This window comes from Vulpes lagopus, chromosome 5, assembly GCF_018345385.1.
Source record: "Vulpes lagopus strain Blue_001 chromosome 5, ASM1834538v1, whole genome shotgun sequence".
Classification (NCBI taxonomy): Eukaryota; Metazoa; Chordata; class Mammalia; order Carnivora; family Canidae; genus Vulpes; species Vulpes lagopus.
The window spans coordinates 11,065,878-11,123,389 of NC_054828.1; the positions used below are offsets into that span (position 1 = coordinate 11,065,878).

General features: G+C 55.2%; 1 protein-coding gene across 1 annotated transcript; it reads right to left on the reverse strand.

Annotated features, from left to right (window-relative positions):
- Positions 1-9,857: 9,857 nt before the first annotated feature.
- On the reverse strand, positions 9,858-40,297 carry CYTH4 (cytohesin 4). Its single transcript, XM_041757353.1, has 13 exons — positions 40,172-40,297; positions 32,126-32,208; positions 29,983-30,047; positions 28,543-28,609; positions 26,960-27,078; positions 25,731-25,811; positions 23,765-23,877; positions 21,808-21,956; positions 16,028-16,139; positions 14,356-14,432; positions 13,958-14,029; positions 13,281-13,435; positions 9,858-11,847 (listed from the first exon to the last, which is right to left on the reverse strand). The coding sequence occupies exons 1-13, from the start codon at positions 40,188-40,190 to the stop codon at positions 11,775-11,777; spliced, it is 1,185 nt and encodes a 394-aa protein (XP_041613287.1). The 5' UTR covers positions 40,191-40,297; the 3' UTR covers positions 9,858-11,774.
- Positions 40,298-57,512: the final 17,215 nt, after the last annotated feature.

Here is a 57,512-nt window from a genome sequence, read left to right on the forward strand (position 1 = left end):
GAAGACAGGCCTGGGCAAGGGATCAGAGCCGCTTTATCCAGGGCTTGAGGACTTGGAGACCAGGTGGAGTGGCTGGCCCTTACAGAGAACTGGAGAGCCCCTGGAATTTGTTAAGCAAGGGACAACTTGCTCAATATCATCTGTGTCGATTCCTTCTTTCTGTCATTGGTTCATTCTCTAGCCATGTCCTTGCTGGGACTGGTGATGCAGAAATACCAGTCACACTCTTGGCCCTCCAGGGGCTCACAGGCTCACCCGGAGAATGCATATTCGTGCATTCATATTCATGCACATTCGTAATAGCCCTGAAGCCCCACTGCTGCCAGGATAGCTCTGGTATACAGGGGACAGCAGAGGTGGATGAGAGATCTGGAAAAGTTTCATAGAGTCAGAGTCTGAACTGAGTCTTGGGGGGGGGGGGGTGTTCAGTAGAGGATGCCAGGCCCACTGGACTGGAGATAAAAAAGAAGATTCTAGGCGAGACGGAACAGCATAACCACCTGGATGCTTGATCCACCCTCTTGGATTCAGGCAATTGCTAGTAGTTTGGGTGTTTGGAAGATGGGTAGTAAGTAGCTCAGCCCCTTGTGTGCTGACCAGGGAGCGTGGCCTGAATAGAGAGGGCAGTGAGCGGCCAGGAGCAGGGGCCACAGGGAGGCAGGGCACAGGCAGGTCACCCTGTCTGCAAGATAGGAGAGAAAATGGAGAGACCTCCCTGGGGACAGACCTCCTGGGCAGGAGATGATGAAGGTCAGAGCAGAGGAGATGGATAAAAGGAAAAGCCTGCAAAGTATCCACCCAGCCATCCATCTAGAAATGTTTGCTAAGCACCTACTGTGTGCCAGGGACTGTGCTGGGCACCAGAGGCGGAACTAGCCAGGCTTGCTCACTGACTAGGTAGGTGGCTCTGGGGCTCCGCCAGTGAGTGCGGAATGAAGACAAGTAGAATTAGGGGGTGGGCGATGGGCACTTTGAGCTCCTGGACCATTCCCTCAGCCTGCTGTGATTCGGGGTGGGGGAGGCAGGGAAGCGCAGGGCTAGGAGAAAATAAAAGGCATTTCCAATGGGAGAGTAGAGGGAGCTTGGCTGCTCTTTTCATTTAATCCTCATTGAATATCACTCCCATTTGTCCGGATGAGGAAACCAAGCCTCCGAGACTTCATCACTTGTCCCAATAGGTTAGGGGCGGGTGAATTTTTTCTGGGAAGTGCTAGGTAGGCAATATTTCCAGCTTTCGGGGCCATACCTTTCTGTCAACCAGACTCCAGTCTGCCATTGTGGTGGAAAAGGCAGCTGTATTCGGTACCAAAAATGAATGAGTATAGCTGTGTTCTAATAAAACCATATGAGCACTGGGATTTGAATTTCACATAATTTTCATGTGTCAGGAAATATTAGTCTTCTTTTGATATATATTTTTTAATATTCGAAAATGTAAAAACCATGCTCAGTTCCGGGTTGTATCAAGACTGTTGCTGGCCTGTGGGCTGCAGTTGGTCACCCCTGGATAGGAGGTGGGAAAGCTGGGTTTCCAACCCTGATCTGCAAGTCCATGGACTTCCAGCCCAATCAGCTCCAGAGTCCGTCTCCCTCCCGCGGGCTCTGCTCAGTCTGTCCCGTGGGTGTGGTCCTCTGGGACGCACATGGGCACCCTGCTCCCAGGCAGCCAGGCCTGGGGAGGAGGCAGGGTGGGTGGGCCATGAGTTCTGGATCTGCCATTCTGGAAGAGGGTCCCGGGCCAGCCACTTATCGGCTGGGAAGACCAGAAACCTCTCTGGGCCTCAGTTTCCCTCCTCTGCCCCTCATCTCTGAACCTGGTCTCCACTATTCCATGCCTCTGCCTTTCTGCCTCTGTGCCTCCTGCATCCATAGCCAACCACCCTGTGCACCCCCCCTCCATCCTTAACGCTGAGAATGACACCCCTGGTTTCTCTCAGCTGCCACCAGTGTCAACTGGTTTCTCGAAAGCTTTTAAAACTCAGGCTCCCTCTCCCCGGGGTGGCGGGGGTGGTTGGGAAAGGGGCACCGGCCTGCTGGAGATTCCCCGGGTGGGTGGCAGTGGAGGCGGTGAGGTGGCTCTAGGCCTTTCGAAAGGAAGATCTGTGGCTGATTATTATGGAAATCAGGCCTGAGCAGCGTGCCCGTTGGTGGCAAGGGAGCCTGGGCTGCTCTGTTTCTGCAGGGCTGATGGTTAGAGCTGCAGCTGGAGGGTCTGGGCTTTGAGGTGCTTGGGACTGGAGGCTGCAGTGCTGGTTTTATCTTGAGTCCAAAGGGAGGCAAAGGCTGTGGGGCCCACGTCCTCCCCCGTGGGAGAGGGATGGGGGCATAACCACAAGTCCCTTTTATCCAGCATGTGCTTTGCACCCAGCACTCTGCTAAGCACTTGTGGCTGTTAATCTATTTAATGTTTTCCATCCACGTGGGCGTTATCACTCCCGTTTTCTAGATGAGAAGATAGAGACCCGCAGAGGCAAAGCCCACAGCCCAATAAACACCAGAGAAATCTGAACCCGAGGCTGCTAACACCTGTGGCCACTTCTCAGACCTTTGGTCCTCCTGTCTCCAGCTGGAAGATAGGCCGCTTGGACTTCCAGGGGCCTCTGTGCCCCCTGAGCTCCCCACACCTGTCTGGAGGGGGCCTCTGCAGATGGGGAGACAGACCCTCTGCCTACGTGTGGGGCAGAGTGAAGGGTAAGGGGTGGTGGGTAGTGCAGAGGCCCCCACTTCCTGTCTATGCCTCCTGCCTTGACCAGAGGGGTATGAGGTGAGCCCGGAGGACCCCTCCTCCCACCCCGCCAACCGTAGGTGCACGAAATCCCATCATTCAAAATCCAATTCCTTTATATGTTTCACATTCCAGAGAAGGGAGAGCAATCTCGGCTTAAAAGTGATGGAGGAAATAAAACCGGGAAAGTCAGATGGATTTGGTCACTCTGTGAGCCAGAAAAATGACCCCAGAAAAATGCTGCTTTCCAAGGCAAGCAGCAGCCTTGGAAAAATTGTTGTAGAAAACAAGAGCGGCCATGGTGCTGCTGTCTTTGCTCTATAATGAGCCCGAGAAACCCACAGGTACCCAGGCAAAGGGCAGGAGCAGACGATTCACACTGGAAAGGAAGCATAGGTGCTTCACCACCACATGGAAAAAAAAATCCATTCCAGCTCAGAGACATGAAAGATATGCAAACTTTCATAAATGTGATTCAATTCAAATTAACAAATATTTCAAAATACGAATTTGATCCACTGCTGAATCAGACTATCTTCAACTGAACTCTTGCGTTGAGCCTTTCAGAGCTCCGCAAATCCTCACAATGACCCCAATTCACAGAGGAGGAAACTGAGGCTAAGAGAGGGTAATTATGTGATTTGCCCAATGTTACACAGCTGTAGGGTATCTGGGCAGAAGCCCCTGACCTACTGCCAAGCCAGGGGCATTTAACCACCAGGCCTGTGGTTCTCAAAGTGTGGCCCCAGATCAGAGGCACCAGTATTCCCTTGGGGACTTGGTACAAATGCTGGGGTCGGGCCTCACCTCAGACCTACTGAATCAGGCTCTGGGGCTGGGGCCCTGCTCTCTGCATTTTACCAAGCCCGCCATGGGATTCTGAGGCTAAAATTAAAGAATCGTTGTTCTGGGCTCTGGGTGAGCGTTCAGAAGTGGGCGCTTGCTCGTGTTATAGAAGGCAAGTTCCCTGGCCCAGCTCTTGAAATATGAATACATAGCAGGTATTCTGAGCTCGAAAAAACGGTCAGTAATTGCACTCCTGAGAAGCCGTATGGACAAGGTTTTATTCATGATGCTCTTGTAGACTATGTATTTCTAAATGTGCAAAACTGGAAACAATGTCAGTCTCCAACAATAGGGGATTGGGGAGAAAAACTGACCCACCTGCTAGATGGTCTTTTGTCATTGAGAAGTGAGTTTGTGAAGAATACACAACGCGGCCCAGTGAGGGTTGACGGCTGGTTCTGGTTTGCCCAGAACGTTCTTAGTTCTAGCTCTGACAGTCCTGTATTCTAGGAAACCCACTGACCCCTAGAAATGAGGACCCTTGGCCATCCTGGATGTAACGGGCATCAGCTTTGCAGGCCAAGTATTTCTGTTCTCTCTTCTCAAAGGGCAGGTGGCAGGATGGTCCTTCTCTTCCCCCTTGAAGTTAGGTGGCCGTGTGACTTGCTTTGACCAATGAAATGTGGAGCCAATGCGATGTGTTATATCCAGACAATGCTCCTGGCAGCCTGTGTTGGGATGGCACCTCCTCAGCCTGGGGTCCTGAGGGACAGATAAGCAGAGACCCCTATCGAGCCCCCCACTGGGCATACCATGTGAGCAAGACACAAACTCTTTGTGTGAAGCCACTGAAATGTGGGAATTATTTGTTACCGCAGCATAACCTAGCCTGTCCTGACTGCTACCCCTGGGGGAATAAAAAAATTTCATGGTGTTAAGGAAGCCACGTGTTACAAACTTGTATGTCGTGTAGCATGGCACAGATCTAACGCATAAAGCTTCCAGGTGTGCTGGAAATAATCTGAAGTTTTCATAATAAGCAGGTAGAGGAATCCTTGAGCTAAGTTTTTTCTTCCTGATGATTGCATTATCCAATTTTCTATAATGAGCATGCTTTATTCTTTTTTTAATAAGGGATATTTTATTCAAAAAATACTTTCTTTGGGTCAAAGTGGAGGTTCTCTCTGGGCTCTTATTCATTAAATGAAAATCTGGAGGAGAAAGGGAAGGGAATTAAGCTTTTGCTTCAAAGGATCAGAAGGACTGTGAAGGTCAAGGAGTTAAGCCTCACTTGCGTCTGCAAACTCCCTGCCGGTTCCCAGGTCCTCCTGGCCTCAACAGCCCAGTGGAAGCAGTTGAGCAGATGCATCCCTGGATGAGGCTGGAGGTCCCTGTGCAGAAGCTGAGAGATAGGGAGAAGGAGAGGGCTTGGGGACTTGGGAGTCCAGCAGCAGAACTAAAGCTTATACCCTCCCTTGGAGACTGCAGCCCCAGACCACAAGACCGGCCTGCCAAAAGCCAAAACTGTAAACACTTAAGGGCAGGACCAAAGCAGCGCTGGGTCTCCTTTGGAGGTCTGGGGCTAGCACACCTGTTTTTCTGGTATCACTGGAGTCTTTAAAGGGGATGGGGGTGGTCAGGGAGGACTTCCTGTAGGAAGAGGGCTTCAGCTGGTCTTAGAAGGATGGTGTGGGCAAGTCCTGGCACCTATAAGGGTACCCTTGTTCTTGGCCTTGCAAGGAAATGAGTGGCAAATAATATTAAGAATGATAGTGATAATAATATGAGTGGCAGCTAATATCTGTGGAGGGCCTGTGGTGGACTTGGCTCACTGTCCTTGTGGTGGGCCCACACACTAGCCCTGGGGCAGGACTTGGGGAAACTCATGAAGGGGACGAGTTCACTGGCATTGAGTGGTGGTAGAGGCCGGGGGCCCAGTGTGTTCTGGATAGAACCACTGCCCTTTGCTTCTCTAGGACTGAGAAGTCATAGGTCACGTCCCTTCTGGCCCACTGGGTCACCTGGATGTCCCCAGCTGGACTCCCGTGGATATGACCAGTCTCTTGGGTGAGCATATGTCTCGGGGTCCCTGGGGCAGCCTGGTTTACTCCCCTCTAACCCAGCCTTCTAGTATTCTCAGACGGGTCCCACTTTGGATGACATGGCTGCTCTACATCTTCACAGGTCTCAAGTCAGGCAGCCTTGATTCCATGCCGGCTCGGGCCCTTCTGGCTGGGCCACGTGCCCCCAGGAAGTGGGGGTCTATAAAGTGTGGATGACCGTGCTCACGTTGGAGGGTGTTGGGAGGTTGGGAGGCACCCTGTCGGCAGTGGCTGTGGAGGTAGTTATGCTCCATGACTGGCGGCCCTGGCCAAGACCTATTGATGCTCAGGATGGCAGGGTGGCAGGGTGGTGGGGTGGCGGGGTCAAATAAAATCTGGAGCACTGGGTCTTGGTAGGCTGGTTTTGAGAGTCAGCTAAGAACTCACAGCGGGACATAAAGGGAGACCTCCATGGGCACCTGGGTGGCTCATTGGTTGAGCCTTTGGCTCAGGTCATGATCCTGGGGTCCTGGGATCGAGTCCCACATCGGGCCCCCCACAGGGAGCCTGCTTCTCCCTCTGCCTGTGTCTCTGACTCTCTCTTTGTGTCTCTTATGAATAAATAAATAAAATCTTTAAAAAATAAAAAATAAAGGGAAACCTTCATAAATATTGCCTTCAAGGGCAAAAGTGACGGAGGCCTTAGCTCCTGCCTGGCCCCGTGGGTGCAGAAGTCTGTCAAGCTTCTTTGCTCTCTCCGCCCCACCCCTACCCCTGCTGCTCCTGTCCAGCCTCTGCAGGTCCCTTCCCCTCTGCTCCAGCCCCCTGCTGCCCTGTGCCTCCTTAGTCCCCTGTAAATAGCCAGAGGGACCTCCCATTAATAGCCTCCAGCCACTTGTGGGAGCCCTTCCCTGGCTCCAGGCCCCCAGCGGTCTGCCCTCTGGGTACATCTCCCCTCTGTGCCCACTGAGCTCTTTGTGGGGGGCCCCCCAACAGGCCACGCCTCTGTGCTGGGGCTCCGAGCATTTCCCGGAGTGGCCCCTCACATCAGCACTGTCTGGCAGGTGTCCTTCCCTTCCTCCTCTCAGGCCCCCTTCCCACACCCCCCACACACCCTCCCCTTCCCTTCCCACACCCCCCTGCCACCCCCAGTGCTTTGCCCCTCGAGAAGGTCATTTGTCCCTCCTTCTTCTTTCTTCCCTGCCTCTGGCCTCAGACTCCATAGATGCATCGTGTTTGTCCTGGAGCCCAGTGCTGGCCTGGAACCAGGTACCGGAAGAGCATATTCTCCCCCAGGGAGGCCCTGTGGAATCTGGCTTTTCTCCTGGAGGGAAGTTGGATTTTCGGAAGAGGAGGCTGTGCTCACAGCTGCCTAGAGGAAGCTGAGTGGGGTGGGAACGATACCGCCAGACAGGGTGGGGGAGGAAGGGCTGCTGGTGGGGCCTGGTCGTCTCTGGTGGATGTGGGTCCAGAGAGGGTCAGCCACTTGTCCAAGATCACTCAGCAATTTGGGGCAAGGCCAGGGCTTTGACCTAGATGTGTCTTACTTCTTTAGCCATCCTGGGGATGTCTGGCAGGGTTGGGGGGGGGGCATGCAGGCTGGGTGGGATGGCTGGGTCTCTGCTGCCCTGTCAGGTCAGGGGACAGGGGAGGGGGTGGCTTTCGTGGGTGGGGGGAAGGAGGGGCTCAAAGCCTGCTGCCAGGGTGGGAGGAGGTCTGTCTCTGATTCTTTGATGTTCACACTTTGCGGACCCCTGGGGAACGCCTGAGTCATCGCTGAGCCGGCAAACATATTTAGCTCCTTTCATTGTCCCTAGTAAATCAATTTCTCCAGGTCTCTCACACCTGCCGGCTGGACTCCTGGCTGCCCGGCCCCCATCTTCCGCCTGCTGGCATCCGGGCCCAGGGACCCTGTGCCAGCTCCGGGTTACTGGGTGAGAGGCACTCCCCCTCCCCAGGCAGGAGGCAGCCGGCCCCCTTGCTTCCCAGAGCCCCCTTGCTCTTTCCTACTCTGTCCCAGGGCATCCTGCGCCAGGCCTATCCTCCATTGTTCTGGGATGGCCTCTGTTCCACAGCCTGGTTGCTGGATCCCCAGTCGGAGCTTCATGACAAGGGGCACATGGGTCTCAGAGACTCGGGGATCACACCTTTATGCCTGCAGCTCAGCCGGCCCTCTGCTTAGCTCATCTTTCATGGACACCTCTTCCAAGAAGCCTTCCCAGATCTTTAACTCTCCTGCCCCCGTGAATCTTTCCTCCTCCAATGGGCCCAGCCTGTTTTGTACCATGAAAGCATGTGCAACAGTTTGCCTTGTAATAATGATAGCACTTAACATAACTCTGAGTAGGTACCCAACACTGTTCTAAGTATTTTGAACATATTGAATTATTCCCATTTTACTGATGGGAAGTCTGAGGCTCAGATGGCTTGGGAAGGTTGCTTAAGACACAGGGTAGAGCTAAGCCTTGAACCCAGGCCCTCTGGGTGGCTCTCACTACTGCCCCCCTGTGGCTCTTCACCGTGAGTGCCTTTCCTGGCACCTTCTCATCCGATCCCGCCCCCCCACACACCCTCTTCCCCAGTCTCAATCCCCCCCCTCCCCCCGGGCAGGGGCAGGGGGCAGAGGCTGCACTGTGCCCATGTCTGAGAGTCCCTTGCATAGGGAGGTCCTCACTGGAGGTTTGTGACATGGAAGTCACCCGGCCCAACCCTTCACGGAGGAAGATGGCATCCGGAGGGGCTAGGCTGCTCGTGCGGGGTCCCACAGCCAGGTGGCAGAGAGCCAGGGTATCTGACCCCTGGGCTGAGCTGGCGCCACGGTGCTGGTGCCAGGGGAGAGCGCAGGCCCGTGCTCACCTGCGCCCGTGGGGGCTGCTGGAGCCGCAGATCCCAGCTGCTTCCCTTTCCAGGATGCTCGGTCCACAGCTCTGCTCAGGGCGGAACCCCCCTCCGGCCAAGGGCAGCCTCGGGTTTGGCTACAAGGTGGAACCTCTCATTCACGTGTGGTGGGAGCCCCCTGCTGCCCAGAGCGAGGAGTGGCGGACCTCCGGGGAGGTGGGCCGAGGCAGCCCCTGGCCCCAAGTCAGAGCCCTTGGTCCTTCCCAGATTGGGAAGTGGGCCCTGCCTTGGCCACTCCCCGCACCCAGGGCTGCACCAACTTGCTCCCAGTACCCCTGCCCCTACACACCTGCTCCCGCGGAGGCTGAGGCCCAAGGGAGCCTTTTCAGTTGGTTTCATTCTAAAAATTATTGTGCACCTACTGTGTGCCAGGCGTGAAGCAGGGGTGGAGCAGGGACAGTCCAGGCCGGAGAGGAGGACGTTGGCCGTCAGTGTGTGTGGGGGAGAGGTGCGGGCAGTGACCAGGTGAGCTCACCGCAAGATCAGGTGTGTGTCCTTCACCCAACCTGGCTGCCAACAAGCACTCAGCACAGCTCCTCTGAGAAGCCTCTCTGCCCACCCAGCCCACACTCTCTGGCCCCTGCGCCCCTGTCTCTAATGGCACGGGCTGGTCTCGGCCATCCCTGCTCCTTCACACTTGTCTCCCCCAACAGCACCGCGTCCCCCTGAGGGCGACTGCCTTATCTCCGTCATCCTTGCATGCCTGGTGCCGGGCATGGAGCCTGGTGCATGGAAGGTGCGTGGGCCAAAGGAGAGAGAGAATGCACGGAGAAATCCATCAGTTCGGCACCTTCAGGTCTTCAAGGAGCAGCTCAACGGTGGAATTCCTAGTGGGACGCTGGCTTAGGGTGTGGGGGCCTCTTCCTCGCCCTGCGCATCCAGAGGGGGGCCTAGAATCCTGGAATTCAGGATCCTCAGATTGTGAACCACAGGTGGGCTTGTCCCCCTGCAGCGCCTGGAACACTCTAGCTACTTAATAAAAATTGTGGAAAGTACAAATAAATGAAGGTTACTGAATTCAAGCTCGGAGCCCTGCCAGTGACCGCTGGTGCCGGCCGGCACTTGGGGCTTCGCAGAGGCAGGCTTGTTACCTCCCTCCCGAGGCAGCCGCTCACTCTCCCTGTGGCCGGCACTGCCTGTTGGGAAGTTCTTCTGCCTTTCTCTGGCCTGGGCAGAGCCACTTGGGCCCTGGCCCTGCCCTGAGGGGACCTCCGTCACAAATGCAGCCTCTGGGGACATCTGTCGGGGGTGACAGCCCTGGCGCCCTGAGGATGAGGGCCCAGGGCCCTCCGAAGACCCACACTTTCCTGTCTGGCCTTCCAGCCTTCATCTGGGAAAGAAATGAGAATGAGTGGGGTGGGGTCAAGGATGGGAGATATGGTCACAGAGAGGACAGACCCCACTGGTGACATGAATCATGAGCTTTATTCTCTTTTCTGAGTGATTCCGAGAACAGGTGCTATGCCTGGAAAATCACTGTTTCCACCCTCTCAATGATGGGGGAGGCAGCTGAGGACCAGAGCGGGAACGGGGAGGCTGAGGCCTCCCAGCCAGCCTATGCCAGCAGCGGGAGAGGACTCTGGAGCCCATGACCCTCAGCCGAGTGCTCTTTCCGTGGCCCCTGGATGCCCTTTCAGGGGCCAGAGGCGGTGGCAGACGTGGCCCTCAGTCCCCAGGCTGACGTGGGGTCTGCAGAAGTCCTCAAATGTCCTCCAAGGCCCCCTGCAGATGCCCAACCCGGCCCTCTTCAGCACCATGTCCTTACCAGGCACTCGCACACCTCCAGCGATGGGGATCTCACCACTTGAAAGACAGCTACTCTACCCTGACTCCATGAAAGGTGTGTGCATCAGTGGGAGTGGAGGGGAGGAGAGCTCGCCTCCCGTGCCCTGGGGAATCCACCTTGCTCTGGCTTGCCCACGGGCTGGTGCTGGGGCAGAGGCAATCACGTATCCTGCTTTCCTGCGGGGAACCGCCCTGCAGGGACTCCCCCAGGGCCTGTGCGACGGGGGGAGAAGGGCTTCTGGGAAGGCGCCTGTTCAAGGCGTCCTCCTCCTGGCTGGGGCTACGTTGGAGGCAGAGCTGCCTGCTGGGAAGTCAGCTCAACTCTCGACGGCCCTACTGCGGGTCTCAGGATGCCAGGTCCCGGCTGGGGCAACCCCTTGCTTCCATAGGACTCCTGATCAGCGCTCAGCCCGGAGGCTATGGCTGAGACTCTGCCACAAACTCCTATGTCGCTGTGGCATGGGCGCTGCCTCCAGGCAGCCCTCCTGGTAACCACAGTTCATGAAGCTCTCTTTTCTGGGCTTCCTGGCCATACCATCAGCCCCGCATGAACATGTGTCTGGGATGCTCCCCTTTCTTCAAGAGTTCCACTTGCTCTTCCTCCAAAATGGACATCCTTGCGACTGGAGCCCACTCTGATCCTGGCTTCCCTGCAGCCTTGGGTGCGAGCCCCTCCCGGTGATCAGTCCACAAGCGCAAACACCTCCTGCCAGAAGCTTCTTGGGTGGATCCAGTACAATCTTGTGCTTACTGACAGGAAGTGGCCCGTGAGGAGGGAGGGGACGGCTTGGGCAGCACTGGGATCTGCCGTTGCTGGGGGCAGGGGGGACACGGAAGGGACCAGGACATTTCTATCCCAACCCCACAGTTTTCCAAGAACCAGAAGAGTGTGACCTGGCAGCAGGCACACATCAAGTTGGAGACCAGCTGCGACCAAGACCACGGGCACTGGGCTCCTGGCATCTGCCAGCGGTTCCGTCCATGGGTCTGAGCTGTGTGTGTCCCTCAGGCAGGGATGGCTAAGCCCCTGCCTGCAAACAGGGGAGGGGTTGGCTGAGAACCCCCTGAGCGGAAGGAAGAGGCATCACCACGGCCAAGGGCAGGAAGCACTCGGGATCCCCATGGCCCCTCCTGCCTCAATGGCCCACAGCATTTCAGGTATAGGAGATGTTTAACAGAAGGGGAAACTGAGGCCCAAATGCAGGACAGGGTGCTGGGTGCTGGGGCTGGTTCCTATTCAGCTGTTTCCCTTGCTCCTTGCTGCAGTGACTTGGGGCAGGGAGTGGGGGCCTTTCCTAGCGGTGCCTGGGTGCCCAGTGCCAGGGGATCCGAGTGCCACCTCTGAGCCCTCAGGGTTTCCCACCCACCCTCTGGAACCCTGCCGCCCCTGCCACGCTCCTGTTAGCTTAAAGTAATGGGGGCGGGGGTGATGTCTGTGACCCAGGAAAGGGTGCCCTGGGGTGGGACATGTGTCTTCTGGGACTACAGGTGGTAGGCTTCCCGTGAGGCCCTGTCCCTGGCCACCACCTCCAGGAAGCTCAGTGCTTGCTGGCAATCTTCTTCTTCCGAGCAGAGACCAGGTCATAGAAGGGGACACGGGTGATGCTGGCTCTGAAATGAGAGCAGGTGAAAAGATGGCAGGGCTGGGCTGGCTGCCAAGGGGGTGGGGGTGGGGTGGGGGTGGGGGGCGGTGGGACGACCTGCCCTGCTGCAGGAGAAAGGCCAGATGGCCCCACCAAGGGCCAGGCTGCGGTGAGTCAGCCCTGCCCAAAGTCCCACGGGCAGGGGGAGAGGGTGAGGCTGAGAGCGGACAGCCTTCAGAACTCTGCCCCCAAAGTTCTGTGGACCCCCCTTCCGAATCCCGGGAGGAGGGTCGCCTGGGGGGCTCAGTGGTTGAGCGTCAGTCTTCAGCCCAGGGTGTGATCCCGGAGTCCAGGGATGGAGTCTCACATCGGGCTCCCTGCAGGGAGCCTGCTTTTCCCTCTGCCTGTGTCTCTATCTCTCTCTGTGTCTCTCATGAATAAATAAATAAAATCTTTAAAAAAAAAAGAATCCCGGGAAGAGGTGGAAAGAGCCCAGGTGGATCCAGCAGAGCCCCTTGTGGGTCTGGCTCTGCCCCCACTGGCTATGTGGTGGGGCAAGTCCCTCCCGTGGGGGGGCTCAGGGCCTCATCTGTGAAATGGAGCTAAGGGTGGGTTTGGCCTGGCAGCTTCACAGGACTCCTACCAGGCTGGATGGGAAAGACCCTGCAAGTCCCTAGGACACAGCCCCTGGCCCAGTGACCGCTCCAGTGGCTTCCTCTGGCTGACAGGACCCACCATCACCCATGTCTCCACATTGCTCCTGCCCCTCACCTGGCTCCCTTCAACCTGCCCCTCCACTGCCCATCTCTGAACCCCCGAATCAGTCCCGACACCATGGCCTTCCTCACCTGGCCACACCCCTACTGTTTACCAGTCTCCCCAGTGCCCCCAGGAGAAACCCACACTAGCTGCCATGGTGGCGGAGTCCTTCCTATCCTGGGGGGCCTGGTCTCCCACTGCCCGATCCCTGCAGAGCCAGCTGCAACCCCCTCCCCCCGCTCCCCCATCCCTGCAATGCCCAGAGGCAATGCCCAGGCCTCTGGGGTGCTGTCCAGGGAGGCCACATGCTCACCTGCCCTCTTGTCTTTGCCGGCCCTGGTCCTCGCCCCTAGAAAGCCCTTCCCTCCATCTCTACTAGGTCTTTCCAGGGCCCCTTTGGATCCTGGTGCTAATGAGTGCGCCATTCACGGGCACTTACCACCGGGCAAAGAGCTTTATATGCAACATCTCTCGGGATCCTCTGGCCAGCCCATGACCTTGGGGCCTCACCTTCTCGTGTCCCCTGCGGGGCCTGGCCAGGGGCTGGCACCAGAAGAGGTGTTTACACCATGTAGGCAGGAGGCATTTGCATCCAGAAACGAGGGGGAGATTCTAGATTTAGCCCCTTTTACAGAGGAGGAGACAAGGCCCAGAGAGAAGCAGAGGCCTCTTGAAGGGCCAGGAGGCCCTGGCAGCCCCTACCTTATGGCCTGGATCCACTGGTCGCGCTCCTCGGCACTGGCGGCAGAGATTCGGTAAGACTCGTGCTTGCCCTCCACCACCTTGCCCTCACCGTCCGTCTTGCAGGCCTTGATCTTCTGGCCCCGGCAGCTGGGGTTGTAGAGCTCCAGGCAGAACTGTGGGGGGGCAGCGGGGTGAGGGCCCGGCAGGGGTGGGAGGAGGGGGCGGCGGGGCTGCGCTTTGCTGGGGGTTCAGTGAGGACCAGCCCCTTGGGGCTCGGACAAACAGCAAGACCCACCCCACCCCGGGCCTGCTTCCCCGGCTGGCAAAGGGGCAGGAGCTGCTCTTCCTCACACTGAGGGCTTCCTATGTGCAAGGCTCCTCCTAAGTCCACCGTTTCCCTAAGACCCCCGGCTGACGGCCGGGGAAACTGAGGCTCAGAAAGAGGCAGAGACTTACTCAAGGTCATTCACCAGTGTCAGAGGCAGGCTCTGAGAGACCATGAGATCGCGCCCCTTTGATGACAGTGACCCTCCCCAGGGTCCATGGCCTCAGGAGGGAGACTGAGCGAACCCCCAGCCCGGTGGAGGACCTCCTGGAGGGCCCAGGCCAGCTGCCCTCTCCTCCCACCCCATTTCAGAAATTTCCCTCCCACCTCCCCCACCACCTCTCTCTCAGGACCCCGCTGTGCCACCTACTGGCTTCTTTGGGTCGTCCACCTTCTGCACAGAGAGGTTCTCCAGGGGTATGATTCCCCGGGGCTCCTTGTCCTGCAGTGGTGGAGGGGGAAAGGATCAGCAAATGCAGCCTTGAGACCCAGGGCAGGGAGTGAACTCGAAGGGCCCCCCAAACCCACAGAGGAGTGCACGAATCGTCCCAGACTCTGTCCAGCCCTGGTGGGGGGTAGGGAGCAGGGCATGGCTCGGGTCTGGGAGTCACCGGGCCAGGCTGCAAGCTTGGCCCTGCCCCTCCTGCTCTCTGCAGCAGTCTTCCCCTCTGTGAAATGGGTGCAGAGAGAGGAGCCCCAAGCTCTGTTAGAGGACTGCTTGGTGGGAGTCTGGGAGGGGGCGGGGCTGGGGAGGGACCCCTTGCTCACAGTTGTGAACTCAAAGTAGTAGAGACAGTTGTCGGTCAGGATGAACCAGCGGCGCTTCCAGGTCTTCACGCGGCCGCCTGCAGGAGCCAGCGGCACAGTCAGCAGACTTCTCCCTGGGCCACCGGCACTTCCTCCCAGGAGAGCAGGGCCTGGAGAGCCTTCCTCTGCCCTCTCCTCTCAAGCCTCCCGACCTCTAGCCTACTACGCTTCCCCCCAGATCCATTCCTTGGTCACTCAAACACCCTGGTGGCACCCATCACCCCAGACCTCCCCTGGCCACTTGACCTGGCATTCAAGGCTCCTTGGCGATCAGGCCCCAGGACCAGTGGCCGCCCATTCCCTGTGCTTTCCTGCCATCCTTCCCCCTCAGTTCATCCCTTGGCCTACTTCCCCACTGGCACTGTGCAAAGCATTTCATCTTTTGCCTGACAGGCAACATTCTAGACGTTTTTAGAAAATGTTTGCTTATTAATCCCTAGAACTGCTTATGAGGAGGAGACCGTTATTAACCCCATTTTACAGATGAAGAGCCCGAGGCATAGGGAGGTACCATTGTCAGTGCATGGCCCTTCAGCAGAGCTCAGATTTGAGCCCGGTGTCCCAGCTCTTGAGCCTGGGTGCTCGGCTGCTGTGACACACACGGAACCCCGCCCCCGGGGACTGTGATCCCCATTTCACAGCTGTGGAAACCGAGGCCGAGGAACCAGACCCCTGGCACATGTGTGGAGGAGCTGGGATCCGTGACTCAGAGCCTCCCTGGGGCTGAGAATGGTCCAGAGGGCAAAAAAGGAGGCTGAATGGTCCGCGCAAGGGTCAGACTGGTATACGGGCACAGAGATGTGGAGGGCTCCAGGGGCATGGGGATGTGGAGGGCTTGGGGTGGCACGGGGACAGGGAGGGCTCAGGGGGGCACAGGATGGGGAGGGCTGGGGGGCATGGGGGCGTGGTGGGCTCAGGGGGGCATGAGGACATGGAGGGCTCAGAGGGGCCACGGGGACGTGGTGGGCTCAGGCGGGCACCCCCAGCCCAGGTCTCTGCTCTAGCATGAGGTATCTGTCCTTGTCCTTACCTGCCTCCCAACGCCCCAGTCCCTGGCTGGGCTGGCTCTGCAGGGGAGGCACCCAGGAGTGTGCTTGGGCAGGGCAGGCAGGCCTGCAGCTCCCCTGCTGATTCTGCAAGCCAGCCCGAGCACCCCAGCCCCCACCAGGCTCCTCTCTGTAGGCCAGAGGCCCTCCCCCACCATCATCCATCATCGTGCTGAAGGGAAGCTCCCCGGAACCACATCCTGTCCCACTCCCTCCCCCATCCTGCAGGGACACCCAACCCTCTGCCCACCCGCTTGTTGGCTGTGTGGCCTCAGACGGGCACCCCAACCTCTCTGGGCCTGGCTTCCTCAGAAACCTTCCAGGAAGAGACAGAGCTGTGGTTGAAGGCCTGTCAGCCTCTCAGCTCCTCTTCCTGCTTGTCCTCCCCTCCCCCACTGCCCCCTTCCCCCCCTGGACAGACAGATGGAGGGATGGGGCAGGCAGATGGCTGCACTGGGGTCAGGACAGGGGGGGTTACCCGGCTCCACCCCTGAGGCCGCATGTCCCCGTGTGCATGTGTCCCGGGCGTGCATGGGAGTCTGAGTGTGTCTGCCTCGTGCCCGCGTGTGTGCCCGTGTGCGCCTCACCCAGTTTCAGCAGCCAGCCCTCGCGGTCGGGGTTGAAGAAGGTGTGAGTGAGGTCGTTGCCGTCGTCCTCCGGGATGGAGAAGGGTTCGCTCTTGATGCTGTCGAAGAGGTTCTGTTCTCAGAGAAGGGAGGGAAAGGCCCGGCTGTGACATCCATCCCAGTTGGGAGCCTGGGCCTGTGTGGCAAGGCTACCTGCTTCCCCCGGGCTGCTGGTCTGCTGGTCTGCACCTCCAGGCCCTCTGCAGGCCAGGCTCCCCAGCTCTGTGGCCAGAGCACAGTGAGTGGAGGCGGCATTGGCATTGTCTGTATGTCCGCTTGCTGGGGTGGCTCTCCCCCACTGGGCAGGGCACTCCCCTAGGGCAGGCCTGGGTGTCACAAGCCCCAGGACTCACCCAGGGCCTGGCCTAAAACAGACTAGCAACTCCTTAGGACCAGGTGGTTGATGCCCATCCTACCCCTTTCCTTGTCCCCCTGACACCTCAGGGTGCTGGAATTCCAGCCAGTGGCATGTCACAAGAGTGCAGGCTTGGGTGTCAGGCTCTCTAGGTTAAACTCGCGGCTTAGTCACTTGATGGCTGTGTGACCCTGGGCATGTGCCTCAACCTATCTAAGATTCTGGTCCTTAACAGCAGAAAGGTGCTGATCCCTCAGAGTTCTGGGTGGGAGGCAGCCCGCTAAATGGACTACACAGGGGTCAGGGCCCCTCTGTGCCCTAAGTCCAGGGGAAGGTAAAGAGGAGGGAGGAGTACAGCTCCTGCCTTCACCCACCCCCCAGCACTGCTCTTACAGGTCAGATGAGGGAGTCAGAGACAGTCACCCCTGTGTCCAGAGTGTTGCAGGCAAGGATGCTCACCTAGGACCTCTAGACCCCCACATGTTCACCTGTGTGTGTGCACACATAAACGCTCAGACACACACATACACACACGCACTGGGTCATAGCAGCCAGGGTCAGGGCCTCCTTAGGTAACATCCATGAGGGGTGGAGCCCCCTTTTGCCTCCTTGCAGTCACCTAGAGACTTCCAGGTGTACCTCAGGGAGGAGGACACAGAGAAGCGACTAAGGAGGTGGGGATTGACTGCCCATGTCGAGAGGCCCGGCCCAAGGAAAAGACTCAAGGTGGGATGGATGCCGAACTTGGCTCTCAAGGGCAAGGGGGACCTTTGCTGGGTGGACGGTGATCGCAGGGGGAGAGTTCCCAGAAAATAGATTTCAGTTCTCCATGCAGGACCTTCTAGCAGTTAGAGCTGCTGGAATATGGATGGAGCAACCTGGTGTGGTAATGACTTCCTCGTCACCAGAGGTACACAAGCCAGGGCTGAGACCTCCCCGTGGGTGAGTTGTGGATGTCTGCAGCAGATCATCCCTGCATGTGCTGAACCCCCTGCCATGGGGCCCTGTGTTCTATGGCCAAACCTGCCCATATTTCCAAGTGTTTGGAAAAACATTCCAAACTGTTTCTGTTTATTAAAACCAATGCTGGATCTCCATCTCGAAGATAATTAAATCATTTCCTTCTGTTGCATTTGTGTGTACTGCTGTTCAGATGGTTTCCTTGAGATTTTAAATGAACAATTTCACAAGCACTGTTTGATTCCCCCAAAGTTTTGGAAATGGTGTTTGCTGGCTTTTAAAGGCCTTTTCTGACCTGATAGCTCAGGGCCTGGGGGGTTGGTTACAATTCCACCACAAGCAGGTTTTCTTGTGCCTGAGGGAGGTATGTTCTGCCCAACCTCAGAGTCCCTGGCTCAGCCTGGCTGTGCTGGGGTGGGTGTAGGCAGCAGCAGGGACCGCTTGCTCTTTTGGGGGAGCCCCCGCACCTCTAGTGCATCTGGGAAGCCCTGTTGCCCCTCCTGCCCAGGCCCAGGCGGGCTCTGGGAAGGCCGGAGATGTGCTGGCCTATCGAACAAAGGCCAGCGGCAGAAAGGCCTTGTCAGCAAAGCTGTCAGCGCAGACAAACATTTGGGAGGCCCAGGAGGCAAGCAGGGCGGCAGACAGGGGTGGGGGGCAGCCTCATCCTCCATGGTACCCACAAGGGGCCCCCTGGCAGCATCTGCGGGTGACGGGAGCCGATCAGCTCTCACATTCTGCCCCTCACCCCCTCCGCAAAGGAAACGTCTGGCCTCTGTTCCTGCCCTTGTAAACGCCAGCCCTCCCCCGCAGGTAAACACCCCTGCGGGTGGGCGGTGGGGCGGCCACCAAGCCTGGCTGGGTGCACTGTGATCAGAAAGACAAGGCCACCTTCCAACGGTTCTGCTGGTCTTGTATCCGGCTCTCTCGCTGCACCGCAACCCCCTCCGCCCCCTTCTCTGGGGACTCACCAGCCCAGACACTCTCTGTCCAGGTTTCTGGGGGGGGGGGGGGGGTTGGCACCTACTGCCTTTCCCCCAGGCTCCAGGAATGAGTGAACGACTCCCACCTGGCTAAGCAGGACATTTCCTCCCACTGGCCACAGTGACTGGTGCAGGGAGGACATGTGACTCAAGCCAGCCAATACGCCTTAATTCTGGGACTTTAGTTTTAACTACTAAGCTGCCTGGACCATCTCTGCTGCAATTTGAAGACAGTCTGTTGAGGAGGAGAAGGTTGCTGAGAGCTGGAGACACTAGATTGAGTCCTGACTTCACTGAGCACCTGGATATAGCTGAGCCTGAAGCCCAAAGATCTGAAGCCAAATGGATCCCTGATCTTTCCCATTACATGAGTTGCGATTCCTTTGGCCAGAAAGCAATGGGTAGCTGAGATACACGGCCAAGTCCTCCATCACAAAACCTTGCCTTCTGGTCTCTGCAGGAGGAAGGGCCCTGGAGTCAGACAGACATGGGTTCGAATCCAGTGTCCTCACAAATTATGAGACCCCTGGCCAGCTACTGCTCTTGGAGGTCAGTTTTCTTTGCTGGAAACCGGGATTGGTACCCACTGCCTAAGGGGGTCAGGAGGACTTAGTGAGAACACGGAGTGCCACAGCTGGGCCCGGGACGTGGTCAGTGCTGATGGAGACGTTTGGACAAGGACCCAGGAGGTCCAGGACTGCCCGCAGCAGAAGATGCCCTAACCTGGGAGACTTTTCCCCTGCCTGAGCCTCAGTTTCTCCACCTGTAACACCAGATGCCAGAGAGTCCCACTTCTTGGCCTCTCCCTCTTCCCCTCTTCCACCGGGAGCTCCCTTTCCGGGCAGGGGAGGGGTTCCCTTCTTGGTGTTTCTTGGGCCCCTGCCATCTGCCGAGCGTCAGGAGCTTGAACGCATTACCTCTGCTTCTCAGGAGAGCTGCCCAAGGGCGGCGGCACCTGCCCACTTGGCAGGTAAAGAAACCAAGGCTCATGCTCACGGTCACACAGTCAGAAAGGGCCGAGCCGGGATGCAATCTCCCATCCTGTGAGTCCACACCTCGTATACCCTGGCCCTGAGTCTCTCAGGCATTGGGCCTCATTCTTATCAGGACAGCCTGGGGATGGGGGCTCAGCCTGCCACCCCCTGCCTCCTGCAGTGCCCCCCTCCCACTTGAAAGCATTATGATCCTCGGCAGGGCCCCAGCTCCAGGGCCAGCACGGGGAATCCTGCCACAGAGCTGCCCACTTTGAATACCTGGAGCTGCTCAGAGGTGAGTTCTTGCTTTACAAACAGGGAAGGTGAGGCCCTGAGAGAAGGCTGGCAGGTGCCCCCCATTCCACACAGCACCGGGGCATCCCGCCCCCAGCCCCAGACTTCTGCAGGAAAAGCCCTAAACAGCAAGGACCAGGCTTGTGTGGTTCTCTTTGCCCCTTGGGAAGCTTCTGGATTAATTAGCCACTCTAACGACACAGGCATTTTGCTCAACGCCTTACGGTTCTACACCAGTCCTAAGAGCTGGGAGCTCAGAGGTCAAGCCACTTACTAGAAGGCCTGAAACCAGAGAGGGGGCAAGCCAGGACTTGGATGTGGCTGTGACTCCCATGCTCTGTCCCTTCTCCCCCCACCTCTGCCTGCTTCTCCGGCTGCCCGGCTGCCCGCTAGGATAATAAACCCTTCCCAGACCTCCCAGGCAGAGTGTGAGGCTAAATTGAGATTCTAGACCCTAAAGCCCTAGAAAGTTACAAGCTCTGTACAAATGTAGTGCATTGTTACTAACAAAAGGCTTGAATAGGAAAAAACCCTTGGGAGGGAGGTGCCCAGGGCTGGGGGGGGCGGGGGAGTGCTGAGCCCCAAATGCTGGTGTGTCATTAACTCATTACCTGCCAGACCAGGACAGCCTCCTGCCACAGCACCATATGAGATGAGTTACTGACTCCCCAGTGCATTTTAGATTTGGGGCATTTTACTAAGCGCCAGGGTTTTAAAATTATTATTAATTATTCTTCATAGTGACATAAGCCACCATTTGGAGCCCGTGCTCTGTCCCTGGCATGGGCTATGCCCTTTACATTTTTACAAATTGCTGCTCCCGGCAGCTCCATGACGCAGGCGTCATTATCCTGGTTGAGAGAATGGTGGCTTGGAGAGGTGGGTGAGTCATTCCTCAAGGTCATGGGCTGGCAAAGGTGGGGGGAGGGAGGGGAGAAGGGATTTGACTCGAGCTCTAACCAGCTCTCAAGCCTTCATTTGGTGTTGTGGTTCCCCCCACCCCATGATAAACTTTCCCCTCTGGGGACCAAGGAGGGTGGTGGGCTGAGGGCGTGGCAGTTCTCAAGCACAGAGGGGGGACACCGAGTCCTTCCAGACCCAGGCTTCCGGCAGACCTCGCAGGGTGCTCAGCCGGGAGGGTGGGGTTCCCACCTTCTCCTCCCCTCCTCTGGCGCAGCTGTCAGTTCATTTCTGCTGCACCAGGCTCTGAATCTCACTCCTGTGTTTGCAAAACTGTTCCTAGTTCCGCGTTGCCCATGGTTAACCACGCAAGCTCCTGAGGCTGTCATTGGAAGCCCTGGATGCTCCGGCTCCACTGTGCCCCCTGTCCCTGGCCACACACCCCACAACCTCAGCCAGCCACTCTGGACGCTTCTCTTTTTCCAGCCAGGCGAGGCCTGGGTTCTGGCTATTTCCCCCCTTCTGGAATGTCCTTTCTCTGTTTCACTCTGTGAAAACTCCCATTCAACCTTCAAGGTCCGGTTCAAAAGTCACCTCCTCTGTGAAGTCTTCCAGGATGGCACCCTTCCTCTGCCCCCAGGAGAGTGATAGTAGTGCCCTCTGCGTCTCTGCAGCTATGTTCTCTAGCTAGCACCACATGAATCGCACAGGGCTATAACTCACATGTGTATCATCTTCCCGCCAGACCCAGAGCTCGGCCTGGACAGTGCCCATGGTTGACTCATCCCAGGGTGCCCCTCACCGGCACAGGGCCTAGTGCAGTGTGGCAGCAGTGGGGGCTGTTTGAGGAAGAGATGGGAGGTGTGTGTTCTGCTTGGCTCACGAACTGCCTTGTGGAAGGCCTCAGTTTCCCCCTCTCTGAAGGAGGGAAGGCTTTTAGCAGACCCTGAGGACTTTCACCTCTGACATGCTGATGGGTGTAAGAACCTGGGATTCCAAGCAGTATACCTGAGTTGGGTGAAGCACCCCTTCTGGAAGGTGCGAATGATGGGTGCCCAGAGTCCCCCTAAAGGGTGAAGGTGGAGAGGACCTCCTGGGTGGACTACGATGAGGGCCACCAGGAACACCCCTCTGGGGACCAACCCCTTGTGGTAGCCCATCTGGAGACGGCCACCGACCTGGGAGCTCCACCTCAGAGGAGCCCCTCTCGGCTGTCCAGCTAAGGATGGGCCCCTCCCGGATCCTGGGACCAGGCGGGTGTGGCCGTGCCCCTCTTACCCGAAGCTGCTCTTCGGGCAGATCACCACCGTCATTGATGCCTCGGTTCATGGACACGAAGCGCTCGAAGGGTGGCCTGTCCCGGACATTGGGGTTGTGGAGGCTGGTGTTCAGCATGATGATGGAGAAGGACAGGACGTAGCAGGTGTCTGTGAGATGGACAGTGGTCATGGTCCAGGCCCTGGTCACTGTCCCCTTCTCTGCCCTGACCCCACTTCCAGGGGCCAAGCCTCACCTGTCTCAACGCCCCAAAGGGGTCTGTGCTGTCCTAGCTGGGTGTTCGAGGCCCGGCCTCCTCCCCAGTGTTACAGGCCTCCCTGCTCCAAACAGACCTGGTCTGCCACCTGCCACGCTCCTGAGCCGCTCCCACGCCTTCCCCGCCTGCACTTTGGCTCCTGCCAGGGTGGTGGTGGGGCCCCCTGCCAGGCACGCAGGCCCCTTCCCTTTGCTCCCCATGTCAACCCTCCCCTTCCTGCTCCAGCTCCAGCCTCTCCCCAGCCCTCCCAGCCTCCCTGCCCACTCTGTTCTCTGCCTCCTCAGAACTCAGAGGACATTTATTGTTGGCTACACTGTTCAAGGCTTAGTCACATGCTGCTTGGCAATCTCACCGCGTGGCGGAGCTCCTCCCCCCCTGCCCCCCCCCCCCCCACCTTCCAGTCTTCAGACCTCACCCAGGGAGGGATGAGCCTGGGTTGAGCACTTGGGAGGGGGGGATTGCTCCTCTGGGGGAATTTTTAGGCCTTGGGTCCCGAGCCAGCCAGGTCCAGCTGCGTCCCCAACTGTCTGGTGGCCCTTGGGAAAGTACCACCTCAGCTTCTCCATCTGTGACATTATTAGGTTGAGCTTGAAGTATCTTTACGCCCTAGAACATCGACGATCCTACCTCTGAAAACAGTGATACCCACTGGAACAATCTAACAGTGGCTGGTGCCTGCGCTAGGCTGAGCTCCCCAGCCCCCCTGAGACCCTGTGACTAACCCCATCTTACAGAGCAGGAAACTGGGGCACAAGAAGGTCCTGTTACATGCCCGAGGTCGCAAACGTCATGTCGTTAGAATGTGATTCAAACTGGGGGCTTTAAAATTCCGTCCTTTCTGCACATATTTACTGGGTCCCCGTGAAGTGCTGTGGACTGGGGCTTCGTTGGTGAATAGATTTGATATGGTCCCTACCCCATGGGGTATTTAGGCTAGTGGAGGTGACAGATGGTGACAAGCACACCCCCAATTTATTTATAACTACAAGGTAGGACCCGACTACGGTGGCACAGCCATGGACAAGCCATGTCCTTCCTCTGAGTCGGTATTACGTGCAGAGAGGAGAACATTGCTGACCTCAGGGTGGATGCAAGGATGACCTGCCTTTGCACAGGTGAATGGCACACAGGTAGTGCTCATGAACAGAATTCATTATTGTTGCCATGGTAACTTCAGGTACAGAGAGGAGGCCAGGACAAGCCTGCCGTGATGACTTCTTGCCCGCCCTGCTGGGGGCCGGGTGGTGGTCTGGGGTACTCATCTTTGTTGATGTCTCTCTATACCCTGGGCCCCTGATGTCCTGCCCAGAGTGTTTCCTGCTTCTGGCCTTTGCTCAGATGGAAACTCCTGCCTGAAAGGTCCTTTCTCCACCTTGACCTCCTGGAGAACTCCTATTCATCCTTTAAAGCCCTGGTGAGCCCCCACTGCCTCTAGGGAGCTGTCCTGGATCTGCGACCCCCCATCACTGCCCTCAGATGAGGGTACTGTGCATTATTTCCTGCCTCCTCTCCCAAGGACCGTGCCCCGAGGCAGCTCTGCCTGACAAGCACCCAGCAGAGGGCCTTGTCAGTGAAGAAGTCTGGGCTCCCACGGTCTGGATGCTTGGGGTGGAGGGTGGGGAGACTCCGGGGTGGGGTTGGCCATGGTGCCTGCAGATCCTGAGGGGTCCCGTGGCCCTCGGTCCCCTCCCACACGGTCACCTGTGGACTGGAAGACGCCTGGGTTGCAGAGGCAGTAGCGGGTGGCAAACGTCTCCATCATCCGGTCGATCTTCTGGGCCTCACCTGGCAGCCGGAAGCTCCACAGGAACTGTCTGGGGGAGGAAGGGGGCTGTGGGAGGTGGGGCGGGTGCAGATCTCGGGGCCACGGGGTCCGAGGACCCCAGGGAAGCTGCTCTGTCTCTCTGAGCTTTGGTCTTTATCCTCCAAATGGGAGAGTCTGTCTCTGTCGCTAGGCTCACGGGGAGGTGCCCTTGCTTTCAAAGTGCAAGAGTGGGGCAGCTGGGTGGCTCAGTGATAGAGCGTCTGCCTTGGGCTCAGGTTGTGATCCTGGGGTCCTGGGATCGAGTCCCATTCGGGGTCCCCGCAGGGAGTCTGCTTCTTCCTCTGTCTGTGTCTCTGCCTCTCTCTGTGTGTCTCTCATGAATAAATAAATAAATAAATAAATAAATAAATAAAGCTTAAAAAAAAAAAAACAGCTACAGGAGTGGAGTGTGTGCTCCCCTCTGCCCGTCTGGGACCGAGCACCCTTTGTGGTCCCCTCTGCCTCGTCCACGGGGGGCCTCTGTCTGCCCTGGGATCTGACTGGGGACCATTGGGCAGGTGCCACCCCCTGCCTGGACTTCCTGTTCTTCAAACCTAAGCACTTCCAGAGCTTCAAACTTAGCTCCTCAAGGGCAAGGACTGTCTGTGCTGCTCCCCTCACATCTCCAGCTGGGTCTCATCCCGGCCCAGGGCACTCATGGGCTGCTTGGTAATGAGTGAAAAGAAGGAAAGAATGGATATTGGAGACTCCCAACCACCTCCCCCTCTCCCTTAAAGAGAATGGGAATTGGAGGGAAGGCCACATTGCTTGGATGGTGGTGGCTTCCTTTTCTGCCTTGCAAACTCCTATTCATCCTTCAAAGCCCAGGTCAAATGCCCCCGTTCAGGAGCTGATTTTCCAGGCATGACCCATAGCAGTAAGACTTGCTAAGCCAATTCTAAGTACTTTCTGTTTGGTTCTACAGCCCTATGGATTTTGTATTATTATTATTATTATTATTATTATTATTATTATTATTAATTTATTTAAAAAAGATTTTTATTAATTTATTTGACGAGAGAGAGTGAGAGAGTACACAGACAAGAACATGAACGGGGTAGAGAGGCAGAGAGAGAGGGAGAAGCAGACTCCCTGCTGAGTGCAGAGCCTGATGTGGGGCTCAATCTCAGGACCCTGAGATCATGACCTGGGCTGAACCCAAGAGTTGGATGTCCAACTGACTGTGTTACCCAGGTGCCCCTAATTTGGTATTTTTATTATTCCCATTTTACAGATGAAGAAACTGAGGGACAGAGAGTTTGTGTGTGTGTGTGTGTGTGTGTGTGTTTGTGTGTGAGACTTGCCCCAGGGGTGAGTCATAGAACTGGGATATGAACCGGGCAGTCCGGCTCCAGAGTTTAATATGTAATAGTAAAGGGAAGACCTACTACGCTGTATTAATAAAATACACAAGACACTGAGCTCAAGAGTGTGGGGTGGGCGGAAGTAGCAGTAACAGCATGATTGTTAGGCTATAATGACGCAATGTAATAACCCGAGGGGCACCCGGGAGGCACACCCACGAGCCACCTGACCTCAGCCCGCGGGGTGGCTGCGCTCAGCAAGAGTTCCTGCTCTTTGTTTCCTCCTTTTGGCTCCTGATGCTGTGTTTGTGCCACTAACCTGTGTGGCTTCTGATCCCCCTGCCTCCCCAGCTGCCCCGTGCCTGGGTCTCCTCTCCTGATCCCCCCCTACCCCCAGGATGCCCCCTGCCCAGCTCTCCTCTCCTGATACCCCCTACCCCCAGGCTGCCCCCCTCTCAGCTGCCCCCTGCCCAGCTCTCCTCTCCTGATACCCCCCATCCCCCCATCCCCCCAGGCTGCTCCTCCCCAGCTGCCCCTCCCTCCTCTCTGGACCACTCACCTGAGGGCCTGCACGAGGTTGAGGTTGGCAAACTCGTGGCAGTCCACAAAGGCCTGGAGGACCTGCAGGTTGAAGGGATCCCTGGAGAGGGCAGGAAGGAGGGCACAGGCACTTGGGAACTTGCTGGACCCTCCTCCGGTCCTCCTTCCTGATCCAGCACCTTCCAGTCCATTCACACCCTCTGATCCCACATCATCCCACCCCCAGGCCCCATGGTTCGCCAGCCCCGTTCTCACTCCGAGGGGAGCTCCCGCTCTGCAGCAGCCTTCGCTGCGTCACTTCCTGCCTGGAGGACCTCCCCGAGCCCCAGTGTCCTCAGCTGTAAAACGGAGAGACCGACCATGCCTGCTCCTATCTCTTCCTTCCCTCTTCCCAGGTCAAATCTGGAAGCTCCATCCTTTTTTGCCACCTGCATCTCCCGCTCTCTTAGGAGAAGGAATGGGTTCACTGGGGGGCCTGGGAGAAGGGCTGTTGCACTAGCTCACCCCTTGTCACCTGCAGCCCACCTGCCACTCTCAACAGCCAAAGGGGTCCTTGCTCACCATTTCTCTGCCCAGAACCCACCCATGCGGCCCTACCTTGTCACCTACTACTTCTTCCCTCCCTTGGTCTCTTCTAATCTCACCAGCCTGCTATTCCTTGAGCATGCTTCTGCCCCAGGGCCTTTGCACCTGCTGTTCCCTTTGTCTGGAATGCTCCTTCCCCAGATGTCTTCACTGCTCACCTCTTTTAAGAGTCCAACATCACTTTCTCCATGAGACCCTTCCTATCCACAGTTTTTAAAGTCACAGTCCATGACCTGCCATTCCCCATGCTTCTCATCTTCCTTCCCTGCTTTATTTGCATTCCACAGAACTTACAATTTTCTAACATACATTACATAGTTTGGGATCTGTCTTTCTCACTAGAATGCTTCTCCCTGAGGGCAGGAGTTTTTGCCTTGTTCACTAATATAAATCTGGGGATTGGACACTGCCTGGCACACAGCAGATACTAAAACATATTTATTCGTTGAACAAATGGGTGAATAAAGAAAGGAAGGAAGCCAGGCTTGGAGGTGGAGGGAGTGATCAGTTAGCCGGCTCAAGTCCAACAGTTATGACTTCCCTAACATAATTCACTCCCTCATTTACCTACACACACACACACACACACAGACACACACACACTTACCTGTGTGCACCTGCACACCCTCATCCCTATCCCCCTGAGGCCATGCCCCACCTTACCTCTCCCCCAGGTAGGTGCCGATGGCTGTCTTATTGAGGCCCTCACCCTTATACAGGAACTGGGCGATCTCCTGGACATCGGGGGTCAGCAGTTTGTGCTCGATGAGGTACTGGATGCCCTGGAGGGGGGTGCACAGAGCCCACCATCAGCCCTCACACAGCAGCTGGCCTGAGGGGAGGGAGGGATGGGGCCAGGCGGTGGGTGGGGTACAGGGGCCTGGCATCCTGACATTGGCCCCGACTGTTCTGAGACTTTGTGTCCCTCCTTAGTAGACGCTGCCTTTGTATGGTGGTGAGTTCCCCGTCACTAGAAGCATGCGAAGAGAGACAGCATTTCAGCAATGAGCCAGGTTCATGCCATGTGCTCCCCAGGTCTCCTTCAGTCTGAACTCTTGGATTATATGCTTCAATGATTCCATGAATTTATAATTTTAAGAGTCAATGATTCAGACACTTCTTTTGTCCCCTTAATACTCATCTATTTAAAAATAGTGTTTCTTTTTTTTTCTCACAAGTAATCTATGTCCATTGTATAAAAACTAGAAAAAAAAAAAAAACCAGCTAAATCAAAAGGAGAGGAAATTGCCAGGTCCCACAAAGGGGAGGGAGGGAGACAGTGTCCATTGTGACAACTTTCCTTCCCTTTGTACATGAAACCGCTTTTTTGACTTGATGATGTCACTAACACCTCTCCTCCCCAGCTCAGGCACTCAGAATTGGTCCTTCTAATTTTGGGAGTTTGGGGGGTCGGGCTCTGGTTTTCAGTGAGGGCCCTTTCGTGTCTCGCTTGACTCGGGGAAGATGTTGCTGGGAGAAGGAGGGCAGGGTGTGGGGGGCCTCTCAGTGACTGGCAGAGGGTCTTGGGGACCCTTCGGGGGCCCCTCCCGGTGCTCTGGTGGCCCGTGTGCACACATCCACCAGTGTGCGTGTGTGTATTCCGTGTGATGGTCTTGAGGCTGCAGAAGGCGCATGGGTGTGTGACCCTGTGAGCCTGTGTCACTTGATGAGGAAGAGGCAGCCGTCTCAGCCAGAGCAGTAAATTTCCAGGGACCCCTTGGCTGCCCTGACCCCACCTCTGTGTGTCAGCTCTGGCTTCCTCTGGTCTTTGTTTCAGCAGGAAGGGAACTGGCTGCCACCTCGCTGGGTGGGGGAGGGAGGGCCGAGCAGGGGCCAAGCCCTGAACCCTCCATGCTCCCTGCCCGTGCCCCCAGACTGGCTGCCCCCAGCAAAGAGGCTGGAAGACACTTCGGGGCACTGAGCCCCAGAATCTCAGGGCCCCACTGTCCAAAGACCGACTCACAAAGGAGGAAGCAGAGGCTCAGCCAGGAGACTCCAGGTTGGTGGGCTTCACAAAATGTGCCCACATCCTCCTGGCTCCCACTTCATGCTATGTTTTGGGGTGACTGCCCTTCAGCCATGACAGGCTGTGGACACTGGACGGGGTACTGGGCTCAGCTGGGCCTCAGTTTCCTCATCTGCAAGGCGGGTAATGGTCAGTTGAGGGCAACAGGAGGACATTGCAAAGGGGTCCAGCACACAACTCCCCCAGCCCCATGACCCCCAAGTCCCCCTCAACTGCCTACCTTCATGGGATCCATGTTGAACTTCTTACGTCCGATGCATAGCTCCTTCTCCTTCTGGGCCAACCGGCTGCAGACACAAAGATGTCAGTCTGGACTGCCCCTAGGACCCCAGGGCTCCCCCTCAATGCCCAAGGATGCTTTTCTCAGCTAGAGCCAGCTTCCCCCAAGAACCTCCAAGTGGGGTCCTTGCACCCGGAGAGCTTGAGACATGCAGAGTCTGGGCCCCTCCCAAGCTACTAAATCAGACTCTTCCCATGGGCCCTGGGAACCCAGAGCTGCCCACCAGGGAAAGCATTCAAAGGGCCCCTGTGCTCCAAGTGGGGGCAGGATTACAGGGAGGCTGGGGGTGAGGGCACAGGCTCTGGGGCCGGGCTCCTGGTGCAAATTCTGCTGCACTGCTTTGTTAGCTGAGCCACATCAGGCAAATCACTTTATCTCAGGGGACTTAGTTTTTTCATCTCTAGAATGGGGACGACACCATCCCATGCCTCCCAGCATTGTTGAGAGGTTCAAGAGTTCAAAACAGCTCGGTGGTAGGTGCTGCATAAGTGTGATGCTGTTGCTGGAGCCGGAACAGGGCACCTGGATATGCAGGGCAGCCATGCGCGTGCCCATGTTTGCCTGCGTGCATGTGAGGGGTGTCGGGCTGGAATGGTGACCAGAGGCATTGGAGACCAGGGGGTGGCGGGAGCAGGGTGTGATTTCCTGAGACTCTAGGAGTAGGAGTCAGTGCCTGGGGCCTTAGGGAATTACGTAGGGACCAGAGTTGTCTCTCTCTTTTTTTGAGAGAGAGACTTCGAGAGAGCACCAGTGGGGGAGGAGGGGCAGAGAGAGAGGGAGAAACAGACTCCTCACTGAGCGGGGAGCCCAACATGGAGCTCCATCCCTGGATCCTGGGATCATGACCTGAGCTGAAGGCAGATGCTTCACTGACTAAGCCACCAAGGTGCCCCACAAGTGGGGAAACTGAGGCCCAACTGGGGGGCAGGGACCCACCCCAGGTCACAGAGCCAGTGGGACTCTCCCCATAGGAGGGGCAGTGGATGGCACCCTAGGGGGGGCGGTGAGGTGCTCCAGCCTTGGCCTTGCCATGGGCCAGGCTCTGTCCCCGTGAGGCCTTGGCTCTTCCTCCTCTTCCTCAGGGCTGAGCTCTCATGATACTCCTGGCTAACGATTGATCACGGTCTGGGTCAGGGTGGGTTGGGAGAGACTCTGTGTGGAGGGGTTGAGGGAGGAGGTGTCTCCCAAGAGAGGGGGCTGCTGGAAGTACAGACCAGCCCAGACCACGTGGTGGAGTCTAGGGCCCTCCCTGTTCCATCCTGTCTCCACCGCCTCCTCCTCCAGGCGGACCCCTGACTTCACCAGGGCATGGCCCCTGCTCCCTCATGCTGGTTCCTGGTGTGTGGCAGCTTCCCAGGGGCCCCTGGCCTAGCCCCTCACCTCTCCTCCGTGGTCTCGAAGCAGTCAATCTGGGCAAATACATCTGCGATCTCATCTTTCAGCTTCTGTGGGGGAGCAGGGGGCACGAAGGGTAGGAGAGTCAGGGACGGAAGCTGGGGCGGAAGGGGATTCCTGACCCCCTCACAACCACTTCCACCCCTGGGCATGACCCCTGACTCCACTGAGAGACCCAACCCCTGTAGATCCCTTTCCCAGATGTTTCTTATCCTCACAATCCCATGCCAACCTGTTGCCTGTTTATACCCAATTTCTGCAGGCTCCTGTCTTGGGGGAGGCAGTCCCCAAGGCCCACCTTTCGCCCCACTCTATTTCCAGCCTTCGATTTCCCCTCTGCAGCTGTGAGGTCGTCTGCCCTTTAACTGAACCCACTCGACAAGCCCTCCTCCACCAGGTGCCAGCTTCCTGAAGCACAGCTTGGAGCCCACCCTTTCCCAACTCCCTCTGTGGCTCCCTACTGCCTCCCCAGCCAAGGGGCTCGAACTCCCCACCTCAGACCAGGCCCCAACTCCTCTCTGGCTTCCATTCCCCATCCATTTACTCTGTCGCTTGTCCTTGACTTGGTGCTCGCTCTGTGGCAGGAGTTATGGGTATACCAGGGTGCCAGACAGTAAGGCCCCCTTCTCAGGGACCTTGTAATCCCAGTGGGATTTCCCGAAGAGGACACTGAAGTACAGGGTGGTGAAGTGACATGTCCAAGGCCTCGTTCCAAGTCCGTGTCTTCCCCACACCCCTTAAACCTCCAGGGGCAGAGGACCCTCTAATTCCACCAACCATGACCACTGGGCAGACAGCAGAGGGGCACCTGTCCAGCTTCCCCTTCAAGGCTGCACCATGAGCACCTGGCAAGAGCCTAAAGGCCACCCAGCCCTTCCTCATCTTCTACTGGAATCTCTGGGGTGAGGGTGACCCCCAGGCTTGGCCGGGACCCCAGGGGCAGCGTGGGGCCTGGAGACGATACCTGAGCCCAGTCAGCATCTGTCCATGTGATCTTGGCCAAGTCACCGAGCAGCTTCCCCACGATTCACTTGCAAGTATTAATTGAGCACCTACTGTGCTCTGACTATTGAGCTGGGGATATGGTGGTCGGCAAGAGAAACCCAAGCTTTCATGGTGGGGTTGGGATCATGGTGGTCATGGGCAAATGAAATGACTGGGCAAAAAAGATCAGAGTAGCTACACTCGAGCAAGCACAGCGTAAGGGACAGGCTTGTCCAATCACCATGTGGTACCTGAAGATAATGGAACATTGTGTGTCGATTATACTCAAATAAAAAAGAAAAATAAAATGATCTGAGTTATGGTATAAGGAGAGCCTGGCACATGGTAGGTCTCAGTAAAATAGTTGCTGAGTGAGTGACTTTGTATCTTCCACTTTCTCAGGTATATAGGGGTGGGGAGTAGGGGTGGGGTCCTAGCCACAGCCGGGGGGAGGGGGTCAGGGCAGTCTTTAGGAGACGGCACTCAAGCTGACAATGACGTAATGAGAAGGAGGTACCACAGAGAGAGCTTGGGAGAGTCCCAGACAATGGGATTTTGAGTTCTGCGTGTGTGTGGACATGTGGATGCATGTGTGTGATGCAAAGGCCCTGGGGTAGGACTGAGCTCAGCATATTTCCAGGAACAGAACCACGGCCTGCCTCAGGGGTTGCTAAGAATCCGATGAGGAAATGTCTGAGCAACTGGTACATTAGCAAGTGCTTGGCACATACCGGTGTTATCTTGACGAAATGGTTTAAATTTTAGGGGGGATGAAACTAAGGCCCAGCGTGGAGATGAGAGCTGACGGGAGTAGAGCCTGCTGTGCCGTGAAGTGTATAGAGCACTGGGTGGGGCTCAGCACACAGTAGCTGCCTTGCCTATTGCCCTTCCTCCCTCCCCCGTGCTCCTGGCTCTCTCCGGATCCTGGTAGCCAGGCCTGGCAGTGGGGAATCCCCCCCTGGGATTCTGGTCTCCCCACTCCTGGGGGCCAGGGCTGAGGCCAGGTACGGGCTGGAGTCTGGCCCCCCTGTCCAACCAGGCTCAGGTCAGGGGTGAGTGGGGAGGTGTGTGCGCTGTGGGAGGGTGTGTGTATGGGTGGGTGTGCTTGGAGGGAATGTCAGCATGAACATGGGTGTACACACACCTGGATGTCTTCCAGAAGCTGCTTCCGGTGCCACTTGATCCGCTGCAGCTCCTCTGTCTCCCCGCTGCTCAGCTCCGTTGGGTCTGGAGAGAGAAGAAGCCACGGTCACTTGCCCATTCACCACTGTCCCCTCCATCACTCGGCTCCAGCCACACAGGCCAGCCCTTGCTTCCCCAGGGCCCTCTTCCCTCCAGGAAACCATGGCTTCCTTGCCCTCATCACCCAGGCTTTAGCCCAGATGTCACCTCCTCCAGGAGGCCTTCCCTGACTACCTCCTCAAAAGCAGGCCCTTCCTCCATCCTCCTGTTAACCAAACTTGGTACCTTCTGGGTACAGGCTCCCTGGAATCATCTTGCTTATTTGCATCTTAAAAAAAGGTTTTATTTATTTATTCATGAGAGACACACAGAGAGAGGCAGAGACACAGGTAGAAGGAGGAGCAGGCTCCCTGTGGGGAGTCGCCATGTGGGACTCAATCCCAGGACCCCAGGATCACACCCTGAGCTAAGGCAGCAGATGCTCAACCACTGAGCCACCCAGGGGCCCCTATTTGCATATTTTCTGTTTTACGCATTATACTCCCAACACCACGGAAGCAGGCACTTCAGTGTTGCTCACTGCTGCATCCTCAGCCCCTAGAAAGAGCCCGACAGATAGGCAGTACTCAAAATACTTGCATTTATCCTTCCTTGGGACTTTCATATACTCTTTCCCTGGATCACCTGTTTATCACTTATCCACTTATTTATTTGCACAACCAGGAAGTGGTGTATCATTTTGCCTCTCATGCCATTGGCCAGATGGAGCTATATGACCACACCCAGCTTCAAGGGAAGCTAGGAAATGAGCTTTTAGTGTGGTGGTCCTGATACCCTTACTACGTAAGATGGGGAGACTGGGTTTAGGGAGACAATTCATAGTTCCTGCCCCAGACACTGAGGCTCAGAGAGATGAGGTGGCCTAACCAGGGTTGCACAGGACAGGCTGTTGAGCCAGAGAGGAACTTGGATTGGGCAGGCTACAAAGCCTGGGTTTGTTCCTCATTGCCTAGAAATGAATTAAAGGAGACACATGTGTGCTGGTATTCTGTGAAAGGTGCTATGACAATTCCCACCCTGGGGTCAGTTGACCCACCTCTAACCCGTCGTGCTTCCTGTTCCATCCACAACATTCACCTGATCAAAAAATCTCCACAGACTCCCTATTACTTAGAGACAAAGTTCTCATTTGGTCCTGGCCTCCCTACCCAGCCTTATTCCCCACTATTCTCAGAAAGCACCTGAGAGTCCAGCCTGCCTGCTCCTCACTGTCCCCAACTGTCTCTCAATCTTGTTTCCCACTTTGGCCTCTGCAGCTCCTCCACCCTGGGATGCCTTCTCCTGTCTGCTGTCCACATGTTCTCCAACTCTTTAAGTCCTAGCTCTAGGGAATACCTGGTCCCATTTCTTTAAGATTTTGCGAGGACAGATATTATCCCTCCCAAATGAAAGCAGAGAGACTATTAAGGTCTCCCTTTCCCTACCCCTCCTTCTCATTGACTGAGCAGCCACTTTGGGCTTTGTGATTGAAACTGGGTATGGAGATGGGGAGGCACCAAGCAGGTATTCAGTATACAGGGGGCACCCAACACATGTATAACGGGTGCCATGTTGTGCCATCAGCTCTCCCCTTCAGGACCAAGGCACCCATTCTCTTGGGGCTGGGGGTGGGGTTGGGGGGTGGTTTGCTGCTGTCACAGCTGAGTTCCTCCCCAGGAGCTTAACTCAGCCAAATGGAGGTGCCTCACCCAAGGATATGCCCCTCCCAAAGGACAGCCCACTCGTGAAAAGCCAAGACCTTTTGCCTAGTTTATGGACCTCTACCAGTATTCAGACCCAGACCCTGTTGACTGAAGGGGAAGCTGGGTCTCCAGAATGAAGGGTCCTGTAATGCTGGGGCAACTATATACAATAATGATACATTGATAATGACTGCCTTGGCCAAGCAGTCAAGGTGGGTCTGTGTGACCCACTGAGTCATAAAGTCAAATGAGCACAATCCTTCCTAAGTGATTCACTCTCCACAGGTGTGAACAGACCCAGAGGGCTCCAGTAGGCACCATGGACAGGTCACCCAGGCCCCTCATCCCACACTATGTCTACATCGGTAGGTCCCTTGGGATCTTTCTAGCAAAGGAGCAAAACACCTGAACTTGGTTCCGGAATGAGTGGCTTCCTGTTTGGGGCTAAGTAAAAACTGGATAGCTATTGAACCACAGTCCTGTTCGAAGGTGTCCTGGAGAGACAGAGATGAGAAATCCTCCCACGGGCAGAACCGTGGAGGAGCACCTGCTCATCCACTTCGTGGGCAAAGAGCAGTGGTGCCAAGTAAGGATACACAGGCGTAGGTGGTGTGAAAATTAATTTAAAAAAAAAAAAAAAAAAGTCTTTTATAAGGAAGCCTGAAGGCCAGCAGGGGGAGCTCTCACACACTACCACTCCTCAACTCCAGATGCAACGGGGGGGGGGGGGGGGGGGGGGGGGGTTGGAGGTGGGGGACATGCTCCTTGCAAGTGGGAAAGATTTCAGCTACTACTTTACTCTCCCAGCAGGAGGAAGGAAGCTTTTCTCTTCCCTCGGCAACAGCCCAGGGAATGGGAAAGTCACAGCTCAGCCCACGAAGAGCCACTTCGCCTCAAGCTCCCAGTTAGCTCCAGTGGACTGTTTATAGCAGCCTTTCCAACTCCCCTGAGTTCCATGAAAGAGCCTCCTCTCCTTTGTTCTGTGGACTAGCCTGGGGTTTGGCCGTAGCTTGCTTATCCTGGATCACAGTTCTGTACTATTTTGGAATAAACCCATCTTTACTGGTAAAAAGAACTGGCAGTTTTATTTTTTAAGGTTAACGAGGGCCAGGAGAGGATGGCTTGACTTCTCAGTCAGAGGCTGGAAAGAAGAAATAAGATTGGAAGATCAGGAGCAGAGAGGTCTGGGGGAAGAGCTAGTGGATGGTCCCCCAGGAGTGGACACAGAAGGGGGAAGATTTTTTGTTTTAAGATTTTATTTATTTATTTGAGAGAGAGAGAGAGAGAGAGAGAGAGAGAGAGAGAAAGGGCAGAGGGAGAGGGAGAGAGGATCTCAAGCAGACTCCCCACTGAGGATGGAGCCCAATGTGGGGCTTGATCCCACGACCCTGAGACCATGACCTGAGCCCAAATCGAGAGTCAGATGCTTAACCGACTGAGCCCCCAGGCGTCCCTGGGGGGTGAAAATTTTTGTGAAGCACACTAATGTTCCCCAGCAACCACCCACCACAGGAGAAGGCCTGCTCCACCAAGCAGATGGAATGACCCGGCTGGTGACCTCAGCCAGTCTCTGACCAACCGGCCCAGTGTTGGTGCCAGTGATCCATCTTGACTGGAAGCCACACATACTCTAGACACGCAGTGGCCCTTTCTTCCTGCAGAGCCCCGACTGGGAAGTGTCCTCACTGACTCTTCACCACCAGAAGCTGCTGGCCTGATGGAGCAATGGAGCAGCTTCTGGAAGGTGCACCTGAGGTGTCAGCTTGGAGCCGATATCCTGCTCGGATGGGGCACCATGTACCAGGATGTAAGATATGACTGTTAGATAGTGTTCTGTCCCCAAAGGTCATTGACATGGACCCAGAAATGAGGAAAGGCTCTGCGTACCCTCCTCCTAGTGACCCACTTGGGTGCTTTCATCTCTGTCCCTGCAACTCTGAGCTCGGCTGGCTGGAAGATCCTGATGTCACTTGTACCAGGAGACAACGCAAGGGTCCCATCACACGTCAGATCAAAAACACCTACTTTATGCCAGCAGCACAGCATAAATTATGCCTTTTAATCCTCGCAGCTCCTGGAAGTGGCCAGGAGCCCAGGAGGCATGTTGACACGCAGCTGTCTCTCTTTCTCTCTCTTGCCCTCATGTCTCTGCCCCCGCCAAGCCATGCCCTGTTCGTCTCCTTTTCCCACTGCCCCACCTGCACGCAGACCACAGGTGGGGCCCTGGGTGACTGCAGGGCATCCCCGTGTTTCCCTGCCTCCCCTCTACACCTCCAATCCGGTCTCCCACGGCATCCCATTGTTTTGGAGACAAGACCCCAGGTCTATAGGGCCCACTCATCCCACGGGCTTGCCCCCATCCTCAGCTCACACTGCACCATCCTGTGCCGGGCCTGAGGCCTCCTGGAGTCCTCTGGTTGCTCCCAGTGCGCCTGGTCCTAGGGCCTGTGTGCTTGCTGTTCCCCACGTCTGGAATGCCTTTCCTTCTCCCCTCCACCTTGTAGCTCCCACTCATCTCCCTTAGGTGCCCTCCCGTGCAGCGTCTGGGCCTCTCCCTCGGGTCCCTCCTGTCCCCGCAGCAGTTCTGGAGACAGTTCTTCATGGACAGCTCTGAGATCTTGCTCAACAAACAAGCCACACTGTCCCTTGGGTGGCTCGCTGCTCAAGCACCTACTAGGCGCTCCAGGCTCTTGCCGTCTTCTGTCTATCCCGTCTGATCCTGATGACAGCTCTGGAGGAAGGAACATCTGGTCTCATTCTATAGTTGAGGTATCCGAGGCTCAGAGAGGTCAAGTGACCAGCCTGATGTGACACAGCTGGAAGGTGGTGGAGCTGGGAGTCACCCCCAGGCCCAGCTAGGACTCCGAGGCCACACCTGTGATGCTGATGATGGTCTGATGCCAGATATTTTCATGCAAATCATTGAAACCCCATCAGATACTAGCCTGGTTGTCCTGACATGGAAATGCTGACCGTGGCTCCCTGTTTGAGAATGAAGGCCGGATGTGGAATGATGCCTACGGTTTGTTCCTCTTTCCCTTTCTGGGGGATGAGAGAGAAAACAAAGCCAACTTCCTAGAGCTGGGGGGACAGAGGCACAGGTACGGGCCCACGTGTCCTCAGGACGGCAGGATGGCAGGGGCAGGGAGGAGGGGCTGTTGGCATTCTGTCTCCATAGGGCTTCTTCTGTGGCTTGACGGATGTGTCCATGAATCCTCCCAGGGCCCTGTTACCTTGACAGGATTCTGACCCCAACAGGTGGCCCTGGTGCTGTTGCAACTGTCCTGTGGAGCGTGGGGCCTTTGGCCCCTTCACCTGTCTCAAAGCTGGGGTTCCTCTGCATTTCAGTGCAGAGGGTCCAGATGGTTTGGGGAGGGTGCCAAGGACACAGAGTGAGTGGAGGGTGACAGGGACATAGAGTGAGAGGGCCATTTCTGATTCCCAGCCGGGCGATGCTGGCGTTTCAAGCCCTGGAGCAGCTCAGGGGAGGTGTTTTTTTTTTTTTTCCTGTTTGTTTTTATTGAAGTTTGATTTGCCAAATATAGTATAACATCCAGTGCTCATCCCATCAAGTGCCCATCAAGGGCCTGTCACCCAGTCACCCCAATGCTCTGCATCACTTGCCATCGGGGAAATACAAATCAAAACCACAATAAGATACCACCCCAAACCAGTGAGAATGGGTTTTGATGACAATAGTGATAAAACACAAACAATAATAACATGAGAAGGACAATAGCCACCACTATGAACTCTCTTGACTCCTCAGCTTGACTCTGATTATCAGGCCTCACAAGGGCCACTTTTGGATGACTGAGCCCACGCCTGCTGCAGGCTGTGGTTGCCCTCTGCACCCGTGCCCAGGCTGCGGGGAGTGCCCGGGGGCCCACCCCGACCACCTCCCCAACTCCTCCCTGCTTCCCCTTTGTCCTTCCTCTTTCCCATCATATTTTTAGAAATCATTCTGCTTGCAGCCTGGCTTCCAGGACAGCTGGCCTTGCTTCCGCTTTCCAGGGCGAGAGGAGGGTGCTCTCCTGGGCCCCCCCCCCAGGGGGCAGAGGCGCCTCAGAGTCTCCGCGTGAGGGGCACCCAGGCAGGAGGGGGTGTCTGGCGGAGCGGCTCCGCCCCAGCCCCTGAGGCTCTGTGGGCGCCCGTGTGGCTTCCTCCCCACCCCCAGAGCCAAGCTGTCTCTATTTTTAACTGCACCCTAGCCTCGCTGCACCAACCCCAAGTTGTTGTCTTTGGTCACGTAGGGGCTTTGCTGCCTGGACCTCTCAGCTTCCCAGCAGGCCCTGGGGGAGGGGGCTTGATCTGCTTCTCAGCAAGACAAGCTGGAGGAGGCCAGGTTGTCCTGGGGGAGCCCGGCCCCATCCTGTCTACAGCAGAGGTGAGGAAGCAGAGCCCACAGAGGATAAAAGGCCCATCATGACCACTGGTGGGTTGGTGCAGAGCTGGGCCCCCAGCCAGGTGGGGTGAGTCCCACCCCCCCCCCCATTCCCCACTTTCCCAGCTCAGGCTGGGGGTGGAGAGGCACTTATGGATGATGAATCTGAGCTCAGAGAGGGAAGTCACCTGGCTGGGGAGGAGCTTTGATTAAGACCCACTCTGGACAATGGGGGATGACCTTCCTTCCCTCCCTCTGACTCCTCCAGGAAGTTTTCCCAGCTTGTCCCCCGCCCCCCAGGTGGAAGAAGTCGCTTCCTCATCTGCCCTGGGTCATTGTCTGCAGGATCTGTCTCCCCCTTCCCCTGCATCCTGGACCAGCAGCTCCCCCCACAGCTGGGTCCCCACTGTCCCAGCACCTCTCAGCCAGCACAGGACCTGCACACCGGAGGACTGTTTGCAGCATGAGTGAATGAATGAATGAATGACCCAATCCATGGAGATCTCAAATCTCCCAGCAGACCGCCTGCATTGACCTTCCTCAACCCACTCCCACCCAGGGCCAGCCTAAAGCAAAGCAGCGGCCCACCTTCTTGGTCTCCCGGCGCCTCCCACAGCCCGGGCTGACCCCTGCTCTCTTTCCTCTCAGGTTCACGTCCCTGGCCACTAACAGGCAAGTCAGCCCTCTTGTCCACTTCACCTCCGTTTCCTCTTTATGGAGACGACCCTCCCTGTTCTGAAGGACCTCGGGCTATGAGAGCAAAGTAATAACGGTGGGAAGACAGGCAGTGTGGGCTCTGTGACTTCAGTGTCTCCTATCACCTCCCATCTGGCGAGTGACCTGGAGCCAGGTGCTTCTCCTCACTGGGTCCCCTCTTGCCTTCTGGTCACCACCTATGACATATCACGGAGCCTGTCCAGTCTGTGAGCCACCTGCCACCAAAAGCCCAAACGGGGTTGAAGGATGGGTGGTTCTGTGTGTTCCCCAGAGCCCGCGGAGCCAGGGAGGCCAGGGGGCGGGGTCACACGGCTCTGCCTTCGGTTTTGTTGGAAGAAAGGGTTCTCTTGCTAACGGGGTGGATGCCATCTGAAGCTCGGGGACTGGACAGCACCCGGCAGCCTTGTCTCCTGGATCTCCAGGCAATGCTGGGATATTCTGGTTGCAGGGCACAGAGGCTTTGTCCTTCTTCTCCCTGCCTTGCAGAAACGCAGCAGGATCCTGTTGTCTCCCCTACCAGCTGCGTAGACACCTCTCCTCTTTCCCCCGGACATGCTCCTGTTCACTGGGGAGGGTCTCCGCTGTTCCTCCCTGGCCTCCACCAGCGCTCTAGGCGTGCCCTCAGCCTCCCCACCCTCAAAGGCCAGACAGGAGCTTGAGGACCCTTGTGCCACCCAGACAGCCATTGTCACCAACATTATCATCCTCAGCTCTTGCACTGCTGTCCCTTCCCCCTGGAATATTCCTTCCCCAGAAACCCATATAGATCACTCCCTCTCCCCTCCAGGTCTCTGCCCAGATGGTGCCTCCTTCTGAGGCCTTCTCCAGCACCCTCTCCATCATCCTTACCCTCCTTGACTGTTCTTCCTCCTGCTTGTCACCTCCTGACATATTACATTAATACCTTTCCTGACAGTCTCCCCCACTAGAGTGTGAGCTCATGGGAGCAGGGACAGGGCCTGCTTTGTTCACTGCACTCCCAGCTCCTGGAGCACAGCTTGGCCCCCAGCCTGAGCTCATAAACATTCATTGCATGCTTCTGCCTTTCCCACCTTATATCTATTTACATATTGATTCCTCCCAGGGTCCTGCGAAGCAAGCACAATTGTCCCCATCTTACAGAAGAGGAAACTGAGGCCCAGAGAGGTTGGCCCCAGGTGCTTACCTGGGTGGCACAAGTCCATTCTGAGGCCCTGAGGAAGGGTGGCCTGTGCTCCTGTCGCCCGCTGAGCCAGCTGCTGCTCGAGCTGGCCAGGCAGAGAGGTGTCACCTCAGCTACATCAGGCCCCTTCCGGGTCGCCCCGCCCAGCCCGTGTGGGGAGGAAGTCCTGTCTGCTAGGATCTGGTGTGTAGGCTCTTGACAAAACAGCACTTCCTAAAACTGGCAGAGTTTTGTGTAGCAGAGACTCTGCATTTTTGGGTGCGGGCTAGGGAGATTTAGAGACAATGGAGACAAACAAAGGGAGGGATTGGGGGGATAAAAAGAGAAAGTGAGACAGAGTGGCACACCACGGGCGCGCATGCGCACACACGCGTGCAGAGAATGATGGCTGCTGGGGGACACAGCCTCCTCCAGGGGACATTGGGCATTTACTTAGCAACGTCCACAGATGTCAGCTGAAGGGTCACCCTTGGACAGCGGGGCCCCAAAGATTCTGCCCTACAAGCTCTCTTCCATCTCCTCAGCCTTGGGAAAAGGAAAATGGATTCAGTGCTAGGAAAGGCTTTGCTTCCCTTTGATGACATACCAGGCTCTTTCCTGTCTAGTGACCAATTGGCAGTATGTTTAGTTTCTCTTTTCCCCCAGGCTGCTAGGAAACTCATAGTCAAATCCAAAGCTCCTTTACAACTGTTCCACTGTAGCACATGAACTTTGGGGCCAGACTCAGCTGTGTGGCTCTCAGCTCTGCCACTCGGGCCCTGTGACAACTCCAACAAGGTCACTTATCTGCAACCAGCCTCAGTTCGCTTACCTATAAAAGGGGAATAAGAGGGGTGCCTCGGGGCTCAGTCAGTTAAGCAGCTGCCTTTGGCTCAGGTCATGATCCCAGAGTCCTGGAGATTGAGCCCTGCATTGGGCTTCCTGCTCAGTGGGGAGGCTACTAACCCTCTCTGGCTCCCCCCCTGCCCCCAACTCTTGTGCTCTCTCTGTCTCTAATAAATAAATAAAAAATATTTTTAAAGGGGGAATAATAATCCTCACTTCAGGGTTATAGAAAAGGGGGTGGAAAGAATGTGCATAAGATGCTTGGGAAATAGTGGGTGCTTAATGAACACTATCTTCTTTTCCTTTTGGTTTCAGTTTTCTTTCTGGTTAAAATTCCCAATTTAATTCTTGTGCCTTTTCCAGCAGGTTGATCCAATTTCTTTGTGGAAAAAAGTGTTGTGTAAAGAAATATCTATAAAAAAAATGCTCACTCGGTGTAACTGTGTGTCACACATGGATTTATTCGTCTGTTTCCCTACCAGTCTGGAGGTCCCATGAGGACAAGGTCACCTCCATGTCTTCATGTCTGGTAAAAGCAATGAATGAATGAGTGAATGAATAAAAGGAACATAGGAGAAGTAGTATGGTTGATGCCAAAGTTGGCTACACTTTCCACCCTTCCCTGTGTGCACACCCCTTTGCATGGTTACGCTGCCCCTCCTCCCATCAAGAGGTGGAGTCTATTTCTCTTCCCATTGAATCTGGACTGGGCTGTGTCTGTCTCTGGCCACCTGCCTGCCCAGCTGCTGTGACAACCGGCCTGGGCTAGCCTGCTGGAGGGTGGGAGGCCACACGGAGAAAAGCCCAGCTGTCCTGACTGTGTCCCGTTGCAGCCTCATGAGTGAGTTCAGGGAACACCCGGAGAAGAACCACTAAGTGGAGTCCAACCCATATGGCTGTCCCATGGAGCTGTGAGAAATAATAGAAGTTTGCTGTTTTAAGCTACCAATTGGGGGGTGGTGGTTTGTTACGCAGCACAAGCTCACCAGTACAGGTGAAATCCAATGCCTTCATGTCATTGAAGTGAAAACTGAGGCTCATTTCTGGAACATGCTTGACCAACTTGGATTAGTGGCCATCCTAAGGCCAGACTTGTGCTCTCAGGACTCTTGGAAGCAGCCCCCCTCCTGCCCTTGAGCTCTTGCATAACTCAAGGACATTCTCTAGGAAATCTGTTGAAGTGGTCTCCAGAGGAAATAGATTTTTCTCTACACATTTAGGTCTGAGGCACAACAGCCCATTTCCTGGGTCACTTCAAAAACAGAAATGGGGAGGAAGGTGTCATTCCCTGTGCAGAAAAGTTGACCCAGCAGGACTGGGACGGTGATCCTTTACAAAGCCTGTTTGCAGGTTTGGCCTTCGCCTCGGGTCTGGGAACTTGGGTTTCTGGAAGTGTGCAGTGTGTTGGACAGAGGGTGCGTCCATGACTAGCTCCCAATAAAGAACCCTGGGCACTGAGTCTCTGCTGAGCTTCCCTGGTTGACAGCATCTCACATGCATTTGCACATTTTGCTACTGGAGGGCTTAGTGGCTCCTGCGTGACTCCAGCAGGAGAGGATCCCTTGGACACCCACGCAGGGTTTCCTGTGGACCTCACCCCAGGTGCTTTGACTGGGTTTGTTTGTACCCTTTTGCTGTAACAGATCATAGTTGTAGGTAAGGCTGTGGGCTGAGTTCTGTGAGTCCTCCAGGTGAATCACTGAACCTGAGGATGGTCTTGGGGGCCCTTGAAATGTGTTCTAATGCTGCTGCCAGGCCCAGTGGATGTACTTTGCCTGGGACCACAGGCTGGCATCTGGGGCTTCCCATTCTGTCTGAAGGGCTGGTCAAATGGTTCAGTTATTATTACTAACTCATTCTTTAAGACTCAACTCCAATGCCACTTTCTCCGTGAAGCCTTCTATGATTGCATCACCCTTCCCTCTGTCCCTCTAGCCCTGGTCACGTCTAACAGCTTGTGTGCAGGTAGTCTGGGAGGGAGGGACCATTGTGGGTGGCAGTGGGTAGAATCAATAGCAGGGGAACTATAGAGACCTTGATTCAAACCCCAACTCAGTGCTGGCTAGCTGTGAGAATTTCTCCCATCTGACACTTGTTTTTTGTCATCTGCAAAATGGGGGCAGACTGAATTCAGTTTCTTTATGTGAAATAGAAAACCCAAATAACAATGGGTTAAAGAAATTAGAGGTATATTTACCTCTTATGAGAATGAAGCCTGAGGTAGGGAATATAGGGCTGTTCTCACAGAAGCCTGAGAATCGGGCATCCAGGCTCCCTCTAATTTTTTACCTCTATCCTCAAGGTCTCCTCATGGCTCAAAGTGGCTGCCTGATTTCCAGCCATTGTGCCTGAATTTCAGGTAGGAAGAAGGATGAAGATGGGAAGGGCTCCCCTTAAAGGCCTCTTCCTGAGGCTCTTTCTGGCCTGGGATCAGCCCTTTTCCCTGAAATGAGGCTCTGCTTCTTCCATGTGAGCTACGTGGAGGTCCATAGTTGGTCCACAGTTGGTTATGGGACAACACACGGCAGTCCCCCGACATAGGGGACTTTAGACAACCACCACCAACAACCATCATTTATGGAGTGCTCACTACATGCCAGGCACTGTTCTACGTGCTGCCAATCCTCTCATTTAATCTTTTCTTAATCTTTTCCACAACCCAACAAAGTGTATTACTATCCCTGTTTAATAGACGTGCAAATTGAGTTCAGAGAGGGTAAGTTATTTGCTCAAGGTCACACAGCCAGGAAGAAGCAAGCTCGGATTCAAGCTCTGGGCTGCCTGACTTCATTTGCACTCTGAACTTATGCAAGCGTGACTTCAAACATTTAGAAAGAAGTTTAATGGCCTGCCCACCTCTCAGGGGAGAGGTAGGAAAGGTCCAGCACTTGAATTCCATTGTAGTAAAACCATGTAGATGATGCTTTCTGTGCCCCAAAAGCTCAGTATTCCTCATCTGTGTTGGTCACAGTTGGTTTGAGAGCAAGAGAGCTTGCAGGAGCTTAGGGCTGGTCTAATTCAATGACCTCATTTACATGTGGGATAACGGAGACCTGGAGAGAGAGGGTTTTAATAGAGTGAGTATTAAAGAACCTGCCTTTGGCTGCACAGCTAGAGCCATCCTTCCCTCCATCCCTCCATCCCTCCACCCCTCCCTCCATTCCTCCCTCCCTCCCTCCCTTCATCCCTTCATCCAGTAGATGTGTGTACATTCACTACATTCCACATGCTATTCTTGGCACCCACCCAAGAGAGACAAAGATCCTGACCTTTGTGGGGTATGTGATGGAGTCATCTGGGATGGTTGGGATGTGGCAGGCGGTGGGCACGGTGTGTGTCTGGGATGAATCATCTCTGAAGTCCCTCACTTTCATAATTTTCTCTGATTTCTAATTTTTTTCATGACTCGGAACTGGAAGGGAGCCTCTGCCTGGCAGATGGAATGCCCCTGAATCTTGGGACCACTGAGGCTCTGGCCTGTGAGACCCCAGCTGCAAGTGGGACTCTGGAGGGGCCTTTACAAACATGCTTGATGTCCCCCAGTCCCCCATCACTCCTTGTCCAGGTTTGGCTGCAAGACTTACTGGGAGCCTGTGGCACAGAGGGATGGGGGAAGCTGGGGGACAGTCCACGACTTGTAAGCCAAAGGCAGGGATGGAGGTCAAGGGCATCTGATCATAATGTGATACTCAAGTTCATGTCTAGAAACTGCATCTCATGAGATAATTGCACACACTTGGAAAAGGATAAGCACATGATTGGTAACAGGGGAATTTGGGTAGAGTCAAACACCCATCAGGGACTGAACGGTTAATAAATTATGCTGAGTCCAGATGAGGGGCTAGTGTGAGTCATTAAAGAAAATAATGAGGATGTAGAAGTCAAGCATCATTTGGTTTTAAGTAAACATAACTCAGTCTAGCTTAAGCCGGGATTTACTGGCTCAGTTCCTGGAGAGTCAGGGATGTGGTTGACCTCAGGGATATGGGTATCAGAGACTTAAGATGTCTCTCTTTCTCTCTCTCTCTCATCCTCTTGCCCATTCTTTCAGTCTAGCTGAGCTGTTTCTTTCTCTGGCTTAGATGAGTTTTCTCCATAGGGCCAGCCTGGCCACAGATAGCACCAGTCTCATATCAGGTCACCTTTGCCTTTGGAAAGACAGCCTACCAAAAGAAAAAAAAAATCTCAGGGAAAGACTCTGATTGGCTAGGCCTGGGTCATGTACCCATCTCTGGACCAAATCCCTGCAATGTTATGGGAGGAACACTGTGATTGGTCAGGCCTGGGTCACATGCCCCACCTCCTGGTCCAAAGGCAGGTGAGAGCGGAGGAACAGTCCCACCAGAACTGCCAGGAGGAGGGAAGTTCCTTAAAGGAAGGATAACTGGGTGGATAAAAGCAACAAATGTCCACTCTTGCTATTTTTTGGGGGGTAAATATTGATTTTTTTAGTGACTCTTGTTTTTATGCTGCAGATGATCCTGGACTATATGGATCGGTATGGAATGTGATCCTCAACCTAGGGCTGAGTGTGCATGTCTTTACATATAGTTCGGGGATCAGAGGCAGACTCTGGAGCCAGACTGCCCAGGCTCCGATCCCGAGATCGGAGCTGCCGTTTTCTCACCATGGTCTTGAGCAACCGATCCCCAGCTGCCTCATCTGTAAAATGGGCATAACAGTGCCTACTTCATATCATTACTATGAGAATTAAAGAAGTTAACCTGTGTCAAGTACATTTGACTGGTGCTTGATGTGTTGTAGGTTTTGGATAAATGCTAGCCTTTGTAGATGCCTAGAGCAGAGGCTGTCAGCCTGATGGGGGTCAGGTAAGCTAAATGAGGGACAGGGACCTCCTTGCAGGCATAACAGGAAATGGGGGGGGGTGCTTGTGGCAAAATGGAGAGGCTTGCCCCGTGTGAAGTGGCCAGCTGACTGTTGCCTTGAAAAGACAAGAGCCAGGGATGGTCAGATCTCTGTTTCAAAAGGATCACTGGAGTTACACATTTGTGTGTGATATTAATAATAAAGTCTTTTTTTTTTAATTGCAAAATGCAAAATGCTGAGCTGCACAGCGAGGTGAAAGCCAACAAAATGGGTGGATCTGGCTCATGGCTCACTCGTTTGATGCCTCAGCTATAAACACAGGAGGGAAGGATGTCCACCAAAATGTTAACAGATATATTGTTGCTGGGTTGTGGGAACTGGGGTTATTTGAATCTTCTTTGCATTTTCTCTGTTCATCTGAGACTTGGACTCAGATCCAGCCCTACTCGTGTGGCCTGGGCACATGACTTTACCCTGTGAGTCGGCTTCCTTATTGGCAAAGGGGAGATAAGAATGCCTCCCTCTTTTGTGTGGAGGAGGAGGTTGCAAAAGCAAAACCTGTAAAGGGTCGTGGCCCAGTGTTCATGGTGCAGGGGCATATGGGATATAGAGCCAGCTGGCATCTAGGTGTGATGCCCAGTGCAGGCATCTGAGGACCTGCCCCCCTGTGCTGGAGATGTGTGTGTCTTCAGGATCCCCAAATGGTTCAGTATGAGCATGGGACTCAGGAGGTAGAATTTTGAAGGAAGGGGAGATGTTAGGTGAGAGTCATCTTTTCACACTGAGTAGGTGGCCAGGAGTTCCTGAATGCAGCCTAGTGTGTTTGGTGGTGGGGACAGAAAACTCAACAGCCACCAGCAACACTCAGTGGCAAGCCTGGGGCTCGAGGGGCTCGGAACCCATTCACTGAGGGCTTCCCAGAGCAGGAGTGCCCATCCAGAGTCTTGGGTATTTGTTCAAGAAAGGAAAGAATCCTCTGGAAGGTCAAGCAGGAGTTTGTGCTTCAGAGAAGGGGGTGATGGGAGGTGTTCTAGGTTGAAGGAACAGCATGAACAAGGGCTCAGAGGTCTCTTCCTCCCTTGACTCCTCCTCCCAAGCCTCCACCCCCTACTTCTCCTTTCCAACACAGGAGTTTCGGGTTGGGGTTGGGACTGTAGTTTCTTCTGGGGACCAGAATACACTACTGCATATGAAGCATATGTATACATGCATGTCGTGTGCACACAGAAGGCGGCCCCAGGTTCCATCCTCCTTGAAGTCTCCCTGGAGTGGAGCCTGGAAGAAGCAGAAGCCTCCAGGGGGCCTCGGGGGCTGTGTTGTGGGGTGGAATGGAGCCGAGGTCCATGTCTCCCCGCACTCTGCCTCCTTCGGGTTTGCCAGATGGCTTTGATGGTTTCAGGTGTCTCTACCTGTTTGGCCACACCCACCAGGGCTCTAATCATCCCATTTGGTCCAGGCAGGTCAACCTGGACCTCACATCAGGATGCAAGGAATCCTGGGAGACAGGACACTTGGCATTTGGAGCATGTAGGTGGGAGGTGGGCTCCCCCAGTCAGGGAGGTGGAATGGAGGGGGCTGCTGGGTGTTAGCCTGTGGGGCCTTGGAGGGAAATGCTGCCACAAGGCTGGTTGCGGAAAGGAGGGAGCAGAGGGAGGCCCAGAAGGAAGCCGGGCATGGTCCGAGACCCCAAGATGAGGGCCTTTGAAGAAGTGGTCAGCAGTGCCTCTGGTGGGTGTTGGGGAAGTGAAGGTCTCTGAGCACCCAGTGCATTAGCAGCTTGGGGTGGGAGGTGGTGGGGCAGGGGCCACAGGCAGGAGGAGTTGAGGAAGTAGAGGCAGAGAGAAGGGATGTCGAGAAAAGATAAAAAAGTAGAGTCTACTGGAGCAGGGATGGGGTGGGCAGGGTGTTTTTAAGAAGGAGCAACTCTATTGGGGTTAAGTCGCCAGAGACTCGGGCGTCTGTGGCTGGAAGGGCTGCTGGCAGGAGGGGACGAGAGTCCCGAGGAGGGGGGCTCGGGCCTCAAGGGAAAGACCAGAAGGTTCCCCTGGCCTGAGCGGGCATCTCCACTGCCTGCCTTACGGACCAGGAAACAGAGGCTCCGAGGGGCTGCTGCCAACACGCAGGGATTCCGGCCCAGAGTTTGGTTCTGACTTTTGTGTTCTTGTGGTTAAGTTTGAGTCATATTTCTGGGACATCAGTTCTAGTTATTTTGGAGGCCACTCCTCTAGAGTTTTTGTCTGTCCTTCAAAGATTGAAATCTGATACTTGAGGATTTAAACTTATAGTAGGTTCGGTCTACTGTGGAGACTCATTTTTTTTTTTTTTTTTTGCAGAAAAAATGTCATTATAGACTTGAACAAAATGATCTGTTGACTCATGTTCTCATGGGTCCCCTTTCTGCCATTTTGGGGTCATCTCTTCAGCTCCCGGGGTCACAGAGGCCTGGGGAAAGGCCGGGGCTCCCCAGCTACACCTCGTGGGTTGCAGGCCTGGTCTATCAGTTGCCACGCCATCCAGAATCTGGCCCCTCCCCTACCCTGGGGCAGTGATGGGGCTCCCTGGGACTTCCTGCTTTGAAAGCCAACTGGTCGCATCACTCTTCTGCTTAAAAACCATCTGGGGCTTCCCCCCACCCTCCAGATGGCATTGAGACTCCGGAGCATGAGCTGCGAGTTTCCCTGGAGGCTGACCGCTGCCCACCACTCTGCCCTTTGCCCTATGCTACAGCGCCACGGACCATCCTTCCTTGTCTTGATCTGCCCATGTTCTCTAATGCCCCAGGGCCTTTGTAGATGCCACTTCTGCACCCTGACTTACTCTTTCTCCTCACTGTCTCTGGCCAGCTCCTACCAGTGCTTTAGGCCTTGGCACAGAAAACTGTGCTTTCTCTGGGCACTGTGTCCTAACCTGAGTGCTCATGGCTCCTGCACACTCTACTGGAATCCTAGAACCCATCACTCTAATCACTTGCTCAAAATTTGTTTTCATCACTAGAGCATAACTCTATGAAGGATGAGGCCGGGTCTATCCGACTGGCCTGTGCTGTCTGGCCTGGTGCTAAGGTAGGTTTTGCTGAATGAATACTAGCTGGGGTGGGGGTCAGGGATCTCCCGCCTCAGCTTGAGGAGCCTATGGATCCCCAACTTATGATGGCCCACAACAGTCCAATGCCATTCAACTGAAAGGCAGCCACCCAGCAGGTTGGAGTCCGAGCATCTTCCCCGCCGCTAACCTGTGTCAGAGGTGGTGACACTCCCTCCCTGTGCATCCCCAGGAAGTGAGAGCAGAGTCTGGCAGCAGTTTCCAGCCAGGCTGGAAGTGTGGAGCTTGGGTCCTCACGCTCGCCCTGTGGTTGGCCATCCCCATATTGGGGGGCGACCCTGGTCATCAGGTAACCTTAGGTATCCAGGTGTTGGGTGAAACAGAGCAGCCTGGGGTGGCAGTGAGCTTGTTACCCAAGTCCCCAAACGTCCTCCTGGAAAGTCCTCAGGGATCTTCTGAGGTCTGTCCCTTAATGAAGAGAAGACCATGGCAGGAGCGGGAGGCCGGGGACCTGAGCACCCCGAGGCCTCCTTTTCATTCCCTTTTCCTATTGTCCTTTCTATTCCCCTCAGCTACCCTGGGAGGAGGCCACTCTGGTTTCTCCGTGTGGTCCCAGGTCCCCAGGGTCCCGACACAGCCTTGGCACAGATGTGGGATGTAACTTGCCCAAAGTCAGTACCGAGGTGGGAGGGACAAAAGACTCCTGAAGCCCACCTGCTAGAACCTTCTATCTTGACCTGATTGTGTTTTGAGATCAGGACATGGGGCCTCACAGGTGGGGGTCACATTGGGTAGCCTGAGAGCACAGGATGGCACAGAAAGAGCAGGGGGCTTGTGCTCAGGTAAAGCCAGCCTTGCCCCTGGCTTTGTGCCTCCCGGCCGTGCGATGGGAGCTGATCACTTGGCCACGCTCAGCTTGGTCTCTAACTCTGCAGGATGGGACTGTTCATTCCCTCAACCCTCAGACGTGCCCAGAATGCATGCCCTCTCCCTCTCTGGGCTCCGTTTCCTTTCTTACAAAACCGGGAATAATGACGGCACCTCCCATGAGGATAGGTGTGAGGGGGGCATTGGAAGGGCCTGGCTTGGGTCCTCAGCTCCAGGGAGCCTGGGCCGGGAGGAGGAGCCAGACGGAGGTGGGGTAGGATGGGGTGGGATGGGGGCACTGGAGGGTCAGTCCCCTAGGTCACCCCCTTCCTCGGGTTCCCTCAGAGACCAAAGGCAGCCCGCGGGCTCCTCCCTGTGGTAGCGGCAGGGATGCCACTCAGAGAAGCCACAGCCTGAGATTCCCTGGGGGCGGGGGTGGGGGAGTCCTGGGGCCGGGACTGTGGCGGGACTGGAGGCTGAGCAGAGCCTGGCAACCCGGTCCTCACTCCATTCCTCCTGACTCTCCATTACTGGCCTTGGGGCAACGGTGAGGGTGAAGTGGTGGTGGTGGTGGGGGGGCGGCAGGAAGGTTCTGGGTTGGTAAGTAGGGCCTGGACCACGGTGAGGTGGGTGAGGTCACACCAGGGCTGGTTCACATCCTATCTTTATTTAAGTGGTGGATATTTTTCCCATCATGATTTATTGCTTTGATTTTGATTTATAAAACTATCACAAATTATTATTTATCTTGATTCGTGAAGTTTTGGCTTTCTCTTAGATTCTGAGGTTAGTGTCTGAGGTTAAGTGTTAGTTAAGTGTCTGCTCAGGTCATGATCCCGGGGTCCTGGGATGAAACCCACATCAGGCTCCCTTTGGGGAAGAGTCTGCTTCTTCCTTCCCCTGCTCATGTGCACTCTCTCTGTCTCTCTCTCTCCCTCTCAAATCAATAAATAAAATCTTGAAAAAAAAAGAAAAAAGATTCTGGGCCTGAGTTGATGCCTTACCTGCCTCCCCCTTGCCTAGCCCTGTTGGGGGGTGGGGTGGGCAGGTGGGGAGTGGCTGGGCTGCAGCTGGAGTTTGAGAAGGCCTCTCATGGAATCCCCCCAACTGTTCCTTTGTCCTCTGTCCCAACCTCCCTCCATCTTCTACCATCCATCCCTTCATCACCTGTCCATCTGTCCATGGTTAAGAACCTGCATTTTGCAGTTAGGTGGTCTGCATTTGCATCTTGGCTGCCCATCCTGAGCGAGCTATGAAAATTTAAAATTTTGTGTGTAAAATTCACCATCAGAGTAAAAAGGCAACCCACAGAATGTGAGAATATATTTACAAATCATACATCTGATGAGAGATTAACATCCAGAACATACGGAGAAATTCCCAAACTCTGAAAATAAAAAAGCAAGGGCACCTCGGTGGCTCAGTTGGTTAAGCATCTCAGCTCAGGTCTCCATCTCAGGGTCATGAGTTCAAGCCCCATGTTGGGCTCCATGCTTGGCATGGAGCCTACTTAAAACAAAACCCAAGCTTGATTAAAAAATGGGCAAGGCCTTGAATAGATCTTTCTCCAGAGAAGACATACAGATGGCCAAGGAGCACATGAAAGGATGCTCAACGTCATTCATCATGAGAGAGATGCCAATCCAAACTCCAATGGGATATCAGCTCACACCCATTAGGATAATTTTTAGTAAAGAAACAAACCACAAAGAAGTGTTGGTGACGATGTGGAGAAATTGGAACCCGTGGGCACCTTGGGCTGGAAGGTAAATTGGTGCCAGTGCTGTGGGAAACAGTATGGTGGCTCCTCAAATAATGAAATATAGAATTACCAGATGATCTAGCAATTCCACTTCTGGGGACACACCCAAAAGAATGGAAAGCAAGGTCCTGAAGAGATATTGTAAACCTGTGTTCACAGCAGGATCATCCACAGTAGTTACAACGTGGAAACGCCACACGTGCCCCTTATAGATGAATGGATAAGCACGTGTGCCGCCTCCTTACACTGGAATATTATTCAGGCTTAAGAAGGAAGGAAATTCCACAATATGCAACAACGTGGATGGACCCTGAGTTCATTACGCTCATGAAGTAAGCCACAAAAAGACAAACACCGTATGATTCCGCTTATATGAAGGTATTTAGAGTGGCCAAAATCAGGGAGGCAGAAAATAGGAGGGTGAGGGCCGGGGGCTGGGGGAGCAGGGGGTGAGGAGTTAGTGTTTAATGAGGACAGAGTTCCAGTTTTACAGGGTGAAAAGAGCTTTGGGGACAGATGGCATTGCTGGTTGTTCAACATCATGACTATATCGAATACCACTGAACTGTCTGCATAAAATGGGTAGGATGGGAAATTTGATGTTATGTGTATTTCTGGCTGTGGCAAATATTAAAAAATTGGCTCACTGAATGTGTCTTGAACTCCACAGCAAGTTCTAGTTAGGAGAAATGTATCTGGGTGTCATTGACATGTCCGGGTGACCATGAGGTCGTAGGACTGCATGTGCATGTTCGTGGAGGCTTTGGACAATTGAGTTCAGATCCTCACAGAAACCAGCACTGTAGGGTCCATGCTGCAAGAAGGGCCCAGAGTTGAGGATGATGTCAGAGAGGTAGAAGGAACAGAGGAGACTACTCAGGGAAGGCCACGGAGGGAGTTAGAGGCATTTGTCATTGATGCTTATCTGGTATCAGATTCAGAGTGTCTTTTGGGACCACCACACCTTCACTTCCAGTCCATGTGATTGACGAGGCTGACTCCATCCCTAGATCCGGGAAGGAGAAGGCAATACAGAGATCCACCTAATATAATATTCCATTTCCTTGCTGCGGTGATTGGCTCAAGGGTGGACCTGCAACCAACATAAGGCCAATGGGATTCAATCCTGGGATTTTTGCTGGAACAACTAGGAAAACCAAACTCCTTTCAGCTGTGATTTCCAGGCATGAGGATGATGCAAATCTGGAGCTGCTAGTGCCACCAGAGGGATCCTGACAGGAAGTAAGTGACAGATGGAGAGCAGGAGATTGAGTCTGGATGATATCCTATGGAGCTTCTGGATCTGCCAATGCCTGAAGCCTGGACAACTTGCTTCCATAAGCCAATGAATTCTGTGTCAAATATTAAAAATTGGCTCCCTCAACACCTATTTTCAGTTTGTCTCCCAATTTTTTTCCTCTCCTATAGAATTTGGAAAGCTAAATTATTTCCCAGTGTCCTTTGTGATCAAAGTGGCCATCTGATTCTGACCAATGAGGAAGTCCCTGGGGAGGGGGTCCCTTCCCAAATAGGAGGAGATGCTCATTGGGAGAATGCTATTTGGGCCCCCCTTCCCTTCCCCTTTCCTGCCTCTTGGCATGTGGGTATGAGGCCGGGAGCCACCATCTTGCAGCCAAGACAGCAAGCCTGAGATGCAGGACAAGAGCTAAGGACGGTGGGGACAAAAAACAGGATGAGTCTGAGTTCCTGATGGCTTCACAAGGCTGTGGCTCCAGGCCTCAGCTGCCTCCTCCTGGCATCTTGCTGAACAAGGGGATAAACCCCTGCCTGTTCAGGCCTCCGCTGCTGGGTTTCTGTTACCTGCAATTGAGAGTCAGCTGGGCCCCGTTGGGCAAAGGAGCCCAAAGCAATGCAAGGTGAGCGCATCAAAAGTACTTCAGAGTGGGTCAGGAGCCCCCCAGCAGGTGATGCAGAGAATCTGGGAGCAGGGGGCCTGAGATGAAGCTATGGCTTGGCTCACTGGCTTTCTGCCCTTCCCGCTCTGCTGTGCTCCCATGAATACAGGAGCCTGGAGGGCTCAGAGCACCGTTTTTCCCGGGTCCCTTCCAACTGTGGTTTGGGACACCAAGGCAACTGCACCAGCTAGATCCACTGTGTGGGTCTGGAAGGTGTACGTGCTGCTCCTGGCAGCTGTGCACGTGGAGGAGCCGCTGTAGCCAAGGAGGCAGGGGCCAAGGGGGGGAGGCTGTGAGCACAAAGGTGCCTCCAGGGAGGGGCAGGCCAGTGCTGGAGGACAGGGCCGTCTCAGGATGGGTTTGGATGGGGTGGAAGCTGAAACCATGTTTTCCTGAAGGAGAGGTCAGGGCTTCCAGCATGGGGTCAGGGGAGGGTGGTGTGTGTGTGTGAAGGAAAGCACTGGAGGCTTGGTAAGGGATTGCTGAGTGCCTGGGGCCTTGCTGAGCCTTTGGTGGCGTCCACGGAGGGGGATGAGGTGGGTCAGGAGGTCTAGGCTCCTGGGTGGGGGCCAGTCAGGTGTGTGGAGACAAGGACAAGGAAGGAAGACATCAGGGTGGTCTGGGTAGCTCCTGCAGGATGAGGGATCTAAGAACGGGCTGCTGGCTGGGGGCTCAGGGGGAGGAGGCCCTGGGCACGTGGCTGGGGGCAGGGCCGGAAAAGTCTGGAGGGGGACACAGAGAGGCCCCAGGTAGGTGGTAGAAGGGGCTTTCTTCTCTCCTAATCCCTCCCAGTTCCTCTGTCTGGATGGGGAGGCTGGCAATGGGAGGGAGCCTCGGCTCCATGCAGCCCAAGGCAGAGAAGGAGGCAGCCCCGAGGAGGGCGGTTGGGTGGTCCTGCCTGTCTTGAGGGGCACTCCTCCCCTGGGTGACCTCCTGCCACTTTGAGTACAACTGCCTCGGGACAACTCCAGCTTATGTCCATCCCGGATCTTTCCCCTTGCTCCAGACTCATCCTGCGACTGTGCACTTGACATGCCCTTGTCTAAAAGGCTTCTCAACAGAGGCGCCTGGGTGACTCAGCCGTTGAGCCTCTGCCTTTGGCTCAGGGCGTGATCCCGGGGTCCTGGGATGGAGTCCCACATCGGGCCCCTCGCAGGGAGCCTGCTTCTCCCTCTGCCTGTGTCTGTGCCTCTCTCTTGTGTCTTTCATGAATAAATAAATAAAATCATAAAAATAAAAATAAATAAAAGGCTTCTCAATGGAAACCCTGATTCCTGACACTGCAAACTCTCTCCTCCCAGTCGCTCCTTCCTGGTTAAAGGACACGTCCGTCTTCGTGGTCGCTAGGAATCGAACTGGCGCCACCGTTGACTGCATCAGCAAATCCCGTGGACCGACAGAAGATACCCGAGGTCCGTCCCCCGCCCCCCATGTCCGCTGTCCTACCCTCCACACCACCTCCCTGCTCCCGGTGCTCCCGGCCTGGACAGGGCAGGGCGGTGAGCGCAGGCTCTCCGCCCCCCCCCCCCCCCCCGACCCCGCGCCCTTGTCCCACTGGGGTCTAGTCCTCAGGCGGCCGCCAGGGGGCGCCTTCTCGATGCGGATGGGGTTTCTCGGCTCAGGGCAGGAGGGCGCAGTGGTCACCGGGCCTCCAGGCCCCCAGCCGCTCTGCTGGTGCCCGCCTTCTTGCCGCCCCTGTAAACGCCCAGCGCCTCCCCGCTTCTGCCCCTGGCGGGTCCTTCCGCCCGCAGTACCCTTCCCCGTCTTTGCAGAGCGCAGTCTGGCTTCTAATCCCATTGACTGCTTCCCTTCTCCGTCTCTCTCTTCTCCTCCGCCTCCCCTGTTAGCTTTTTGCGGCACTTTCACCACCTGTATTACCATTGTATGCATTAACCTGTGTCTTGTCTGGGTCCCTACCAGCATGTGACCTTCCCCGGGGGGCAGGGACTTGGCTTTGCCCACTGCCATTTCCCCGAGGGCCTAGCACCCAGGACTAGTTTGTTAAATACGGGCTGCATGATGCCTGGTGTGTGTTCCGAAAAGGGCCCAGGGGCTCACAGGCAGGAGGCCATCCTCCCCGGAGCCGCGCCCCGGAGATTGCAGGTGTCTTCCCCTCCCTGCTCAGCATCCGAGTCACCTGGCCCACCCAGCAGTGGAGCCAGCAGGACCAGAGGGCTGGCATCCAAGGCCAGGGCACAAGGAGAAAGGCAGGAGCCAAAGGGTTTAATGGCCTGGGGGTACTTGGAGGAGGAAGGAGACTTTGAGAATCAAAACCCAAGACCCATGCTTGGACAAGATGGGGAGGATGCACTGCATGGCATGGAGAAGTTGCCCCCAGACTCCTAGAGTCTGTCTGTCCAGGGCAAAGGTGTGTCCCTACTTTGGCTTGTTCTGTGCCCTTTATGTGCCTGCCTAAAGGCTACCGGGCAGGCTGCGGTTGAGCTCTCTGCTCCTGCCCTTCCGTGAGAAGGACTGAGGTGTGGGGAGGTAAGCAGAGGGTGCGGGGCTCCAGCGGGGACACCCAATGCTCAGTCTTGGAGGAGAAACAGGATTTGGTCAGGTAGAGGGGGAGGGTGGGGATTTTGGGTGGAGGAAATGGCAGGTGCGAGGCCAGACTGAGTGTGGCTCTGAAGACCTACCAACGGTCTGGTCTGGGCCTGGTGGAGGGACAAAAGAGTGGGGGTGGGGACAAACATGGGGACCTTCCTTCCTTGAATCAGAGTGAGCCTCCCCAGGGCCAACATGATCCCATTACCAGTTGGGATAGCTCCTGGCCTTCCTCCCACAGCCCCCAGCACCTGCACTCACCTATCTGCATTCTTAACTAAAGCTGTGGAGGAGAGGGGTGGGAGGGCGCAGCACCTGGGTGGCTCAGTGGTTGAGCATCTGCCTTTGGCTCAGGGTGTGACTCTGGGGTCCTGGGACTCGATCCAGGCTTTTCACATGGGGCTTTCTGCAGGGAACCTGCGTCTCCCTTTGCCTGTGTCTCTGTCTGTGTCTCTCATGAATGAATAAATAAAATCTTTAAAACAAAACAGAATTAAACTAAAGCTATGGGTAGAAAGTGGGACCCCAAGTGGAGAAACACTAGGAGGGAAGAACCGCAGGGCCCTGCAGGGGCCTGGTGCTGGGTGCTGGGACTGAGCAAACAATGCCCCATCAGAGGAGTATTCAAATGCATGAGCAAACTTATGGGAGGTCAAGGTAGCTGCTCACTGTTTGGTAAATGGCTCTGCTCATGAGTAGCCATCTGGGAAAAAAAATAGCATTTGCTCTGTAGAGATGTAGCAAATAACCAAATGTAAAAAGGTAAACTATAACACGGTGCACAGAAACCATAGAAGAACGTTTCTTAAAATGTGATTTCCGAGTGGCAGGGCCTTTCTGAGAATCACAAAGAAGCTAGACGCCATAAAAGAAAAGCCTAATGAACTGAACAATATCAAGATGAAAAAAAAATCTCCATGGTTCAAATCACTATTTAGTGAAGCCAGTGATGGAGCTGGGAAAACACGACTCCGGAGATGGAGGGAGAGCTAATTTCCCTAATATGGAAATCAATGAAAAGCTCCAACGCCAAAGAAGAAAATGAGCTAGGGTATGAAAACACAGTTCACAGAAAAGGGAAATACAAATGGCTTTTAACCCTCTGGAAAAATGCTCACTCATACTAAAAGAAATGCAAATGAACGCTCCATTGCAGTATAGCTGTTTTTGTCCTGGAGCATCAGAAATAAGAAAGTCGTCTGAAAGCCTGTGCTGGGAATGTGGGAGAGGAGCTCTCGGGGCGCTGCTGGTGAGAGGGTGAAGGGGTACAGCCCCCATGGAGGGTATTTGGCACAAAGGATGCCCCTGTCACCCAGCAGCCCTCCCCAAGGGAGGGGCCTTCAGATACTCGCACCTGGGGGAACTGTGCAAGTGCACTGTTGTACAGGCCACAAGGCAGGAGGAGCAAAAGGTGGGGGGAACCTACCTGTCCTTTCTTTTTTCCTTTTTTTTAAAGATCTTATTTATTTATGAGAGACACAGAGAGAGAGAGAGGCAGAGACACAGGCAAAGGGGGAAGCAGGCTCCATGCAGGGAGCCCGACGTGGGGCTCGATGTG

Coding starts and splice junctions, on each gene's coding strand:
- CYTH4 (XM_041757353.1), bottom strand. Junction 27,079..28,542: donor TCAACATGGATCCCATGAAG/GTAGGCAGTTGA, acceptor ACCCCCCTCCAG/GGCATCCAGTACCTCATCGA. Junction 14,030..14,355: donor ACTACTTTGAGTTCACAACT/GTGAGCAAGGGG, acceptor CCACCACTGCAG/GACAAGGAGCCCCGGGGAAT.